A 72,089-nucleotide genomic window follows, 5' to 3' on the forward strand; every position below is an offset into this window, starting at 1 on the left:
TTATTATATAATATAACCAATAATTTAATCTTGGTAGAAGGTTTATTTAAACTCTTAAAGTTATATAATAAGTATTTCGTGATGCTGTTAAGGTCTAACTTTCTAAAAATTGTAAAGTAAAATTTTCAAATTTTTTAAAAATAAAATAAATAAGCTCTTTAATTGTATTAAAAATTAATTATAAATTTGTCTCTAATATAAATTTAATGAATGTCGTATACAAAAAAATTTTAATACAAAAGGTCGTCATTAGCAATTCTGCATATTTGATTTGCAATATTTTAGTGGAAATCTAAATTAATAAGTTGTTCTTTACTGAATAATCCAAGTCTATGTATTTATCATCTTTATTATATATAAAAAAAATGATTGAATTATAATTTGCTCTAATACAAATTGAGTTAAGGTCGTGCAAGAAGATCTTCTAGTGCATGATCTTAGTTGGAATTATATTAGACAAATTATAATTTAATTTTTTTTATTTTTTTTAAAATTAAATAATTTATTTATCCTCAAAATAGTAAAAGGATTTATTTGATATATTTTTAATATTTGAATGATTTATTGATTTTTTAAAAAATTTGAAGGGCATATTTGAATTTTAAAAATGGCTCATATTTTAAGAGTCAATAAACCTTTTTACTTTAATTTTTGAAATGTAAGCAATAAAAATAGGCTCTTTAAATGATTTTATACAATTTAATTATCATATGTCATCCATAATTTAATTTTCAACAATCATTAAAGTATACATTGAGCATTTAAAATTAATTATAAAGTGTTAATTTTTTTTTTATAAAAGTACTTTTACTGTTTATTTAATATTGAACTTGAAAACCAAAACTGCTATTAAAAAGAAATTATTTAAGATGCTACGGAAAAAAATAATTTAATAAAAAATTATTTCATTATTTTAAATTTTTTAATTAAAATTTATTTAATTTAAATTATTTTTTTAATATTCTCTAATTAATAAATTTTAAAAAATATTTTTCTCAAAGTACTAAATATACCGTTAGAAGTACATAATTAAAATAGGACATTATAGTTAATTTTAAATAATAGTATCATGAATATTTTAAGAAGTATAAATATTGTAAATATAATATAATCTGTATAACACCCAATATCCAACTCGTTTATTCAATAGAAGAGTACAGAAGGCTGAACGCAAACAAGTCCATAAGCTTAATATTACCAACACAGAGGAAAAGAAATGCCATAAGCTCCAAGAACTCCAGGAACTTGACATTTTTAGTTGGATTATAAGAAGGCGATAATTTTATTTACAGGGAATAAATTAAAGAAAAAGAATGAGAATTATTTTTAATATCCTTTAAAATATATTTAAGGAGAATTTTTCTCAATAGTCATCAAGAACTAATAATATACCTAATACATCAAGAGAACAAAATATTCTCTGGCACAAGTTCAAGGACATTTTTGAAGTTCTATACAAAATTGTTATTGGAAATAAATGAATGCTCTAGCTGCCTATATAAAGTTCCCAGACTCCTCCGGCAGCCACGGTGGTCCGAAGCTACATGAATGTTCTTGGGATCTAAGAAGACGTGCTAAATTGAAAAGCAATGGCCAGTCAGCTCAGATGAGATCTTCTGTTAAGTAGAGAATAAGAAGAATTTCAGTAGAATGATTACTGTATTCTTGCACGCTTCAAATGTGTTTGCTTCATCCAATCAAGGCATTCCTCTGCAGTTCCTGTGGGATGGGCAAGCTGCCATGCCAGCAATTTTTGTTGCTGCAAAAAGGGAATAAATTAGAATCAACAAGTTCTATAGTGGTTCTCCAAGTGTAGGAAAGAATGCCTTACCCACTCCCTAACAAGTGGTCCCCCAGATTTAAGCTGCAAAACACTCATAATCTCTTTACCATTGACCAATGGCTTTACATCCCAGATTTTTTCAAGACCTGTATTTTGAAAAATAAAAACATATTCACTATCAGAAAAAGGACATGCAAGAGAAGCTCCCAGTCAATCCTAAGGGTTCATACATGACAAGGAGCAACGCCAATAAAAGTGAAAAACATAGGAGGGCTTTTTTTTTGTCTCTAAGACTATGATTTAACGAAGCATAGATCTACACAGTAAACAAATAGTTTATCAAATCTTTTTCAACCTATTGTCAGAAGGATAAAATTACAGTTCATAGGAAATATGTAACTTTACAGAAAGGAATCGGTCCATACCTAGTTTAGTGATGGCATTCTCAACTGTCTTAAATAGTTCTATTCTCTTGTCAAGTTGATATTGCTTATCTAAAAAATCTTCAGTAGAGTCGATGTTGGCAGGATATATCATTGTAGATATCAACAAGGCAACTCGCCAAAAATCTTTGACATCTCGTAGTAGAAATCCTGAGTGGGTAAGGTTAGAATAAGAAGTTAGCCGAACCAAAGACCATAACCCACAATATGTTGAAGTAATCAAAATTTAATGACTAAACAGCCATTCAGATCAATTCATCGATTCATGCCATTTCAGTCCTAGTAACAGTAACATATTTTACTCTTGTTACAATTAACAGAGATTTTTTTTTTTTTTTCTAAATGTTGATGAGGGGAAATTTTGATGTAGTTATCAAATGGAGAAATAGGAAGCATTGAAAATTCTACTAGGAAAAAAAAATCAGCTACTAAAATAACAAATACCATGCTTGAAGGAACACATTATATAAGTAGGGGTATGGCAACTTTAGATGCATCCCCAACCACTAACCATTCAAATACGGGCCACACATTGCATCAGGAAGGCTTAAAATCTCAGCAAAATAACTCACATCTTGTGGTATCCACAGATAAGGTTTTATCATCAACTAATAGTTTTTAGATCTACTATGACAATTTTGACAAAGCTCATCTCATTTAAAGGCTCTCATATGACTATCTCCTTTGTACTGCATTGTTTTCTGTCAACCTTACAGTTTCAAAATCACAATCATCCTTCTATACTCAAATCAGGGCGAGAACCATTTCAGCTCATCTAAGTACCATAGATTTTGTATGCAGTAACAGTTTAGAATTGAAATTACTACATAAATATTGAGAAATCAGAACAGAGGTTGCCAATTTGTTATCGTTTTATTGTACTGAAATTCATCAGGCCTTGCCTAATGGCAATAGTCGTCAATAGACAAGAAAACTCAGAATCTTAGTGAAGTTCAAGACATTCTACACAGAACTTGGTACCTGCCAATACTCGGAGTTTCGATGAGAAAGGCACATCAATAAGTTCTGGTCCCCAGTCAACTTCAGCTGGCTGGGTGTCCTCGTTAGAAGTAAGCAAATCAAATAAGTTTAAGAATTTCTCTAATGACCTGTGTATCTTCATAACCTACAATAGGGAGGGAAAAAAAAAACGAAAGATTTAAGGTTTATTCAACAAGTCCTCAGAATGTTGTAATGATAAAACATTATGTGATGGAGACATGCAAGTTAGAAACAAAAGAGAGCAGATTAAAACTGACTGTTTCAGAATCGCTGGATTTTTGCTTGAGAGAGTCTTTGAAGATAAAGTTGACAACAGGAGCCTGCAACATGAGAACACTGGTTTAGCAAAAGCTGAAGATAAACTAAAACTCTTGGAAAGAGATGTATACGAATCAAGTAAAAAAATCAATGCCAAGATCTCAGTCAAGAAAATAACATATGACAAACACCAGAAAAGAGAATTTTAAGGCTCTAGTAAAATTCCTAGCAATTAAATAAAATTAAATTGTATGTTGAATGTCACCAACTCGGTCAGTATGCTTGGAAAGAATACAACTGTAGAGTGCTACCCTCCCAATTCCATTCCAAAGGGAGGGAGAGAACCACACTGGGTGAACAACAAATGGTGCAAAGAAGGCTAAATGTTTGCCAACCTAGTATGCAATAAATCAATGGGGACAACTTTCTATCATGCCTTCAGTGAAAAATTAAAATGAGTAGATGTACGTGTGTGGATGCAGCTAACGTTGGGGCGTCCTCTACTAACGACGCGCTACATCGGAGCCTGGGTGTAGTGAGAAATATGCAAGAGTGTAGAGCATTCACAGAAAGCGATGCGCCATGCCGGCACCCGGGTGTGGTGTTAGGTGAGCAAGAGTTCCCACATCATGGACGGGTGTGGGTAAAGAAGTTAGTCCATAGGACAAATAGTAGAACAGATAGTGGAACAGAATACAAAATAGACATAGAAAATAATAAAAGATATTATAGAAGGAGACCAATTAGGAAGAAACAGGATAGGAGGAGAATCAGGGTTGGTACTTGGAATATTGAATCCCTTATAGGAAAATTAATAGAGCTTATGGATACCTTGGAAAGGAGAAGGGTGAATATTGCTTGCATTCAGGAGACTAAATGGATAGGAGAGAAAAGCAAGGAAGTGGGTAATTCAAAGTACAAACTGTGGTTTACCGAAAAGGAGAGAAACAAGAATGGAGTGGGCATAATCATAGACAAGACATTGAAAGACGCTGTAATAGCTGTAAAAAGAATAGAAGATAGAAATATACTAGTAAAAATAGTAGTAGAAGGAAAAACAATAAATGTAGTTAGTGCTTATGCCCCACAAATAGAACTAGATAGTGAGAGTAAACAAAAGTTTTGAGAAGATATGGATGATTTAATGCAAAGCATACCAAATGAAGATAATATTTTCATTGGTAGAGATTTGAATGGACATGTAGGAAGTGATAAGCAAGGTTATGAGAATGTTCATAGAGGTTTTGGTTTTGGCAGTTGAAATAAGGAGGGAAAAAGTATCCTAGATATTGCTATGGCATACGACCTAATACTAGCAAATACCTACTTTATAAAAAGAGAGTCATATTTAGTGACTTTCAAAAGTGGGCAACATAGAAGCCAAATTGACTTCCTTTTAACCAGGAAGACAAATAGAGCTCTATGCAAGAATTGCAAGGTCGTTCCAGGAGAGGCTTTAACAAGTCAACATCGGTTAGTGGTCTTGAATGTCCAGTTTAAGAACAATTCAAGTAAGGTCAGAAGAAATAGTGTAGCTCGAACAAAATGTTGGGAGTTCAAAGAAGTAAAGCAAGTGAAGTTCAAAAATAAGTTTCTCGAGTTCGAAGCATGGAAGCTAGATATGGAGGTCAATGATATATGGATACAGATGGCATCAAAGATTAGAGAAGTAGCTAAAAAAGTACTCGGAGAGTCTAAAGGACATGGACCACCCTCAAAAGAAAGATGGTGGTGGAATGAAGAAGTACAAAAGACGGTGAAGAGAAAAAGAGAATGGTATAAGAAATTACCTAAATGTGATAATAATAAGGCATATGAACAGTACAAGATAGCAAAGAAAGAGGCAAAAAATGCAGTTAGTCAAGCAAGAGCACAGGCCTTTGAAAAGTTATATGAGAAACTTGGAACTAAAGAAGGAGAGAAAGATATTTATAGATTAGCAAGGAGGAGAGAAAGGAAATGTCAAGATTTCAATCAAGTTAGGTGCATTAAGGATAAAGAAGGAAAAGTGTTGGTGAAAGATGAGGACGTTAAAGAAAGATGGAGAAATTATTTTAATGATCTCTTTAATAATAGTCAAAATGGTAATAACGTAAATATAGACTATAGAACAATAGAAAATAATGTGAATTATACTAGAAGGATTAGATCTTTAGAAGTAAAGGAAGCACTTAAGAGAATGAAAGTGGGTAAAGCCTGTGGACCCGATGGAATACAAATTGAAGTGTGGAAGTGTTTAGGAGATATGGGAGTGGTATGGTTAACTAAATTATTTAATAAGATTCTGAACTCAAAGAAAATACCTGATGAATAGAGGAGGAGCATTTTAGTACATATTTTTAAAAATAAGGGAGATATACAGAGTTGCTCAAACAATAGGGGAATTAAACTCATGAGTCATACTATGAAGTTGTGGGAGAGAGTTGTGGAGCATTGACTTTGTCATGATACTTCTATCTCTCTCAATCAATTTGGCTTCATGCCCGGTCGTTCAACTATGGAAGCGATCTTTCTCATTAGAAACTTGATGGAGAAATATAGAGATGTGAAAAAAGATCTACACATGGTTTTTATTGATTTGGAGAAGGCTTATGATAGTGTTCCAAGAGATTGACGAAACATATACAAGAAAGTATTCCTTAGTGCATGATGTTTGCGGATGATATTGTTCTGATAGATGAGATGCGAGAATGAGTCAATAGAAAGCTAGAGCTCTGGAGAAGTACTCTAGAGTCAAAGGGCTTTAAGTTAAGTAGAACGAAGACAGAATACATGCATTGCAAGTTCAGTGAAGGCCAAACTGGTGATAGGGAATGAGTTATTTTGGATGGAATGGTACTGTCCCAAAGTAATCACTCTACATATCTCGGTTCAGTCATTCAAGTAGATGGGGGATGTGAGGAGGATGTTAGTCATAGGATTAAAGCCGTATGGTTAAAGTGGAGACGTGCCATGGGAGTTTTATGTGATCATAAGATTCCCAATAAATTGAAAGGAAAATTTTACTGTACAGCCATACGACCGGCTATGTTATATGATAGTGAGTATTGGCACAGAAGGAGTCGTATGCATCTAAGATAAAAGTTGCGGAGATGAGAATGTTAAGGTGGATGAGTGGTCTTACTAAACTAGATAAAGTCCGTAATGAGAGTATTAGAGAAAAGGTAGGAGTGGTGCCAATTGAGGATAAGTTGAGAGAGGGGAGATTAAGGTGATTTGGTCATGTGAAGCGTAGACATACGGAGGCTCCAGTTAGACAAGTAGAGCACATTAGGTTAGAGGATAGAAAGAAAAAAATGGGTAGACCTAAATTGACTTGGAGGAGACTAGTACAATATGATCTAGAAACATTACACATTTCTGAGGATTTAACCCAAAATCGTTTAGAGTGGAGAAAGCGAATCCATATAGCCGACCCCAAATTTTTTGGATAAAAACTTAGTTGAGTTGGTGTCTTGTAACTGGGTTGATATTAAGGGCTCAGGCTCTTTATTTCAATAGACTGAAATCCATGTTCAAAATAATTTTGCTAATAGGAGCTGATGGTTGCAGTCCATATATAGCAAGTCATCTAGGATATTGCCTTGCGATTGATTTTAAAATCCTGTCAATAGGTTGCTAGGGGGCGTGCTCCAGCCATTGTGGCGTAGTGACATATACTAGAATTAATAATATTTTATTTTTGCAACAAAGGCCTAATCACCCACAAAAGGAAAAAAGCCTTTGTGCATTTTTTCAATTTTGACCAAACCCTTTTACATTTTGTCAATTTTAACAAATGGTCAAAACTATAATTTATTGCTAATTGGAAAAAAAAAAATTGCTAACAGGAGCTGAAGAGTACAGTCCAAAAATACCAAGTCTCTTTACAACGTGATAATTGCTAAGGGTCTACCCTTTTATTTATTTAATTTTTCCATCAATCCAAAATTCTTCCAATAAATTTATTTTGGCATCAAACAAAGCTGAATGGTGAGAAAGGATCCATATAACTAGCTCCAAGTAGTTTTCCAATAAATTTATTTTGGCATCAAACGAAGCTGAATGGTGAGAAAGGATCCATATAACTAGCTCCAAGTAGTTTGGGACTAAGGCTTGCTTGTGAAATTTACTTTGACAGCACCATAAATTATTGCAATAGACCACACAATAAATAAACCATTAAATGATGGGTCCTGTAAAAATAATCATGTTGCCAATTTCAATGAATCAGGCACAATGCTCGTGTAAGACAAAAAATATCCAAAACTAAAAAAACAAGAACAAAACAAACACACAAGATGCAGAAAAGAAACAAGGACTGTACCGTTTTACCCTTCTCATCCTTGCACGTAATATTTCTGAATGGGAGAAATAAAGCCGCATACAAAGACAGTCTCCTTTGTTCAACCTAAAATTCAAATGTCACAGGATCCATAACTCAGTATCATAGACAAGACATAAAAACATAATGAAAAGAATGAAATGGCAATTACTATTAGATAATGCTAACATGAGAAGGTAAAAGTAAAGGGGGAAAAAAGAAAGAAAGAGAAATAATTCATGGCTGTCACTCACAGTGAAGACGGAACACCCAATTAATTGAATAAGGTTCCATGATGCATCCAAGTACGCAATACATAGCCTATAAAGGGTAAAGGGATCCCATGAGTATGAGAAATAAAAACATTCCTATAATATAAGGTTGCTCTATATGCAAGGAAATTCTCCAAGCCCAACAATAATGATGCTAAAAGACTTGCAGAATTGTGTAAGCAGTTTATCATGATCTCGTGAAAAGATGTGCCTTCTACCTGTTATCATACTAACATTATATCAAATAAAATTAAAAATAAATAAATAAAAAAAGGGGAAAACATCATGCTGATGAATGTCTTTGTTAAAAAATCTAATTTGAATTCTGATACTACTTTGATCTTAAACTTCAGTTTTCCAAACTTTGCAGCAAAATTATTTTCCATAGAAACATATATAAGACTTGATGATCAATGATATTATAGATCGAATTATACTTGTGGCATCCTTCTGACACTGCTGGCTCAACCTTAGGAGGAAGACCAAAGACAACCCAGAATAATGTCAAATCAGCAATGCATGTCATAGCTTTAACAGGTTGATTGCCAGAGATCATGAGATCAATCTGCAGAGCGAAGCAGCAAGAAGGTAAATAATAAACAACTATTCTCATAGTGCACATAGGACATGGGAAAATCCTTCACAAGCAAGTTAATTTGTCTTGCCAGAAATAAAATAACATTTTGAAAAACTTGCTTAACATACTTCAGTTCCAATGCGCTCTTTGCTAACTTTTGCTGCAAGGGCACTTGTCACATCATCACAAGCAGCGGCCACTTTGAGTTCTTCGTCTAGTATGAATCCAAACCTTGCACCTAAAAAACCACAAATGAGCCTTATATGATACAAAAGATTGGGGGTTGGAAGGGAAGCAAGATAAAAGCTATAAGTGAAGATGCATAAAATGTTCCATTGGCAAAATCATGCCATGACAGCTGACCATGCATACCAAAAATTTGTTTGAGCTGTATCTAAGCCCATTCAGGCGATCAGCATTATATACATGCGTTCAATGTTTTCAGATATCAATTTATTGCTCAAATGTGTATGGTAATTGCAGAGCAATGACCATTCACATATTGAATTGGATGTTAATTCAGAACTTCTGTTGTAACAAGTTGGTAATTATTTGAAGTGGATGCTTGGAAAGTCTACAAATTACAACATGTTCACCTATGTAAGAACCAACATAAGTATTCTTTTCCTATTAATTATATTTTGAGTTTCATTGGCTTAACTAGACAAGGTTCCCATGATTTATTTTTTACTTTAACAGAATATGGAATCCGAAAAATGACTTAAATCTAAAGAAAAATTCTTTTTTTTTTTTTTGGGGGACAAATAAGAATATGAGACACAGCAAATGATATTAAAAATACAAAATAGAAATGCAAATAAAAACAAGGTATTTTTGATACCGAGTTATTTTCAATAATGCTGAGCTAGAAAATTATATGTATTTTCCAAAACCATGGACATTCAACTTTCATCAAAAGGCAAAAGCAAACCCCCAAAAAAAAAGGGTGCCTGGCATAATAAAGGAAAATCTAAATTTGTACCAAATCGAATAGCTCGAAGAACTCGAAGTGGATCATCCAAAAAAGTAGCCTTTGGAGGTAAAGGAGTCACTATTTTTCCAGTTTTCAGATCTTCAATACCTGCAGCAAAATAAATAGAAGACAATATAAGTGACAAACCTTTATGCGAAATGACAAATTTGCATGTGCACTAAAAAGAATATAGCAAATAAAAACTAAGCCAACCTCTTCCAGTAAGGTCTTCTACCGAACTGGTATTGATATTATAGAACAAGCTGACGAAAAGAAGAAATAATTTTAATATGATAGGTTAGTTCAATAAAAGACATATAGTTATCATGAAAAGCATGTGAAGAGCTTAAATCAATTAAATTGTTTCCAGCGGAAGATACCTGTTAATAGTTAAATCCCTTCTAAAAGCATCCTCTTTTGCTGTGCCAAATTTCTGCAGTAGAAAAGGAGTTGACCAAACTATTGATAAACTCAAAGTAGATTAAATAAGTAAATATACATCCTAGATACAGTGAATGGTAATAGACGAAAATCAAAGTAAACGTTCAACTAAATGGTCATAGAAGAAAATTAACATCAACTATTGATTAATTGGAATTTCACAATGATAAAAGAAATTTGACACATACTCGTGTAGTTAAATGGGTAAATCAGAAAAGGTACAATGCACGGCTCTAAACGACCTTCCCAATTTTCTTTTATTCTCTTTTCTTTTTCCCTTTCACACTAGCAACCCCACAGTTTAGAAACATTACCCTCTGGTTTAAAAAAATTAGGGTCAGCTACTTGAGGTGTGAAATAAGTTCATAGAGGACTACCTCTGGTGTCCACCATGCAAGTTGTTTCAAACATATGGCATTACTATAGGGTAGTGATCAGAAAGTTTTGAACTGAAGAGGACTGTATAACTTCCCTAAATTGCAGAAGCTGTTGAAATCTACGTCTTCTAGTTACTAGGGTCTAAATAGGGACACTTTTATGGTGCTAATGTAGTCCTTTCCCCAATTTTATCAGGTACATTTCAAAATGTACATGATCACGCAACTAAAAAAAAATGTTGTAAGAGGATTATATAACAATATAAGGAAAACAATGAATGATAAGAACCTTTTTTATTAATTACTAATTCTTATCAGATCCCTAAAGCAACCCAAATAAAAAATATGCAACCACTAAAGTATAGAATTTTTAAGAACTTCTTAACACATAGAACATGCTCCAGGGACACAGGATTAGCAAACTAGTAGACAAGTATATGCTATTTTATCATATACCATTGTGGGAATGCGACTGCCATCACTATAGTCTTCACTCCTTAAGTTTACAAAATCAATCCATAAATCAAAAAGGCGCATCCTTGCAGTTTCTAAGTGTTTGGACTGGTCAGGATTCCTGAAAGTGTAGAACTACATTAGACAAAGGTCATGTAACAATAACACACAGCAAAGCTTAGAAAGCTAAAGGTAGAATGCGTTCTGTTAGTCTCCAAAGAAGTCTAAGCACCATCGCATGAAAATGAAAGAAAGCATATGGATTTGCAATTGCTGTAGTTAAGAAATCTTCAAAACTCAAAATGGCTTTGTATGCTTAAATGTGAGAAAATGAAGTGACAAGCCATTCACGCTCAACTGACAACAACTAGTATATTAGCCCAAAAGCCAGCACTGCCACCACTATGCTAGCATATCCTTGACTACAAGTTTACCAGCTCAACAGCTCTCAAGTCCACTGTCCAGCATATGCTTAACTAACTAGTATTAACTTCAAGAAATTGCCATGCATAGGTAGGAGGCTGCTAAGCTCATCTCAAGTGCCAATAGGCTGCTATAAGGACAGGCTTCTAAATATTTTGATCAATGTCTGCCCTCTTTCAATTTTTTTTAATATGAATAGGAGTCCGTTAAAGAATGTCATCTCATGCTATAAGAGAAAAGATCCATATCATTATAAGTCTTCAAAGCAATGTTTCACAATTTCACAAGTTTTATTTCAGTTCATGCTATTCCACACATTTTCAATCTATTTCATTCCAAATATAAGCAAACAGAAGTGTGAATAGGCTAATTATAATTAACTTAATCAGTTGATTATGACATGAAAGGCAGATGGAAGGTAAAAGAAATACACAAATTTTCAGGTAAATAGACCCCATCAATGTTTTCTTAAATTTCCAAATAGAATCAGCTGTTAAATAAAATCAACAAAGAAATATTTTTTATTACCAGAATTGAGGAGAGATGGATTCCATACCGTGGAATAATACAAAGCCCCTGTGCCTCTTCCCCAGTAGATAACAAGTATTCTCTGACCTTATCAACAAATTCACTGCCCAACATATTGTCAATAGCAATATCGATGTCATAACAGTCCTTGCCGAGAAGCTGCAATGAGAAAATAACCATATTAACAAAGAGTGTATACACAGATAAAATATCATACACAACTCCTTCTAGAGAGACAGAAAAAGTTTCCAGGTTACAATAGACAAGACAACGCTCACTCTCCGACAAAAAACAAGAAGAAAAAAAATGCCATTCCAGTATTTAACACCAGAAACTTCTTCATCAATTGCCCCCAACATGCTTAACTCACATAACCAGAAGAGCCCAACATCCTCTCGTCCCTTAAAATTCTCTCTGCTTTTGTAACTATGGACTTTAATCAAACAAATGATGGGCCTCTTTCCTGCAAAATTCTAATAACCACAAACTCCTACTTCAATAGTAGACCGAATTTAGAGCAGAAAAATTTCAACCAGAGCACATGAAACCAATCGACCGACATTTATCATATAATTACATGACTGACCTTGTCGCGAACCCAACCGCCTGCGACACGGAGCTCGGTTTGGAGATTGAAGTGGAGGAGAGTGTTGAGAAGTCGATCGAATATCTTTTTCTCAATCTCCGTCAGTTCAATCTTGTCCTTTACTTGAAAACGAACCACTGCTTCTAGTGACGATGTCCCCATCGCTCTGCAGCGACAGCGACGAAGAATAAGGTGGCCTGGAGCTCTGGTTCCGGTTGGGAACTGAAAGTTTCGAAACGTGAAGGTTCTAATGCTGCTGCTGCTGCTGCTGCTACGGCGGAGAATTGGAGAGAGAAGAAGGCGAAAAGGTTCGATCTTTATAGCCGAATTCAAGTATGGCCTCATGGTCTTCTTGTCTACATAGCGGACGCTTTTGAGGAGTTAAGCTGCATCCCGAACTTGTGGCTTCAAGCCCGGTTCGGACCGGAGTGAACCGGCTAAATTATGAGGTAAATTACATTTACAGATTGACTAATTTTAAATTTAAAAGAAATAATTAAGTTGATTAATTGTAAATTAAATTACATTTATAGATAGATTGACTAAATTATGAGGCAATGCCATGAGATTAGGAAAAGCCAAAAAGGCAATTCTATGAAATCAAAAACTTTACATGAATTGCTCATTTTATTTGATTCTTCAAATATGTATTTCAATTTATATTTCTATCAATACTGATGAAGATTTTGTACTTTCGGCTTTATGTTTATAAAACTATTTTTATGTCTCATTTACATAATCGAATAATAGAGTATTTACCCTAAATAAACTACTCTGCATTAAAATTATATAATTGATTCTAATCATAGGGTTTTTATCCTGGTATTCCAGGTGACAAAAATCAAAACTCCAAATTGAAGAAGCAAAACTTACATGAGGCAAAACTTAAAAGAGTTACCAAAGATTGAGTTAAATAAACAATGGCAAGAAGAAGGAAGAAAGATGATGAAGACGAGCAAAGAGTGAAGGATCTAATCTACCATGTGTTCATTTAACCTAGGAACTAGCTTAATTATAAGTCATAGGTATTTTTATGTTATTTTAATTGAAGTTTGGATATTTTTTCTTATAAAATATGATTGAGGTATTTTTCATGTCATATGCCTTACGTTCAAGTATCATGGGTGTAATTTATTTAAATTATGGTCTTTTTGTTGACGTGTGTCAATTGTAGGGGTGAGTATTCGGTTCGAACCGAACCGAACTGAATTAAACTATAAAAATTGAATTTTAAATTTTAGAAATCGAATCGAACCGAACCAAAATGGGTAAAAAATCGAATGGAATCGAACCACTTTATTTCAGTTCGATTCGGTTTAAATCGATCAGTTTTGATTTTGCTTGATTTTTTAATTTAGACTTAATTTTTAAGTTATTTGGTTTAATTTTGACTTTGATTTGAACCTAATAATCATTAATCAATAAAATTAAACAATTAATATATATATATATATAATTAAATATAATTCATAAATTTTTCATAAAAATAAATCAATTCAGTTCGATTTGATTCGATTTGAATATATAAATTACTATTTGATTCGATTCGGTTTAACCGATTTTTTTATCTTCAAAACCGAACCGAACCAAAATAACCAAAATTTTTATAATGCAAAACCGAACCGAACAGATTGAATTTTAAAACCGAATTGATTGAACCTAATTAACTTGGTTCGGTTTGATTTTTCAGTTTGAACCGAATTCTGCTCAGCCCTAGTCAATTGGGGGTGTGTGAGTTTAATTTTAGTTCTAGTTTTGGTTTGAATATGTTTAAGAACTGAAATTAAACCAAATAATGGCATGATTATGATTTGATTTTTTGATATTTTGATTTGCTTTTTATTCTTTAGATAAAATTGATTCAAGTTTCGATTCTTGAAATAATTCTATATAATCATTATTATGGAGTCACAACAAATTTATCATTTATGATTTAGTTAGTTGTTAACACACAATACATTATATTAATATAGTTTTTTAGTTATTTTTTAACTATACACCTAAAAGAATTTAATTGTTTATTTTTTTTTTCAAATTGCATACATAGATGGATTGAATTTTAATTTGTTCACGTTTCATTTGTCTAAATTGTGAAAATTAAAATTTTACAAAAATTTAATTTAATTGATTTATTTTTGAATAATTTTCATATTTAGAATGAAATAATTATTTGTTTTTTAATTTAAAAAAATTATTTTAAAAAATAAAAATCAAACATAATTGTTGATTTGCATTCTTAGTGTATTGCTTTTCAAAACTTCAAAGTGGCATTAGATTGTATGTATGTATGTATGTTGTATTATATATGTGGATGACTACTTGATATTATGTATGATATGAGGATTCAGGTAGACTTTCCAAATTAGAATGGTTATATTATTATGTATGCATATATAGCTGAGTTAGGTTCTCATATTTATGATGACATTGGATGTTTATGGATATTGGGATGAGTTAAGCTCCCCCTATTATGGATCATGTATGTGCTTATATATGTGTTGAATTCCTTATTGCCTTGTGCATTTAGTTGAGGATGAGTTAAGCTCCTCCTGTATGAAGGGGTGAGCATTCGGTCGGTTCGGTTCCGAACAGAAATAACCGATAACCGAAAATCTCATAAATTGTAAACCGAACCGAACCGTTTATTGGAGAAAAACTGAATCAAACCGAACCAATTATTATCGGTTCGGTTCGGTTCGGTTAATGAAAAACCGAAATTTCAATTTTTTTTCAAATGCCAAACGGACCTGCTTGACCTGTAAATTGCACATTTGCATTTGTTCACACTTCATGGTATACAATTCATATAAAATTAACTGTGTAGCATCAAATAAACAATCAATTTAATAAAATGTCACTATGCCAAATAAACCATAAAATAAATAAAAGTATAAAACCACTAAACCAAATAATAATCCAAGCATCAAATGCCAAACCATAAAACAAAACATAATTGAAATAAAAGCTAAAATAACCATAACCATACTCTAAATACAATCCAGTTCAGTTATTATTAAAATCCATAAAACAACATAATAATAAAATACCAAATCTCCAACAAGATAAAAGCTAAATACAGTCCATATTAAAATCCATCAAATAACAACAGAATTAAACATAATATTAAAATCCATCAAATCTCCAATAATTTGATTTTGAGCAGTCCAACCAAATCCAAAAACATCCTCAAATGAAGAGGCAACAGGCAATAGCTTTGGGAACCTACACAAACAAAATAATAAAAAAAAAGACAATTGATATATAATAATTAATGAAAGCATAAAATAATGTAAAACTTTAAACAATCAAACTTACATCTAAGAGTTAAGGGTAGGGGTTGAACAACTTGATCCCCCTAATTGAGTTAGGCCAACACTTGGCAGTACTGAAAATTGAATTATATAAGGGGAAAAAAAATCAATCCATATTGAAATAAAAATATTAAAAGATAAAAATTATCTAAATACATGTATTTATTACATACCCTCTTCAAACTTTTCAAGTTCCTCTAAATCTTCCTCAACATTTATTGGACAATTTGAGGAACGTGTCCAATCTTGTGCACATATCAAAGCTTCCACAATTCTGGGAGTTAAAGAACTCCTAAAGGGATCTAGTACTCTCCCACCAGTACTAAAAGCATTCTCTGATGCAACAGTTGAAACTGGGACTGCCAATATATCTCTTGCCATTTTTCCAAGGATGGGAAATCTCTCAGAATTGATTTTCCACCATTTTAAGAGATCAAAATCTTCCTTGTCCTCTTGAATTGCCTCATTGAGATACACTTCCAACTCTGTTTTTGAATCTAAACCTCCATTTTTTTCTAACTTTTGCTTCTTGTAGTGATGCTTCAAGTACAATTTGGGCTTTAGATTTATTATACTACCACTACCACTTGAGAGCTGTGAGCTAGTGTTATCACTTATTTGCTCACAATCAGTTTGATACATTTTCTTATACTCATTAAATAAGTCAATCAAAGATGACTTCACCTTCTGGAACAACTGCTCACCCTTTTCTTCACCATGCATTTGGCAAAATTGAAACTCCATATATTCAAACTTATCACGAGGGTCAAGAACAGTAGCAAAATAAATCAATTTATTCATTTTATCTATATCCCCCCAGTACTTATCAAATTTTTTCTTCATTCTGTCCCCCATATTTTTCACCTCAACATTAGTACTATTCACCCATTGATTTAAAATAAAAGCCAAGTCACTTATCTCACCAAAAAACATGTTAGATGTGATATATCGAGAACCAGAAATACGCAAAGTAAGCTCATAAAAATGAGATAACATTTCAGCCATTTTCCTACATTCAGACCAATCATGAAAATCAGGCTCTCCATTCTCTCCCAATTCAAGCCTAAACATAGGTTCTTGTGACTCATACCTCTCGAACACCCTTTCATATTTTTGAGCTATATTCAACATCAAGTAAGTTGAATTCCACCTAGTTGGCACATCTAAACACAAAGAAGACTTGCCATCAATTTTTTCATATTCAACACACTCCTTAAACTTTTTCAACCTAGCTGAAGAACTCCTAATGTATCTCACTGCATTCCTTACTTTCAGCACTGACTCACCAACATCTTTTAAGCCATCCATGACAACCAAATTAACTATGTGTGCCATACACCTCATATGAAGGTAATCAGAATTAGAAACAGTGACACCCCAATTTGTAAGCTTTTTTTTCAAATAAGAAATGGCTATATCATTTGAACTAGCATTGTCAACTGTAATGGTGAATATCTTATCTAGCCCCCACTCTAGCAAACAAGTTTCAATAGCTCTACCAATTGCATCACCTTTATGACTTGTAATAGGACAAAAATTAATGATTTTCTTATGTAACTTCCAATCATTATCAATGAAATGAGCAGTGATACACATATAATTAATCCGTTGTAATGATGTCCATGTATCCGTAGTAAGACTCACCCTTTGACAATTTCTCTTCAAAAAAGACTTCAATTTTGACCTCTCCTCAACATACACTAAATAACAATCTCGTGAAATAGTTCAACGAGAGGAAATCTTAAACTTGGGACATATAGCTCTCATAAATTTTCGAAATCCCTCACCTTCTACAAATTTAAATGTCAACTCATCAATGATAATCATGGAAACAAGAGCCTCCCTAATTGCATTTTCATCATATTTCCAAGTAGTAAGTGTGCCTACTTCACCCTCTACATTGTTTGAATTTGGTTGCAAATCCAATAGTGCTTGCCTAGTCTCAATGGCATATGGATGCTTTTTGCAAGTATTCATATGATTCCTAAGTGCAGTGGTTCCATTTCTCTTAGGATCACAACAAAATTCTTTATTACAATAATTACACTTGCCTTTGGTGTCACCATTATCAGTTTTAAACTTGGTGAAGTGATCCCAAACTGTAGACCTTGGCATGACTGGCTTTCTTTTCACTTTTGATTTTGAACTTGTTGCAGTTTTTTGTTCACTTTGAGTGGAATCAGTTGTATTTGTTGGATCATTTTGCCCGCTAGAACTAGAATCCATGTTCAGCTGCTACAAGAGTACACAAATAATTAACATTAGAACTCTAATCAATATTATTGTGGAGCACAAGCTACCATAGAAAGAGCAATTTCAATTCACATTAATAATATAAATTATTAGTATATTGAAACCTCAGTGCGATTTTTAAGTTTTCTAAACCTCGGAAGTAGAAGATAACTGTTGTATTCAAGCTAAGAAATTAAATGCTAGATAATGAATACAGCATACTAAAATGATCTCTTTGATGAATATAATAAAAATATGTTCTCTCTATGAGAACCAACAAGAGAGGACACTGGTAATCTCTACGTAACAAACAAAATTATACAATTTTTATGTCCAGTTCTCTCTCTTTCATCATTATATATCAAAAGAATAAGAAACATTTAAAACAAAAAATAACTTAAAAGCCCAAGCGATATGAGGGAGAAAGGCTATAATTGCTCCACTAGTACGCCAGGCACATTCATGTGGGGGAACCCAAATCCCCACATGAAATTACTTCATAGGTCACTTCTAGGCTCTAGCTTCCAATTACAATATGAATCAACCACAGCAAAGCCATTTCCACTGCACCGAGAATTATTAAAGCTCTAAGAGATCATAGAGGGGCAAGATTTAAAAAAAAAAGTGCATTCATAATTTTAAACAATCATTTTATTTTTACCAAATTTAATGATTTGGCTCCTGGTTGAAAAGCTGGAGAAGGTAAGAAAATAAGAAATATTGTAATAATTTTAGCAAGTAAACTAAAATTGGGGAAAAAAAGGGAGAGAAATTGTTGAATCAAATAAACAATAAAAATCAATATTGTCATGTTTTCAAAAACAAAAAGGTTATTGGTAACTATATCTTACTGATTCAATTTATCAATTTCAGTCAACTAGCTAAAATTGTAAAAATTTTCCCAAATCCATCTTTGCTAAAACTGAAAGAATTGGCCAAAATTAAGCATGCCCCATAAAGGTTAGGGATTTTTTAATCATTTGACCAAAAAGATGAAAAATAAAGGAATATAATAACAGGAAGATTTCAGGAGTGCTAATTCAAAACATGTACCTTCGGAGGATTCTGATAAGAATCATTGTTGTTTTGCACAGCATCATTTCTTTTTGGGGACGTGATTTTTGCAGTAGCATTTTTGCTGTATACATTTTTCTCAACTATAATGTTCGTACTGGAACCAGCAATTATTTTTAAGGTTGGTCAAAACAACATTTAATACATATTTATGTATATTTGCAATTGTATTTTATAAAACTATATGAATGAAGACATTTTCACCAGGCCAGAGGAGTCGTATCACCCCTCAATCCTCTTGCTCCATCAATGGTCGTACTGATCTAGTCCTAATTGGATATGAGTTTTAGGTCTTCGCACATTCTCAACATGATTATGGGTTTTTATTTGTAGATTAAATTTAATCTAATTATATAACAAAATCAATTAGATGAAGATAATTTACATAGAGGTTACTCAAGTTGACCGAGAGACTAAATATAGATTGAATGAAGATTGAATGAAGATTAAACGAAAAACCACCAAATTAAATAGATAACGAATGCTCACCTCGAATGAAGATTGAAGAAGATGCACACCTGACACCACACACAAGGAAGAAGAGAGACAAAGAGGAAGCTTGGGATTTTAGTTTTAGGAGGTTGAGCGGCGGCAAACTGTAGTAGGCAAATGGAAAGAAAGGTTAGGGTTAGGGATTTTAGTTTTAGTTTTAGGTTCTGACGTATATTATGGGTCAATGGTGTGAAAGGGTTGGGCTTAAATCAATAAAGGCCTGTGTTGATTTCGGTTTTATTGGGTTCTTCGGTTATAACCGATAATCGAACTGAAATAACCGATAACCGAAAAATTTTAAAAGTATTAACCGAACCGAACCGGTTAAACCGATTAACCGAACCAAACCACTAATTTCGGTTCGGTTAATCGGTTTAACCCGTAAACTGCTCACCCCTAACTGTATGTGTGTATTGCCATGCATAGATCGGATGGTTGCCAAAAATAGTTAATTTCAACATTTTTAAAGTTTATGTACCTTAAATAAACCAATGTTAATGCTGCAAAACAAAAATTTTCAGAATTTCCTTATTTTGACGATTTATAAATATATATTATTTATTTTGTTTTGTTATGTACGTTTGTTTTTAAATTTATTCTGCTCTCCTTAGATCTTTTTTAAATATAAGATTTTAATTATTTATATTTGTATTTTTCTTTTCTTACGAGAAGATTATACTATACTCATCTTAGAGTAATTTTTATAATTTATCCCTTAATTTTATCCTGTGTTTTACTTATGTCCTTTAACTTTAATTTGTTATTAAATAAATTTTTAAACTTAAATTTTGTTTCACAAAAAATTCCTCTAACATGCAATAGCATGTTTCATATTAAAAAAATCCCTCTAAGCTACGACGTCTATAAGTTTCAGCATTTTATAGTAAATGATAAATCTCTCCCTTTTTAGAAATCAGATTATTGTGATGGCATTAGTATTTTTGTGATAGGTCTAGATAATGGTTGAAATGTTTTTTTTTTTTAATGTGAGATGAAATGAGATAAAATGGTAATTTCATTATTTTTTAGTAATTTCATTATTTTTTAACTTGAAAAACCTACTATAGTAGGTCAGAAGAATTTTTGTAAAATAAAATTAAAGTTCAGAGATTTTTTAGTAATAAATTAAAATTAAGGAATAAAAGAAAAAATATGAGATAAAATTTAAGGACATATTATAAAAATTACCCACTCATCTTATGATTCTTATTGATAAATTGCCAAATTTTATATATATATATAAAAAAAAATCTGTAAATGGCTTAGCCTGACCTGATCTAATAACTAAAGGCCTGTATCACTTATCTGATAGATTCAAGTTAGAGTCTCCACTCTCTCAAATTCTGACTAAAAAAAATCATCTTTAAATTTTTTTAATTCACATAACTATTTTTTTTAATTCTTTAATATCTTTAAATTAGGGCAACAACTCTTTTAAAAATTGAATTTAATTTAATTTTTCAAAAAATTCCTTTTGATGTAATCTTTTTAAAATATGAGAGTCAGTTATTTTTTTTGCTAATACAATTAGTTGCGATCTAAACTTTAGAATTTAAAATTTCATAACTTTACATTATGTTTGGAATGAATGAATTTTACAAAAATTTGTGAAATTTTTTTCCAAATCTAAATTTTTGTGTTTGGAATGAAAAAAAGAAAAAGATTTCAATTCTATAATTTAAATTTTACAAAATTGAATATAACTATCACAAATTCTATTAAGAAAGGTGAAATTTCTAAATAAATTACGTGAAATTTACAAAAAAAAAAAAATGATTAAACTACCCATATCACAAAACCCCTTTTTTTCCTCAATCTTCAAATCACCGTAAACTCTCTCCCTCTCTCTATTTCCCTGTCTCTCTCCCCTTCTTGAGATGCATGATGCAATTTGAGTAATGGCTATCGTATATGACAATTATATAGAAAGGGCATCTTGATTTTTTCACAGGGATGCCATTCGCCACCTCCATTTATCTATGTAGATTCTGATTTTTTTTATACGACATATTGATGCTTTTTTTTAATCTTAGGAAATAAGTCATGAGAAAAAAAAATGAGTTATTGATAAATGCTATTTTGTCGTTTTAAACTATTTAATTTACATAATGATAGATATTATTTTAAGGGTAATAATATATAAAATAAAAGTATATTATGTATTTTAATTAAAAAAAAAAAGATAAATACAAGATTATTATATTAAGTAAAATAAATGTAATTATGAATTTATTATTTATTTCACAATAATAGTATGGCTATGTCAATGATATTTTAGAAAATAAATATAAATAAATCTTCAATTCTGCGTTTTTATTCCAAACATGATTTTGTGAAATTTAATTCAAACACATATTTTAAGTAGTAACATAAAAAAATGAAAATTTATTTACGAATGAATTTTGCATTTTGAATTCCAATATGCCAAACAGAGTGTTAAAGTGTCAATATTTTCACTCAAGTCTCATTGAGATCATTCATGAAAAATATTAGTTAGTGTGACTTGAACTCTTAATGTAATAAGAGCGCTAATTGAGTCTTATGGACTGAATCAACTCTTGATGGCTCAATTGACTAAATAAATTTTTTTTGGAAAAAAAATGGTCCTAATTTGGGGAGCACTCATCGTTTTCCTTGTGAAATTTCCAAACAGATGCCATTATTCCGGTGGAAGTAGAGGATTTACTCTTCCTAGCCTGTTGGACCTGTCATTAAAAAATAAATAATAAACCTACAATATCTCTTATAAGATTCTAAATTTAAATCAGTAAAAAAAAAAAATCTCTAGCTATATAATAAATTGATGATCGGCAAAATTCATTAATACCAAGTTCTTTATATTAGATTTTAAATAAATAAATAATAAAGGTATTCAAATTAAATTCTTTTAATATATATTTTGATGATTCATTTACCAAAATCAAACATAATAATAATAATAATAATAATAATAATAATCCCAATGGAGAAATATCCAAAATTTATCTTACCCTTTGCCTTGGCTTGCTCCTTTGTATCTTCACAGTCTTCAATTCTTCAGGTCTGTTTTTCAAGTAGTCCCTTAATTGCTTATCATTCATAGCATCTATCATGTCAGTCTGTTAAACAAAAATAATAATGAGCTAATGATATTGTAAATTCCCTATAACAATAACAACTAAATTTAACTAAATTTAGTTTTAAACTATTTGAGGTCGATTATATAAATTCTTTTTTGTCACTTTGGCTTTTTTTTTTTTTTTTTCCTTTTCATTCCTTCCCTACTGACGACAACCACAACATATGAAAGTTTCTTGAAAATATCAACTTAACACAAACAAAAACTAATTAATGAAAATGGCTCATACCCATTTTCTAAGATCTTCAATTTCTTTTTCTAAGGCAACTTCTTCCTTATCTGCAAGATCCTTTTTCTCTTGCCATGAGATAGCTGCTGTAGTAGGCTGTATTGTTATCTGCTTTTGCTTCTTTCCTTCTCTGAAAGTAGACATTATTTGATAATAATGGATTAAGCTACTGAAGTTGGTTAAGAAAAATGGTATGGATTTAAAAGAGAAAGCAAATGTAACGGTTGCCTAAATTATATCAGCAACTCATAAACTAATTTTACGTTATGGAAGTAAAGTACTAATAGAGCCATTTCATATTGTTATTGAATGTCAACCCATAACATGTGAAAAAAGCTACCATGAATAGTTTTTCTCACACTTACTTTAGTTTTTTCGAGTTTTTCATTCAGATTTACTTTAAATTTCATATTTTATAACTATTGGATATTCTACGGACTATATATATGTATATAGGAAGTTGAAGATGAGATATTATACTGATCAAGGATGTGAACTCTGTTGAAAAAGAAAATTGGGAGCATAAAGAAATAAGGAATTCAAAGATAAAAAGAACTTGAGTGAAGAAAACTTTTTATTAGAGAAGGACTAAACTGAAATTTACAATTTACTCTCACTTTTCACTTGCTCACTTGCGTACACACATACACACTCAAGACACACTACAAGAAATTTAAAACATAGTTATAAAAATAACTGATCAAATATGCTTTTTTTTTCATTGATAATCAGGATTGCCGACAAAATTTTTTCATTCACAAATTTTAGTGTTGATAATTTTTACCGATGAAAAAAAATATTATTTCTAAATTTATCGACCAACTTTTTCATAGGTAAATTATAATTTTTTTTGTAGGTAATTTTATGAGAAATTATAAACGTATATATTACCGATTATATATCAACAACACTTTTCGTTGGTAATTATCAAAAGTAATAAATTATCATAAGTAATTATCGGTGACAATAAATTATCATAGGTAATTATCAATGATAACTTTTTTGAGGTAATTTTTATTCTATATTTTTTATTTTATTTTTTAATTTTTAATTTTTAATTTAATTTAACTTTTAACTTTAATTTAATTTTTAAATTTAATTTAGTTTAATTTTTAATTTATTTTTTACTTTTTAATATTTTTTTATTATTAAATATTAATTATTTTAATTTTAATGTAAAATTATTTTTTAATTTTTTAAGATTTAAATGAATCTAAAAAAATAACTAAAGGGCCTAAAATAGATCCCATATAGTGGCTATGCCACAATTGTTATAAATTTGAGAGTGTCTTTCTTTTTATAAAGAAACTAACTCTTCTCTAATCTATTCACAAAAAATGTAGGAATTTCATATTTGTTATGATTTATCGATGGATTACTGACGAAATCAATATTTACTAGTAATTATCAATGAAAACTTTTAGTAAATAATATTTTTTAAGCTTTTTAATTTTTTTTATTTTCTTCTTAATATTACAGACTAAAAATAAGTTCGTTAGTAAGTACTGATGAAAAGCTTTTGTAAGTAATTTATTTTTATTTTTTATATTTTATTTTTAATATTACCGATTAAATATAAATTTGTTGATAATTATCGATAACAAATTTTTGTAGGTAAAAATTTTTAAGCTTTTTAATTTTTTTTTATTCCTCTTCTTAATATTACTGACGAAAAACTAGTTCATTGATAATTACCGATACAAAATTTTTATAGGTAATTTGTTTTAAAATTTTAATTTTTTATTTTCTTTTTAATATTATAAACAAAAAATAAGTCCATTGATAATTACCGATGAAAAAATTTTGTAAGTAAAATTTTTTTAAATTTTAATTTTTTTAATTTTCTTTTTAATATTACCAACCGAATACGAATTGATTGATAATTACCAATGAATGTTTTTGCCGGCATTCTTTTTATTTGGTAGCTAATTTTGCTGCCTATAGTAGACATTAATTTTACCTACGAAATTACATCATCGGTAAAAAGATCTATCGGTAATTTTATCTGTACAAATTAGTTTAAATTTTATTTTTTTTTTGTCTGTAAATCATTGGTAAATTATCAACGAAATTTACCACTCACTCACACGCATTAGTCACTTACACTCTTTCACACACTAGCGTTTCTCACACTTACACCTCACTTTGCACTCTTCACTTGCACGTATACTGCACAAGCTTCACTAAGTGGATAACTAAAGAAATTTGGGCCACACATGGAAGTCGGTGATGAAGCTTCTGGTATGGCTGTGATGATGCATCTCCTACACTCTTGATCATTTTGTAACTTTGAAGAATTTTTTGAAGGGAGAGAGGCAGTGATGAACTCCTTCAATACTCTACTCAACGCCGACTTTCCTTTTCCATGCTAAGTTGTTTTCGAAACCTGACAAATTTAATAGGACTTAAACTCTTCGTGCATATACCAGCAACTTGATTTCGTCTTAAATCGAATATAGCTCAGTATCTCATTGTAGCACTTTTTCTCAAACAAAGTGATAATGTATCTCTATATGTTTTGTTCGAGCATGGAATATCTAATTCTCTGCCTTACACGTACATTAGATTGATTTTCACAATGTAGTACCACAGGACAATCAATGACCTGATGTAGACCTTCCATCAATTATAATAGCCATGTACTTTCTTAAGATGCTATTACTGTTGCTCTATACTTAGCTTTAGTAGTTGATAATGATGCCATTGGTTGCCTTATACTACACCGTGATACTGCACCCAATCCAAGAGTGAGAACGTAGCCGGTAGTAGACGGTCTCGTATAGTGATCACCTCCATAGTTAACATCACAATATCCAATAATCTTGCAAGCTCCCCCTTTCTTGTACGTAGGTCTAAAATTAATAGTACCTTTAACACTCAATATTTTTCACACGGCTTCTAAGTGAGGCTTCATTATTCTATTCCTTTTATGGTATACAAGTGAGGTTACCCGTGCGCGTTACTACGGATTTATAATTTTTTTTTTTATCTTTCTCTATATTTTACAATAATTAGCAATGTATAATAAATCATCAAGTTTTATTATGAATTGACATCAAATGCCACATAATTAATTATTTTTTACAAATTATTTTATTCCTCTGAATTTAATAATTTTATTTTATTCCTCTTGAATTCAATAATTGTTATTCATAATGCATAAGCTAAACTAATTCTAGCAGTTTTTTTTTTTACCTAATTTTTAATATTTTAACCAATAAACTTTTGGTTGAATTTTTAAAATAATTTACAGTATATTTTACGACTTAAGTCATTTATAAAATTTAAAACAAAAAATTTTTATTTCAAATTCATTTTGTAGTGTATTCAAAATTTCTACGTGCAGAGAAAATAAACTCAACATATAGTTGTCTAATCTATTCAAACTTTAAAAATAAGTGATTTTTTATGGCACATTTAACAAAATGAGATATTGTATAATGCTTGGAAGGAAAAATCAGATAAAAAATGCTCTAAAAGTTAGAAAATCGAAAGAAAAAGAAGGAAATATGAAAAAAAAAAAAAAAAGCACTTGATTTTAGGAAAATTTAGCTTAGTAAGAAAATGAGTTTTCAGATGAATTAATGGGTAAGAAACAGAAGGAAAGCAGAGTAAAAATGAATGGAAGAAGAAAGACCACTGGTGGCTTTTTGTTGCATTTTGTGGAATGTTAGGAGCTTCGGGCAATAGGTGAGCTTAGAGTGCAACATGCCTCACTTTTCTTATACTAAATTATTAATATGAAAATGAAATTTTTATGTATGCATCACATAAAAATTAAAAAAAAAAAAATCCAAATCACTATTCTCGTGAACAGTTATATGGGATATATTTTATTTACATGAAAGGATATTCCATTGAATGAAATAAGGTTTACAAAGGCCTCAGTCCATTAAAGGATTATAGCTCCAAGCCCTAAAAACTATGGAGCCTAGACTAAAATGGGTAGGACCCGAAAACCCAATTCAGTTGCCGCCAATATCAACTTCATTTTCACTAGCAACACTTGCTGGCCTTGCAATTGAAACCGCAGGGCAGCTTGAAAAAACATGTAGAGGAGATCATCAACATCAGAAGGATAGCATAAACACCTCATTGAACATAAGAACCTCCTTGCTCAACACTTGCAAACCCAGAGGAAATCGGGGGATATGCGGCAAAACACCATAGGAGCGCATGGGACTTGAGCCATAGCCGGACAAATCCGGGACGGGGCTTGGCAAAAGAGACCAGATCTAAATCAATCTCCGAAATTGCTAGCCAACACCTGCTCTGAGAAGCTTCACAATAGGCTACAGGAGAAGCCACCTTCAACATGCAGAGCTTCCCCATTGCAACCCATCAAAAAAGAGGGATACTTGGACTCCAAAAATTGGAGACTGAGAAAACAACTAGGAAGAAAATGAAATACAACAGTTAAGAAAAGAAAAAAAAAAACTAAAATGCTACCTAAAGAAAAGAAGGGGTGAGGGGAGGTTCAATGACCAAATGGCCAAACCTCTCCTCTGGACTGCTATGAGACGAAGGCTTTTAGTGAGAAGAGAGAGAGTTTAGTTTAGAGAGAGAGAGAGAGATGCGGAGCATTAATTTGGTTTATTTATATAAATCAATTATATGCGATTCAACTTGACTATATATGTAATATAATATAATGTATGTATTCCAATAATTATGACATATGGATATTACTTTTTGAGGAAAAGTTATTATTTAATTCTTATATTTTAATAAAATTAATTATGTGATTTTTATATTTTAAAAAATATATTATTTAATTTTTATATTTTGTTTATGTAAAATTTTTTATTTTTTTATTAATTTTTTTATTATTCAATGGATTTTAATGTCAGTCAAATTATTATTTAATTTTTATTTTAGTAAAATTAATTAGTTGATCTCTATATTTTAAAAATACTTATTCCTTCTATTTTAGTAAAACAAATTAGTTAATCATTGTATTTTGAACAACACAACATTTTGAAAAGCATATTCCTGGATAAAAATAAAAATTTTGCTCTATGGATATTAAATCTAAATTTGTATTTTTTTTAATTATTCAAGTATTTTCATTCAATTCCTTGGTCATTGTTTTTGTGTTTGCGAAACAAATTTTCTAGATTATTGCTTTGATTACATGGAGATTTAGGGAAACTGATTAATCTTTTTGCGCAGATAACTTGTACCATTTTCTATCAAAAAATGAAAAACAGAGAGGAAATGAGGAGAGAAGGGTATAGGTGTAGAGACAAAGAAATATTAAAGGAGAGAAACAAGAGAGGGTAAGAGAGAAATAAGTTGAGGAAGATTAGGACAGTTTGGTAAAAAAAAAATAAATGAAGGAATTAAAGAGTTGAAAACTAAATTACACAGACTAACTAATGTGTTTTTAAAAATATATGGATCAACTAATTAGTTTCATTAAAATAAAAAAATTAAATAGTAGTTTGTGTTAGTATTTATGCACTATAGTCAAATTAAAGTCCTAATCTAATTAGGAATTATAAGTTGACTAATTAATTAAATCCTAATTTGATTAGGATTTAAATTAATAGCACACAATAAATAGAGGTATCAAATAGCCCATAATTGATAATGGTTCAGTTGAAAGAGCTAGCTCTCTCTCTCCTATTCTCTCCCTTCTTTCTCAAATGGTTTTGGTAGATTTTCTGTGCTGCAATTTGTGTGGATCACTATTAAAGACTAGATTTATGGACGACTAATGGTTTGAGACAACTCAATCAAGTTTCGTTCATCACAGTATATACGTATCTCACAAATTTGATCTAAAGGTACAAAAAATTTGATTCATTATTCTTGCTTCATATTAGTTTAAATGAGACGCTAGGAATTAATAAACTTTATTTTATATTTCCATTACGTTTATATATTATTGGGATTGATTCCCAATAGTTTAACTGTCATTAAAATCTATTACTAACAGAAAAATGGGTGAAAAAACTAAAAAAATTTAACAAATTAATAAGATAACTAAATAGTATATTTTTAAAATAAAGGGATCACGTAATTAGTTTTATTAAAATATAATAATTAAATGGTAATTTTTCATATTTTTAATTGAATGATACTTGTTTACAACTTGTCCCAAGCTGAGAAATTGTAATTTGCTGGATCGTATGCCATACAAATTCTTTGTTTAAACAACTTATTGGTTTGTAAAACACGAAAATTTCCCAATTTTAATTCTGTAAAATATTTTCTGAAAGCTTCATCAACTTTCATTTGATTGTTGTCATTGCTTTTTTGTGCAATATCTCCACAATGACATAAATATGTGAGTAATGCAATTAAGTGAGTAATCAATTTTAGATGTAGGCGTACTAATATTTACATATGATTTAAGTTTTTTAGTGGCATGAAAGTCAGCAAACACAACTTATATGAGACTGCTTTAGTTGATGATATATTTTATTGAGATAAATCATCTGTACAGATGACGATAATTAGCCAATTATTATTCTTAAATCGGGCCTATATAATTATGGTTTAACAAAAGTAAAAATGGGATTTAGCAGAGGGAAGAGTCGGCAAAAATACTTCTTCATTCACACAATAACAGCAGCTTTTTTTAATTTTTAATAGGCAAGCTTATTTTATTAATACATTACAAAGGAAAAATTTAACATACGTTACCAGAGCAAGATAAGATCCAGGCAGCAGACTTTCTCAATGCACCCATCCTAGCAACATATGTTAAATGAAAAAACATGGAGGAAACACGATACAATGCTCCAACAGATCCAGACAACCTAGGTACAAAGTAGCAGTAGCTTTGACAGGACTAGTTTATTAATTGTGCAGCATGAACAGTGACAACATCTATTTCCTGCAAATGAGGCAGCCATACTATATATTAATTGTGCTGGCAGATTTAAATAGGTTGAAGGTAAATTGGGAAGCCATTCACTGGAATTGGAGTTGGATCAAATATGATCTTTTCATCTGCAATAACTTTCTCCCACTTGAATTTAGTTACCAAATTGTGCAGAAAAATAAGAATCACCAACCGAGCATACTCTTTTCCTGGGCACATGCGAGGTCCTCCTCCAAAAGGTACAAAAGTATATGGTGCAGGTCCATTCCCTTCAAATCTTGAAGGATCGAATTTCTCTGGATCTGGAAAGTATTTGGGATTTTTGTGGGTTGAGTACACTGTCCAGAAAGCCTGCAAGAAATAGATTGGGACTAATAATTACCCTCGAGAACTGGCAAGAAATAGATTGGGACTAATAATTTACCCTCAAGAACTATCACATAATTTAGCTTATGCTCTTTGGCTATTAAGTACCTTCCAGCCCTTTGGAATGGTAAAACCAGCATAGGTGAAGTCAGTTATAGCCTCTCTAAATGTGCCTTGAGATGGAGGCAATAGCCTCATTGTCTCACAAGCCACGCACCATGAATATTTCATCTTTTGAATGTCATCCCAGTTCAATAGCTCGTTAGGACCTTTGGACTTTGCAATCTCCATTTGTTCTATTAAGCAAGAAAACTGACCCTTTATATAAAATTTAACTACATATCAAATAAATTTATCATGTGTTTCATTGTGATCTATATGAAACTTGCCTTTGAAGACTTTACAATACACATGGGGGTGCTCTGCCAGAAACTTGAGGACAAATGTTATTGCAGTGCTTATGGTATCATGGCTGGCAACAAGCAATGATAAAATAGTATTTGCTATGTTTCTCTCGCTCTTCGACCTGCCATTTTCATCTTTAAAAAGAAGCATACGCGTTAACAAGTCCGGAGATGGCTCTTCCTTCTCCAATAGCTCCATTTTCCTTTGCTTGGTGATCTCTAAAAACTCCAGAAGAATTACTTTGCTTGCTTTAATGGCTCGGTTATACCGAGTACCTGGAAAATTGATGGGAAATGATAGCATTCCAGCAGTTACAAGAGCATAATGGCTAGAAAGCTTGGTTAACAGATTGGGATCTCTAACTCTTATAAACAATCTACAAGCCAATGCAAAGGAGTACTTCTTCGAAAGTGGGAAAACCTTTACTTCTTTATGGGGAGACCAATCTGTCTCCAGATGTTCCCTTGCCATGGAATCCATGATAGGGATGTGGTGTTGCAGACCTTCAGGCTTGAGAATTTCAGACATTATTCTACGGCTTTTATCATGCTCTTCTTTGACAAATTCATCAGGGTCAGAGAACTGCAAAGCTTTTGAAATTGAGCGTGGCCACCATACTGTGACATACTTATTCTCACTTGTGAAGAGTAACTTATTCCCTGAAGCCCCGCAGAAGACAGCCATGTTTTCTCCAAGCAACGATGTCTGGAAAACGTCCGCTGAGTATTTTTGTGTCCTATCATTAATGAATTTCTCAGGGTGGCCTTGTCGAGCAGCCTTCACATATTCCATACTCTCACCCAAGAATGGCCATCCCTTTGTACCAGGCGGAAGTTTCACCTGGGGAAACTTCCGTTTATAAACAAGAAAGACAAGAGATAGAGGGACAAAGAGCAATGCAAGGTGAAGGAGATTTGTACACAAGATTTCTTCCATTAAGCAAGATGGAGATGAATGAGCAGAGCTCTGGCAGATTCTGGTAGGATGTATGATTATATATAGATTTTACTTATATAGACCCGTTCACTTTTGGCCAAATTACTGTGTGACAAGCTCATAGGGTTGACTTTTCAGTTCTTTACCTGCAGAAAGCCATGTTAACGTCACCCAAACCAAGGTTTGTCAATAGTTATTACCCGAATTATAACTCTTTATTCTTGTGAAGAAATATTCCTCCTTGTGCTGACTCAATGTTGCTTCCATAGCGAAAAAGAAATAACTATTTTAGATATATTTTTTTACGAAACAAAGGCTAAGAAAGCTAAGAAAATGTTCAGTAAAATATCAATGATTACTGAAAATTCAAGTGTTGTCTGGTTGACCTTTTCAATCTGATGTAATTCAACAACTCTTGTAATTTTTTTTATTGAGTTGCCTTGTATGCGTACGCGACAAGGCGGGTCTGGCAGCATTGTCTATATCGTTCTCTCCATATATTTTTTGTCAACCATCTCCAGTCTTTTTCTACATAACTTACAAATCAACTCAATCGTTCAGAACATACTTTTAGAGATCTTAAAAGCACATATTTTTAGAAAAAGAATGAAAAATAGAAATAAATTTTGTAGGAATTTGTGATTGTATATTCCTAATTAAATTGAGATTTTTAATTATAATTAGTTTGGGGTTCCTAATCCTAAATTCTTTGTTTAAAATCCCCATTTTAATTATGTAAATTATTTTCTGAAAGCTTGATCTGCTTTCATTGATTGGATCCCTTGTTGTCATTACTCTTTTTTTTTTTTTTTTTTACAATATCTTTACAATGACATAAATAGTTGAGTAATGCAAGTTACTAATTTATATAAGATTTCAATGACAAATTCAAAGCTATATGACAAGCCAAATTACTATAATTAATTTATAGATTGTCTACATGACAAGAGCCCTCCTATTAATAAATTCCTTATCTTATTATGTTCAAACCTTTCTGCTTTATGAGATTATAATTTGTAATGGACAAAAATCAAATAATTTATTCAAAATACTTCCTCAATCCTAATCTAATGGAGAATCCAACTCAATTTAAGAATAAGACTATTAAGGTATAATGGCTCAAGCAAAATATTTAGAAAAAATAATTGTCCTAAGTTCGGGAGCGCTCATCACTTTCCTTGTGAAATTTCCAAACAGAAGCCATTATTCCGGTGGAAGTAGAAGATTTACTCTTCCTAGCCTGTTTGACCTGTCATTAAAAATAATAATAAAATCTCTTCGACCACAATATCTCTTATAAGATTCTAAATATAAATTTAAATTAATAAAAAAAATCTCTAGCTGTATTAATATTAAACTAGCAAAATACTTGTGCTATGCACAGTAGTGTGTATATATATATATATATAATTTTTATTATTAAATTACTATTTTTTCAAAATTTTTGCTTAATTAATTTTATTTAAATAATTTTTTTATTTTAATAGTAACTTTTAAATTAATTTATGGTAAAATTATTTAAAAAATATATTTTTTTAATTCTTTGTACACATAAATTAATGATAATTTATGTAATTATTTTATTTAAAATATAGTAATATTATTTTTCTTAAAAAAACAATTTAAAATTTATTGATGCTATTAGTCAAATAAATTAGGTGATACTAAATTACTATCTGATAAGATTACAAACTTGACTATTTTAACATTTAATTCATTGACTAAATTATTATATACATTCTATTTTTTTATTTTTCCTATTATTCTTACTTGTAGTCAAATTTTTTATGTAATTCTATTTTTATATATAAGAATATAGTTATTTAACTAAAATAAAAAATTAATTCAATGCAAAAAAGCAAATAAAAAAGAATTGAGAAAAAATGGCTGTTGACCTCTTATAGCGAAGACTTAAAAGGTAGCTTTCAGGTTTTAAGAAAAAAGATTGTATTAACTATATAAAATAGTGTAGATTATTTATTTAAGTAACTTTATATAAAGAATGTAAGTTGGTTTTATATATATTGACTACAATATAATATTAATTTTTATTTGATTATTTTCATTTAATTCATAATTTGTGTTAGTTCAACTATTTTTTTACAAAAAAAAAAATTTAATTTTATTGTGCTTAATAGAGTGTGAAAAGTAAAATAAGAACTAAAAATAATAAGATTTGTGAATGAGACTAATAACTCCTGAAAGAAGCAATATAAATAATAGAGCGAATTAAAAGAGGATTTAAGAGTAATTAGATTAATAGAGAATACCTGGTGAGGAGAAAAAGGTTTGATGTATATCAAATGATAAAAAATATTAACTATTTATAGGTAGAGAGATAGAAAAAATTCATATCAGATTTAATTAGACCATTAAATTATTGTTAATAAAAAAAACGTTATTCTTTAATTGAAAGAATTTTAACGTTGTTATTTAAAATTTTAAAACTCTAAAATGTTAGTCATAAATTTTGGTCGAATAAGTTAGTAACTGCTCTCAAATCAATAGCCTTAATGGCCATAAGTTTTTTTTTAATGGCCATAAATTATTCTTTGTTTATAATAATAATAATAATAGTAATAATAATAATAATTCTGAAGTTTTTATGATTTAATGAAATATTAAATATTTTGGATAAATATTAAATATCATTGTAGTCAATGTGTTTAAAAATATTCTACTAAATAATGTTGATTTTCCTTCAAAATAAATATGAATATTGATTTTACTGTCATTGAAATTTTCAAATTAAAAGTTAAGGAACATAATGATGAATGATAATTATATTTAGTAATTATATATTATAATTGTTTAGAAAATACAGAAAAAAATTTAATGTTGACATTTCTCTTTTTTTAAAAAAAAAATAAAAATTATTGGATATATTACTTTTAATAATTAGAAATGTTTTAAAAAATTTTAATTATTAATTTCTCATAAAAATTCAAGTATCCCATAGTACTTAGTTCTAATTTGGAGTAAATATTTTAAAAGAAATTAAACTTTCAGTCATGATAATAACTAGAGAATCATAATAATATTCGTTAAATTTTAAAATTAAACGTGTTAGGTTGGTAAATTATTAACAATTAAATACTAAATTTAATTGTAAGAATTGTGTTTAAAAATGTTTCACTAAATAATATTGATTTTTCTTTAAAATAAATATGAGTTTTGATTTTCTTTTAAAGGAAAAATTACCATTTATAAATGTAATTTAAAATTATCGTTTGGCATAAATGTAATAGATTTCAAAACATATATATATTTTAAGAATGTGATATCGCACATTAATGGTTAATTTTCTTTAAATTAATGGCCATAAGTAACATTTTATTATTATTATTATTATTATTATTATTATGGATGTGATATGTGGAAAATAATATTTTTACATAAATAAATTTATAAAAAAAATATATAAATAATTTTTAAATATTATATTTAATCACAAAAGGTATTCATTTTTTAAAAATTAAATTTTTTAAAAAATAATAATTTAAATTATAAATGTTAATTTAGTAATATAAATAATAATAATGAAAAGAGATATAAAAAAATTAAATAATAATTAATACAAAAGGAAATTATTTATGAAAAGTGACACGTTATAAATTTTTTCAAAAAAGTAGTATATAACATTCTATTTGGAATTCATTAATACCAAGTTCTTACCCTCCTAATTGATTGTTAGATTCTTAATTGTATTATAAATAAATAAATGATGAAGGTATTCAAATTAAATTCATTTAATATATATTTTGATGACTCATTTATCAAAATCAAACATTTTAATAATAATAACAATCCCAATGGAGAAATATCCAAAATTTGTTTTACCCTTTGCCTTGGCTTGCTCTTATGCATCTTCAGAGTCTTCAATTCTTCAGGTCTGTTTTTTAGGTAGTCCCTTAATTGCTCATCATTCATAGAATCTATCTTGTCAGCCTATTACATAAAAAGAATAATTAGCCAATGATATTGTAAATTCCTTATAACAATAATAACTAAATTTAGTTCTAAACTATTTGAAGTTGATTATATGAATTTCTTTTCGTCATTAACTCTGTTAAATATCATATGCATTTTAATATCCAAAACTTGATGATCATGTGATATTACTTTTTTCTGGTCATCTTAGGCCTTTTCTTTTCCCTTTTAATTTCTTCCTCACTGCCGACAACCACAACATATGAAAGTTTCTTGAAAATATCAAACCTACCACAAACAAAAACTAATTAATAAAAATGGCTCACACCCATTTTCTAAGATCTTCAATTTCTTTTTCCAAGGCATCTTCTTCCTTATCTGCAAGATCCTTTTTCTCTTGCCATGATATAGCTGATGTAGTAGGCTGTATTGTTATCTGCTTTTTCTTCTTCCCTTCTCTGAAAGTAGACATAATTATTCGACAATAACGGAGTAAGCTAGTGAAGTTCGTGAAGAAAAACGGTGTGGATTTAAAAGACAAGCAAATGTAACGGTTGCCTAAATTATATCAGCAACTCATAAACTGATTTTACGTTATGGAGGTAAAGTATTAATAGAGACATTTCATATTGTTATTGAAGGTCAACCCATAACATGTGAAAAAAAGCAACCATGTCTAGTTTTTCTCACAATTATATATATATAACATAAAAAATACCATGTTGTTTCGTGCTTTAACATATGAGAAATCGTCGTTTAATTTTTGCTAATTTAATATACTGTATTTTCCTTCATAAGTAAACTAGCAAAATATCCTTACCATGTACGGTTATATATATATATATTAGAGTCTTGGTTGTCCCATTGTCAAGTTTAAGCACATGGATCCGTATATATAACAATCTGCTAGCTTTGCTGAAAGGATGGAAATTTTATTAAATTTTTTGTAGGCAGAGCTAGTTTAAGCTGTGATTAAGATCTCTTGGGGCAGGTTCACTGTGTTTAGCCAAATCAAATTGATAAAATTAGTTTTGATAGTATTCAAATAAGAACTAATAAATTAAATTATAAAATCACATATATTCGGTTTTCACATTAAGTTGGTTAGACTCGGTTTGGGCAGTTTTTACTTCTTTTTAATACCTTTTAGGCTTTTATAATTTAACTCTTTTTTTTTACTTTTTTTATCATACACTAATTGAAAAATAAATATTAATTCAAAATATATTATTCAGTAAAAATAAATAGGAATAAAAAAATAAAATAAGGTTTTCACATGTTTCTTTAATATATATACACACATTGAGTTTGGGTTAACTTTTCTTATGTTAACTTGAAATTCAAAAATTTGATTTATAATTATTTTCAAATCATAATCAATATTTAAATGTGTAAAACTACTAATTTCAGTTTTGATTAATTTAAGTTGTTCGGGTTGATGAATTTAGCGGTTTCTTTATACACACATAGCTGTGGTGTATATTTATGCACACAATTGTGTGATTATTAATAAAAATAAAAATCGCGTTTTGCTGAGGGAAGAATCAATGAAAATGCCTCTTCATTCATGCGATAACAGTAGCTTTGAGACAAGACTACCATGTTAATTGTGCAATATGAACAGTGACAACATCTATTTCCTGCAAATGAGGCAGCCACACGATATATTACTTGTGCCGGCAGATTTAAATAGGTCGAAGGTAAATTGGGAAGCCATTCACTGGAATTGGAGTTGGATCAATTATGATCTTTTCATCTGCAATAACTTTCTCCCACTTCAATTTAGTTACCAAATTGTGCAGAAAAATAAGAATCTCCAACCAAGCATACTCTTTTCCTGGGCACATGTGAGGTCCTCCTCCAAAAGGTACAAAAGTATATGGTGCAGGTCAACCCTTGAAGGATCGAATTTCTCTGGATCTGGAAAGTATTTGGGATTTTTGTGGGTTGAGTACACTGTCCAGAAAGCCTGCAAGAAATAGATTGGGACTAATAATTCCCTCAACATATACATATAGTAATGAACTCTAATATAATTTAGCTTATGCTCTTTATCTATTAAGTACCTTCCAGCCCTTTGGAATGGTAAAACCAGCATAAGTGAAGTCAGTTATAGCCTCTCTAAATGTGCCTTGAGAGGGAGGCAATAGCCTCATTGTTTCCCAAGCCACGCACCATGAATATTTCATCCCTTGAATGTCATCCCAGTTCAGTAGCTCATTAGGACCTTTGGACTTCGCAATCTCCTCTTGTTCTATTAAGCAAGAGAACTAACCCTTTATATAAAATTTAGCTAAAGAAGTTCTGTAGGAAAATTTTATATGTGATCCCTGATTTTATCACCAAAAAACTACGAGTTTTGTTATTTTTAAGGTGTTCTGCAAAAAATCAAATAAGTTTATCTTGTGTTTCATTGTGTTCCATTTGAAAGTTGCCTTTGAAGACTTTACTATGCACTTGGGGGTGCTCTGCTAGAAACTTGAGGACAAATGTTAGTGCCGTGCTTGTGGTATCATGGCTGGCAATAAGCAATGCTAAAATATTAATAGCTATGTTTCTCTCGCTCTTCAACGTGCCATTTTCATCTTTAAAAAGAAGCATACGCGTTAACAAGTCCAGATATGGCTCTTCCTTCTCCAATAATTCCATTTTTCTTTACTTGGTGATCGCCAAAAGCTCATGAAGAATGACTTTGCTTGCTTTAATAGCTCTGTTATAAGGCGTAACTGAAAAATTGATGGGAACAGATAGCATTCCAGGAGTTAAAAGACCATAATGGCCAGAAAGTTTGGTTACCAGATTGGGATCTCTAACACTCATAAACAGTCTACAAGCCAATGTAAAGGTGTACTTCTTCGAAAGTGCAAAAACCTTTACTTCTTTATTGGGATACCAATCTGTCTCCAGTTGTTCCCTTGCCATGGAATCCATGACTGGGATGAGATGTTGCAGACCTTCAGGCTTGAGAAATTCAGACATTATTCCACGGCTTCTTTCAGACTCTTCTTTGGCAGAGATTTCATCAGGGTCAGGGATTAACATAGCTTTTAAAATTGAGAGTGGCCACCATACAGTGACATACTTATTCTCACTTGTGAAGAGTACCTTATTCCCTGAAGCCCCGCAGAAGACAGCCATGTTTTCTCCAAGCAACGATGTCCGGAAAACGTTCGGCGAGTATTTTTGTGCCCTATCATTAATGAATTTCTCAGGGTGGCCTCGTCGAGCATCCTTCACAAATTCCAGACTCTCACCCAAGAATGGCCATTCCTTTGTACCAGGCGGAAGTTTCACCTGGGCAGACTTCCGTTTATAAACAAGAAAGACAAGGGATAAAGGGACAAAGAGCAATGCAAGGTGAAGGAGATTTGAACTCGAGATTTCTTCCATTAAGCAAGATGGAAATGGATGAGCAGAGCTCTGGCAGACAAGCACTAAAAATGGCCTTAAAATTCACTCTCTTATTTATTCAAGAATGATGTTCTTGTCATTAACTCTAATGTTTGATAACTGATGGCTGCAAATGACTTGTTCAAAGCTGAGAAATTCTGATTTGCTGGGTCATTAACCAGGAACAATTTGTTGGTTTGTAAGAAACATCCACAATTATGTAAAATATTTTCTGAAAGCTTCATCTTCTTTCATTTGATTGGCTGCCTTGTTGTCATTACTTTTTTGTACAATATCTCTACAATGACATAAATAGTTGAGTAATGTGACTAATAAAAGAAAAAAAAATTCGCAATCTTTTGTTGGTGAGCACATGTCCGCTTGTGCATTTATGTTAGAAGGGAAGATTCTTCTGCACAGTCCTGATTTTTACATTGATTCTTAATTTCAGATGATTAGCAAATCGTCCTGCCGTAAAATTTTATATTCTTTTATGATTCAGAAGATTCTGTCAAGCTATATTTCAATGTGCCTGGTTAGTCCATTTTGAAATTGCAGAACAGACGAACAGTTTGCTGCTAATGTTGGGAGATAGCTTGCAGTGTCCCCATATGTATCTCTTCCATTAATTGTTGCTGATTTGCACCAAATCTTTTTACAGATGATAATGGAGAAACTCAGTTTCACTTGCTTGCTGTTTTTTTTAGGTACATTACTTATTGATAGGGTACTCTTCTTTCCCAGTGACTGACTTTCCATCTAGTAAAATAGACTCGTGGGAAACATGAAAGATTGCTACCCTGTTTCTCTGGCATCATCATCTTGTTTAATTCATCAGGCATGTCAAAAAATTTGATTATATTTATTATAAATTAATTAATATTGTCATTATAGTTAATTATTTAATTATTATGATTTATTGATTCTATCATTAAATAAAATTTAAATAATAATTAATGGGAAGTATAATTTCTTTTAATAATTTGCCTAATTAATTTTTTGATTAGGGATAGCAATTGATCGAGTTTTTGCAGGTACTTGATCCGACCTAACCTTAAGTTTGGGTAGTATATAATCGGATTTGAAATGGGTTTAAGTAGTATATAATCGGGCTTGAAACGGAATCGGGTTTGAGTAATAATACCGATGATTGGTTTGAGTTTTGTATGTTGGATATCTACTACTCAAATAATTAATTAAATATAAAATATATGTTTTTTTATAATAATATTTATATATTTTATTTTAAATAAAATAATATTTAAATATTTTATAGAATTATTAAATTTTTAAAATTAATTTTTATATATTATTAATTATAATATATAAAATTAAATGGATTCAGATATTTTTTGAGTAATAATAATCAGATTTGAAATGAATTTAAATTGAGAAAAATTTTAATTAGATTCAATTCATGAGTACCCGACCTGTTATCTCTAATTTTTGATGAATTGAGCTTGAAATTGAAAGATTAATAAATAAGTTTACGATTATAATAAATGAGTAAAATTTGAGTTGAGTTCACCAGTTTAATAAATAAATGGTTATAGGTAAGCCGAGTTTAAACTTAACAAAATTTAAAAGAACTAAATCCAAATTTTGAATTCAAACTCAAAACTCAGCAAAAAATTTTAATTAATTAAGCCTAAACTTTTATACCCTATTAACTAGAGAATAAATAAATAATAATTCTCCCTTTTATCATCCTAACCCATTATTGTTTTAAATTGTGATTTCAAATTTCTTTTGAACAGTACCATTTACAACCGACATTATCAGATAAACCTTCTAAAAGTCTTGCGTGCCCATGCCTTATGTACAAAGTCATAATCGATGCTACATGGTATAGAATTCATGATGTCATAAAGACCCTTTTTACACGAAAATGGGGATTTGCATGCTGCCGTCATACATAATTAATAATTTCATATATTATCTCAAAGATAATTTACCATAAAAATTTTATTATGATGAATCATTGTACATTATAAAAGTGTGTAAATTATAAAAAAAATAGAATAAATAAATAAAATATTAATATTATATGATTTACTCTCTTAATATAGGTTAGTTTACGGACATGCTATTTTTCAATATTAATAAATAATAATCAATCATTATAAGCTCAAAACTATATTATTTATTAATACAGTTCATTCAAGATAATCCTTATTATATAATTATTCATAATAAATATACTAATTAGTCTCTTTCAGTCTATTCTAAATATAATCTAATATATTTACTTTTTTAACTATATTATACACTACAATGGACAATAGTCTTTTCTTCTTGCACTATACTCTTTCTCCTCCTTAGGCCAAAACTATCTCTTTATGGGACTGCAATGGGCAGGAGCTATTTATCAACGGACAAAACAACTCATTAACAATTAGCAAAGCCACTTATTCCAAGGATTGAAAGTCAAGTAATCTTTTTATCATTTTTCTATTTATAGTATTAATTTTCTCAATTCTAATCTAATTAGGAAGTCACTCAATTTAAGAATAATACTAAAATAGAAGTTTCACATATTATAGGAAACAAGCTGCCACCTATTGAGAAATACTTCTCTTACTCAAATTAAAAAAATTTATATCTCTTTAAATCTAAGAAAGATTTTGAGTCATAATTTTAATAAAATTTTATAATAATAAAAATAAATAAATTATAATATAATTGCTTTTTGATGTCTTAAAATAAAAAAAAAAATTATATAATAAAATGATGATTTCATGTAGAATATATATCTTATATGTAATGGTGACCCAATAGTGAATAGACAAGTAAATATATGTGGGTCTTAATAAGTGAACATATATATATAAGTGAGTTCTAAAAATTTATAACCACTATACAATATTTTAAAAAAATAATAATTATTATATTTATATATACATTTAATTATTATTTATTTGTCATTTCATATATAGAATCCCTAAAGACACTCATTACAAATTCATACCTTAAATCACGTTTCAACAGCCGGTAAAAATAGTATATTCATTACTTGTTAATATTTTCACTTTAAATGAACAAAATTCAAATTAAAAAAAAATCATGTTTTTGTCATTCTTTGATCTATAATTAATAGAGCCAAACTGAATATTAAATTTTGGTTTCGATTTGAGGATGTAAAAATTAAATAAAATTGAACTGAATGAAGATTAAATTATCTAAATACTTTAGTTTAATATTTTCTCTTCATGGTTTGATGCATACTAAATGCATTAAAGTGAAGTTGTAGACATTTGATGTCTCCTTCTATATGCACATGCTAGAAGGTGGCAAATGGATATCATTTAGGTTTGAGTTATTTTGAACTTTATTTATTTTAGACAAATTTAAATTGGATTATTTTAAATCATAAATTGTTAAATTCTAATTATTAATTATAATTAGGTCGAACTTTATGCATCATTAAATTGACTCTTAATTTAATAGATTATTTGAATTTAAATCATTTCAAATATATAAAAAAATGAATTATAAATCACATATCAAATTGATTGGATTTTTTTTTAATTTGATCGTGAAGGGTAAATTTATATTTAAATAATTGCATAACTTATAATTTACTCATTTGTTCATTTTTATCTATCATTTAAAGTTTTTGCATGGTAATTAAATTATTTAAATTATAATAAAATTTTACTTAATTTAATTAAATTATCTTTTATCTCAATTAGAGAAAGAGATGGTAATAACTCCGCCTACGTAGTTTGGGCTTAGCCGGTCCCAAACCCGGATAAAGGAGGAGAGTTACGGTAGGTGACAACTAGCGTAAAAATTTCGTCACACCTCATGATATGGATTCTTACGATATAAACGTTAGGGCGTTCTCTACTTACGACGCACTACATCGGAGTCCAGGTATAGTGAGAAATATGCAAGGGTGTAGGGCGTTCATCGAAAGCGACGTGCCATGTTGGTGCTCGGGTGTGGTGTTAAATGAGCAAGGGTTCCCACATCATGGATAGGTGTGGGTAAAGAAGTTAGTCCATAGAACAGATAGTAAAACAAATAGTGAAACAGAACACAAGACAGACATAGAGAAAATAGAAGAGATCATAGAAGGAGATCAATTATGAAGGAACGAGACAGGAGGAGAATCAAGGTTGATACTTGGAATGTTGGATTACTTACAGAAAAATTAATGGAGCTTGTGGATACCATGGAAAGGAGAAGGGTGAAATATTGCTTGCATTCAGGAGACTAAATGGGTAGGAGAGAAAAGTAAGGAAGTGGATAATTCATGATACAAATTGTGATTTACCGAAAAAGAGAGGAATAAGAACGGAGTAGGCATGATCATAGACAGAACATTAAAAGATACCGTAATAGCTGTGAAAATAGTGGGAGATAGAATTACACTAGTAAAGCTAGTACTAGAAAGAGAAACAATAAATATAGTAAAAATTTCCTAAGTGAGAATATTGTATATCTTAATTGTAGAAGTGTGTGATTTCACTTTCAATTGAGAGTCTATATAAAAATTATAATTAAATAAAAATTTTAATATAATTTTAATTTGGTTCTCATATATTTTAGTTTTAGTTCCATTCAGTTTTTGATATTTTAGTTTCAGTTCGATTTCATAGAATTTCACTTTGAATTTTGGTTTTTAAAATAATTTTATATAATTGTTTTCATGAAAACTCTCACCAGAATTATTATTTAAATTTTAAAATTAATTATTAATACATAATATATTATATAATATATCTTTTAATTATTTCTAATTTATATAATTTTTAATTATAAATTACATATATTATTTAGAATTAAGCATATTATATGATATGATGGTATATCATATAATACATATTTTAGTTATTTTTAATTACATAATATTTAACTATAAGGTACATATATAATTAAGGATTAAGCATATCATATAATATAATAATATATTTACAATTAGGTGATTTAATGTGTTTATAACTAAAATTATTAGAAAAAGATAGAGGAATCAAAATAATATTATCACATATAAATATATAATCATATTAAAAATATATAATGTATATAAATTTTAAAAAAACATATATATAATATTATTTTTGTTATTTTTAATAAAGAATCAAAATTAAATCAAAATAATAAAATAACTTTAATTTATATGAATTTGATACGAGTCTTTGTTTCGATATAGAACTACACACTCCTACTTGATTGTGCTTCGATCTCCATTTTCCTAGTGAACATAGGATTGACATCTCTAAGCTCTTATTTCATTGGGAATTAGCTATTCATTCAAGTGAACCGTTGACATCTCTAAGCTCTTATTTCATTGGTTTAGTGACCAAAAGTCCAAACTTTCATCCCATTTGCAATTATCTGTAATTCTTTTTTTTTTTTAAATTGTCAATTATACACACAAGCAAAGATGGAAGATTACGTGTGAAAATTCCCAAATCGTTAATATGGCATACATTTTATACAAAAGAAAATCATATTACCATATCATATATATGATAACAAGATTACTGATTATATATATTTTAAAAATTATTAATTATTAATTAAGCATATCATATAAAAGAAGTCGCAGTTTCTGATTTGTGGCTACCTCTTTATGATCATGCATGACTCTTTTCTTATTTCTTTCTTCTCCCTCTCCCTCTTCTTTAATATTCTTAGTATATGAGAGTATTTAGTAATTTCAATACGGAAACAACCTTTCTACAAAATAAGAATAAGATTAAATAACTTACAAATATAAATGTTTCGTGTACTAAGTCACCTTTTATCAGTTTTTCAGTATCATGTTTCTCTAGTAACAATATGTGCCTCTTTCAATGTTCTGATAGGCCTTAAGTTTTGCTTTGTTGACAGTGATTTTCTTTGTCCAGTAGAAATGAGGTCTGACTTGTGGTTGAGAGTTGTAGAATCTGCAAGGACAAAATCTTTCCTTACATGCATCTCCATACTTCTTTCTCACACAGCCACTTCATCAGAAAAAAGAGTTCACTTTTGATAATTTGCCATTCACCATTTGTTGGTTCAGCTTGTCTGCACAAGAATGACAATGTCTATTGATCCACATTACCTAATCTATTAATCCTTTGTTTGGATTAGGGAAATGAAGAGAAGGGAAAAGAAAAGAAAAAAAATTTTAATTTCCTTAAATTCTCTTGTTTGCACATCAAATATGGGGGAAAGTAAGAGAAATTACATTTCTCAACTCCTTGAATTTAACCCAAAACATTTCTCTCCAAATTTGTGGGAAATAAAGAGAAATTAGTATTATTTGTATTAAAATAGTTAAATGTCCTCAATTTTCTGAAAACTTCTCTTTCTCAACTTGCAAGGGTATAATACTCATTTCTTATTTTTTCTTTTAATGGAAAAATTATATTTCTCCCCTATTCTATTAATTTATCCAAACAATATGAAGTAAATTAAATTTCTATTCTTCTCTTTTTTCTTCATTTTTCTTCTTTTTCTTCATTTTCCTACACAATTATCCAAACAAAGGGTTAGTGTCTGTTTTTCCTTTCTCAGTAGCTCTTACTCATGGGAGAGACTTGAAACAATTTCCATTCCCATCCATATTAATTAGAATACTTCTCTCCATGATATGACAATATCATGCATTGGTTTTGAAAAAGGTACATAAACATCCATGATTTCTACTTTAGGGAGAAAGTAATTCTTGTTTTGATAAATTGAGTTATATAGTGGCTGAAGATAGCTTATATGATTATATCAAACTAATTGAATCTTAGAATTGAATACTTAATAAATTCTATAACACTAGAATTGGGTATTTTCATGAATTTCAGAATGCTTATTTGGTCATGAGGATGTTCCTCTCACTTCAATGAATTTGTTAATCCAAACATTGCCATGGCATCTTGGAAAATTTATGTTTGTTTAGTGGTTTTTGCTGCAATTTTTGTTGATATTTTGATAATTAATTACAGGCCAAAATTAATTGGGAAGGCCATAAAGTGTGTTTTGTTTGTGTGGAAGGCATTTCAGATCGTAGTTGTTATTAGACCCAGTCTAGCTAGACCTTGACCCAAGGAAGAACTGGATCAATGGCCCATTGATTCAATTGATGAATTATTAAAAAATTAATTAAGTATTATACTTATTTATATACTAAATGAATTTAATTAATTAATTTTTAATAAAAAAAATTTCAACATTTAAATTTTGTAAGTAAATTATTGAATAATATTAAAATTGAATAAAATTTATTTATTTACATAAATTATTTAAACATTTTATTAAGTTTTGAAATTATTAATAATGCATAATACAAGAAATAATCAATTAATTTTATTTATTATAAAATAAAAAGAATTTCACAATATTTTATATATGATAAGTTAATTGAGATAAAATAATTTAATAAGAAAATTATATAATAAAATAAATATTATGTGATTTTATATATATATATATATACACTGATGTTAACTATAACTCTTGGGTTGGCAAACGATTCTTGTGTAACATGGAGCAAGAAGAAATGTGAGGTTAGTGGTTTGAGTAAGGCTGCTCCAACACTCAAGTCAGTTAATGCTTAAAAAAAAGGCACGAGAGTATGAAAGAAATGGATTGCATACCTTGGCTATTGTCATGATTCCTATTTATGAGGTAAGGGATACTGTCTTTCGTCATTTTCCGGATCTTGCCAACTCATATCCAGTTATTTTCTTCCATATATTGTGGGAACGCATCACATTATTAGACGACATTCGCAACATAAATATAACGCATCCTAATAATCTGTATCTGATTTATAAGATAATCCTTTTTTATCCGAACTCATTATGTCTTATATGAATGCCTTATATCTTATTCGAACACCTTTTGCCTTGTTTGAATACTTTGTGCCCTATCCGAACACCTTGTACCTATTTAAACATCCTATATTTTATCTGAATACATATGAACACATTGTGTCTTATGCGAACACCTTGTTTGATTGCCCTGAACGATGAATCCATCCCGATCCCAAATGAGATATAATGCATCACAACAATCTGCGTTCGATTTCTAAGATAATCCTTTATTGTCCGAACACCTTACAGCTTGTTCGAATACTTTGTGCCTTGTTGAACACTTTATGCCTTATTCAAACATCTTATACCTTGTCCGAACACTTTATATCTTGTTCGAATATCTTATGTTTTATCCTAACATTTTATTTGATTACTTTAAATTACAAATCCAACCCGATCCTAAAATATCTGAGCTCTCAAAAAACTTACTTGAACTTTTGGAGCATATTAAATCATATACTTTGAATATTGTCATTTCATATATTTTAAAAATCAATTAATTAATCCATGTGGTTTAGAATCATTAAATTAAAATGTCCTCCCCCCACCTTTATGCTTTCTTATCGGACTTGATCATTGGTTAGGCCTGATCAGGCTCAGGAGATTCTATCCAAGGCCCAACTTACCCCATTCAAAATTAAAAAAAAAAAAAAAAAAAAAATATATATATATATATATATATATATATATATATATATATATATTATCAAATATTTAATATTTATATATAAATATATTAATTATATATGAAAAATATATTTTTAAAATAAAAAATAATATTTCGAGATGAGCTAGGCTTCAGCCACTTAACCAACCAATGACACGGTAATTTTATTTAGGGGTCCATTTGAAAAAATTGTATGAAAATAAATAAAAAAAAATAAAATAATAGATCTTATACCAAATTAAAAGCTTTTTAAGCTATTACAAAGAATTGAAACTACAATTTTTTGAAAGTTGATAAAATTTTCTTTGTTTTTTATTTTGTTAAATTTGTTAATGGTTTAAACTTTGAGTATTAACTATTTTCTCAATTAATTTTAAGAAAGAAAATCAAGCAATTAGATAGAATTTCGCATAATATTATATATCTAAACTGCTAAATTTTTTGTTAACTCATCAAATTATATTATCAAGGAAAATTCATCAAACTCAATACAATGATTAAATAAGAGAGGATAGAAAGAAAAAAAATACACCAAAATTGATCTATTGTCATTAATTTATCAAGAAATCTAAGTTGATTGAAATTTTTGCTCTATTGTTTTAGAACACATTTGGTATAATAATTAAATTTGGTATAATAATTAAACTTTAAAAATCTGCGAAATATTAAAATGAGAAATTCTTATTGATTTTTTAATATAATTTTTTTTAATATTTGTTAGTTAAAATTCTAAACACATCATATATCTGAGGAGAAATGAGTTGGGTTTTCTTTTATTAGAGGAAACTAAACTTATTAATATTTTGTGAAATTCATACATACATATTGGATTTTTAAGAATTGAATTAAATTATTCTTATTTTAAAAAATAAAATGTAATCCTTTATTGTCTCATTTTATTATCTATTTTTTAGATAAAATAACATTTTAGTCTTTATATCTTTGATTTTCTTAGAAATTAAAAATTAATTTTATCTAAAAATTTAAGGATAAAATATTATTTAATCTTGGAGGTTAAGTATATAAATATTTTAATTGTATAAGAAAATTGTTATAAAATTAAAAAGCTGAGAACTACATTTCTAAAAAATAACAGGACTTAAATGCTAATTTATTAAAAGTTGGGGGAGTTTAAGTTAAGTTAGCTCCTATTTTTCTTTTAAGGGCTATTATACCCCTATTTTTTTTTTTTTCTTCAAAATATAAAGGTTAAATGCTCCTCTTGGCCGCTTAATGGGCCCATTTCTGCACTTGAGCCTTGTCTACGCCCAATCCAAGTGTTTGGGTCTGGGTTGAGCCGAGCGGTATCCGAGTTTGGAATTAATTCTACTCCTCATATACCCCAACAGCCTCTCAAGCTCCCACCTTTACCCTCTCCACTAAACCCGACCAGGGGCTAGCATGGCCATTGAATTGGACCGGGTCAAGCTTGGAACTGCTCACAATCCTCAAAACTCTCAGCTTGCTTCGATTTTCATTGAACTTCCAAGAACGACCCAAAACGACCTTCAATTCTCATTGTCAAGGCCAAGCCGCTTTCACCTGAGGAAGACGAGGCCACTATTAGAGCCCATGCTCGCTTGGGAAATAAATGGGCCACCTTCTCTAGCCTCCTCAATGGCCACATAACCCACCCTCAAGAGAAAATGCTTCTCCCCTCTTAAAAGATATGCTAGTGATTTGTTTGGCTTTCCTCTATTCTGTGAAATTATTAATTTTGGCTTTTCTTTACCTGTCTCTTTCTCTTTCCTTTCTATTTTGGACTGAATATTTTGATTTTGTGTTGATATTAATGTGACATTTAAGAACTCTAATTCAAGTTGGATAAGGGAGGAGGAGAGATGGGTTACAAGAACCAGAAGGAGAAGCATCATAAATGCCTTCTATCTGTGACTTCATGGACTACCCAATTCACATCTCTACAAAACAAGAGAGAATTTAGCAAATGAATATGCTATAGTTTTGTTGTGTTTATTTCCTTAACAGAGATCAGAGATGAGTGCTTTACTATGTGTAAATTTTTTATTCAGAATGATATCTAAATTTAAAAATTATATGATAGGACTTGTAAAAAAAATTTAAAGTAAAAAAGCAGAGTGTGCAGCCCCCTTGTTGATCAATCTATATGCTTTATTAACACTATAATATTTCAAATGTTAATTTTTTAAAACTGATTAATTTTATTTATATAAAAATATAATAGGTTAATTTGTAATTGATTTTATATTCTATTTGTAAATAATGAAATATCTTTCCTTCATTCAATTCAATAACATAAAAATCAAGAAAAATGAACTATACAAATTTTATTTTTTTTCAAATGATATTAAGAATTTCACGATATTATTATAATAAAAATGATGGAAACCCTTATTAATGCTAGCGTCATTAGCTGCCGACCAACGAATGAAGAAGAAAAATTGATCACAAAATTGTCATTACAAAGAAAACGAGCTGTTTTGTCAATTTTATGACAAAAATATATATAAAAAATATTGGATAAATTGATGGGTATTTATTTGCATAATTTTTTTTTATAAGTTATTTTTCTTTAATAAATTTAGAAAGTGTATAACAGTGAGTTAATCTTTAATGGTATGGTTATACTTAACTAATTCATCCTACTACCTCCGTTCATATAAATTAATTTTATTCATCCTTCTACATCCAAGTTCTTGACTTACCAGCCTGAGCTATCCTCTCAGGTTTCTTTGTGTGAATATCAGCTTGTAGATTGAATTGTCTTGTGAGCAGTTCTTGTGCCGCTTCAACGCCTTGGAACTGGGTTGTGTTACTTGAAAACATCAGACTTTGTTACTTGAAAAGTAGACTGCGTGCATGTCCTTCTTCTTGTTGTTGTTCTTATTCTTCTTGGAGCAGGAGGATTTGGAGCTGTTTACAAAGGCATTCTTGCTAAGAAGCAGTAGTTGCAGTAAAGCGATTTGAGGGAATTGAGCAGGGTGAGAAACATTTCAGGAATGTCGAGATTGCCTTGCTCATTGTGATATCAAGCAAGAAAACATCCTCTTAGATGAGAATTAAAATTCCAAGGTGCCAGATTTGCAAATTTGCTGAAGGGTTGGTTCCACCGGTGATGGATTCTGATAGCCACTAACAAAAGTCTGATATTTTCAAGCAACACAACCCAGTTCCATCTGACAAAGATGTTGAAGCACCACAAGAACTACTCACGAGACAATTAACCTACAAGCTGTTATTCCCACAAAGAAAATTTGAGAGGTTAGCTCAGGCTGGTAAGCCAAGAACTTGGAGGTTGAAGGATGAATGAAATTGATTTACATAATGGTACAAACTGTTTTTTACTTCTTGAACCTATTCTGATATGAGCTTAAGGGAAAAAAAAAAAAAGTAAAGTAGGTTTAATGGAGGAAACCAAGGCCTCAACGTCAAAAGAACGTTTAAGTTATTTCTCCCTGCCTTGGACTTGATTATTCATTCACTTAAATAGCAGTATAGCTAACAGAATAGCTATTTACATGGAAGTAAACTCTGCTAGTCAACAGCAGCAAAAAGGGCAACTAATTAACAAATAAAACAAAAAATCAATTACTTAGACTTATTCAAAGAGTAGAAAGGGTCACGTGACATTCCCCTCCCCTTAAACAACTCTCTTGTCCACAAGAGAAGCATCTGGAAATTTCTGTTTAATCTTACTTAATTCCTCCCAAGTTGCCTCAGCTGGAGATAAATTGTGCCACTGAATCAAGACTTCTCGCTTCCTCCTTTTGGTTCTGCTGTCTAAAATAGCTTCTGGTTGCGGAATTAATTCACCACCATCATCCAAGAATGGCAACTTTGTATTGTGCTTTTAGTTCCAACATGCTTCTTGAGAAGAGATACATGAAACACTGGTGTACCTTGGTTCGTAGCGGTTCCAATTTATAGGCAACAGCACCAATTCTCTGTAATACCTTGAAGGGCCCATAATACTTGGCCGCTAATTTGTAACTCTTTCTCAAAGCAAGAGTCCTCTGCTTGTAAGGATGCAGTCTGAGGAACACTAAATCACCCACAGCAAATTCTCTCTCTTGGTGCTTTAAGTCATAGACTTGCTTCATTCGATTTTGGGCCCGCTGTATTTTTTCCTTGAGTTCTTGAATCACAGCATCACGGTCAACCAGCTCTTGTTCGACTGCCGCAACCTTAGCTGTTCCTGTAACATATGAAAGCAATACAGGTGGAGGTCTCCCATAAACTACCTCAAATGGAGTTTTTCTGGTGACAGAATGAACACTTGTATTATAACAATATTCCGCCCACGACAGCCACTTAGTCCATAATTTGGGTTTGGAACTTGTAAAACATCTGAGATACATCTCCAATGTTCGGTTTACCACCTCTGTCTGCCCATCGGTTTGTGGGTGATAAGCAGAACTGAAATTGAACCGAGTACCATTGAGCTCAAACAATTCCCTCCAAAATGAACTAGTAAAAGCTGGATCACGATCGCACACAATGGACAGTGGCATTCCATGGAACTTAAATATGTGATCAAAAAATACTTGAGCAATAGTCACAGCAGTATAAGGATGGGAAATGGGAACAAAATGGGCATATTTTGAAAGTCTATCCACGACCACAAATATGGTAGTCTTGCCACTGGAATTCGGTAGGCCATCAATAAAATCCATAGAAATTTCTTCCCAAATTCTGTTAGGAATTGGAAGTGGTTGTAGCAGCCCGGCCGGAAGAGTGTTTTCAACTTTGTGTCGCTGACAGACATCGCATTCCCTTATAAAGGTTCGCACTTTACTCTTAAGATTTGGTGAGTAAAAAGTGGACCTTATCCTCTGGAGGGTCTTGAAAAAACCTTCATGAGTGCTGTTGTGGAATTGCTCAATAATATCAGGAATCAGAGCTGAATTTTTAGACAAATAAATCCTTCCTTTGAAAAATAAGATGCCATCTACATATTCCCAGGGTCCCAGTGCCTCTCCTTTTTGGACTTGCTGCACCTTTGCTTTCAATTCTGGAAGAGAATTAGTTTCTTCCTTAATTGAATCTGTCCAGTGTGGAATTGGACAAGAGATTGCAAAAACTTGCCCGCCATTAGTCTCATATTCCTCCCTTCTAGACAAAGCATCGGCAACAATGTTGTCTTTGCCTCCCTTGTATTGTATAATGAAATCAAACCCCATTAATTTCATCAACCAATTCTGCTGGGCAGCAGTGGTGATTTTTTGATTCCACAAGTGCTTCAAACTCTGATGATCAGTCAGAACAATAAATTTACGACCAGGAGGTATGATCGCCATTTCTGCACAGCTAAAACCAGTGCCAACATTTCCTTCTCATAAGTAGATAGAAGGAGGTGCTTACCATGTAAAGCTTGACTGAAGAAAGCAATTGGGCGTTCCTGCATAAGTACTGCCCCTATGCCCGACCCCGAAGCATCGCATTCAATTATAAATGGCTTACTAAAATTCGGTAGAGCCAAAACTGGAGCACCAGTCATCACCACTTTTAATTTATTGAATGCATCTTCTGCCAGCGGTGACCACCGAAACCCATCTTTCTTCAACATGTTGGTTAAAGGACCAGCAATTTTCCCAAAATGTTGAATAAATTTCCTGTAATAACCACACAGCCCCAGAAATCCCCTCAAAGCTTTCAGTGATGAAGGCTTTGGCCAGTCTGAATAGCTTCTATCTTTCTTTGGATCTCTGAGAACTCCACCATTAGAAATCACATGACCAAGGTACTTAACTTCCCTTTGGCCGAACTGACACTTTTCAATTTTTACAAATAATTGATGAGATTGCAAAATTGAAAATACAATTCTTAAATGTTGAATATGGTCACTCCAAGTTTTACTGTAGATAAGTATGTCATCAAAGAACACAAGGACAAATTTCCTCAAATATTTTTGGAATACCTCATTCATCAAAGACTGAAACGTTGATGGAGCGTTGGTGAGGCCGAAGGGCATTACTAGAAACTCGTAATGTCCTTGATGAGTTCGGAAAGCTGTTTTTCCAATGTCTGGAGGGCTAACTCGAACTTGATAATAACCTGATCTGAGGTCCAATTTGGTGAAGAATTGAGCACCCTCAAGTTCATCCAGCAGCTCTTCAACAATAGGAATGGGAAATTTATCTTTGACTGTATTTTTGTTTAATTCCCGATAATCGACGCACATTCGCCAAGATCCATCTGCCTTCTTCACCAATAAAACAGGGGCAGAATATGGACTTTGGCTTGGCCGAATTATCCCAGCAGTAAGTAACTCCTTCACAATCTTTTCAATCTCGGATTTTTGATAATGGGGGTAACGGTAAGGTCTTACCGAAATCGGTTCTGGGGTCTTCAGTGGAATTTTATGGTCATGGCAGCGTTGTGGTGGCAGTCCCTTTGGTTTGGCCAAAACTCCTCTAAATTCTTCCAACAGACCTTGTATTTCGGGATGCAGTTCGGGAACCTGTGAACAAGATTGTGTACTCCCCGTAATTTGCAATAGGAATCCCCGTTTCAGAAGCTTCACAAGCTGCTCCATGTGTTCAGCCGACACAATCTGGTTTTCTGGAATTTGAGAGCCCTGAAAAATTACATGCTTCCCATTCTGGAAAAATGCCATTAGAAGTTTCGAAAAATCCCAAATTATTGGACCGAGTGTTCGCAACCACTGAGTCCCTAAAACCAGATCATAGCCCTCTACTGGTAAAATGTACAAATCAACAATTACTGTGCTTCCTTGAATGAGTATTTGTGTTTGTGTACATTTACCTGGGCTTATTAATTCCTCCCCGGATGCTACTTGTACCTTCAATTTCTTTGCATTAGTCGGCTCAATCCCGGCTCTTTTTGCGAAACTTTCACTCACAAAATTATGAGTGCTGCCCGAATCAACAAGAATGATTCCCTTCAATTTCTCAACTGTTCCAGTAAGTCTCATTGTTTCTGGTCCTTCAAAACCAGCAATCGCGTGTAAGGAGATGGCTGGTATCTCTTCTGTAGGATCGTGCTCCTCTATTTCCATGTCAGCATCATCATCGCTATCTTCAAGAACAGCTTGAATAGAAAAAAGCTTTTTACACCTATGTCCAGGCCCAAATTTCTCATTGCATTTGAAACACAGACCCAATCTCTTCCGTTCGTTGAGCTCATCCCAAGTCAGTCTCTTGATGTTACCAGTAGCCGGCTGAGGAGAATTAGTTGGGCTTTGACGTGGTGCCTGATGCGTTGTGCGAGTGGCGGAGAATCCCTTCCCTGTAGCTGAATTTCTTGCTTCAAACAGCCGAGCAAGCGCAATGGCTTCTGATAAAGATTTCAGCCGATTGGCTTGAACGTCGTCCGAATCGCAGGGGCCAACCCACTGACGAAACAACTCACCTGCCTAGCCTGTGATAGATCTCCCACCTTGGCTAGCAGTTTTTCAAACTGAACCTGATACGATTGCACAGTGCCCTGCTGCTGTAATTTCGCTAACTCACCAAAAAAATCTGTTAGTTGATTTGCGCCGTACCGTGAGTAAAATCCCTCTTTAAATTCGTCCCAAGTAATAGAAGGATTTTCCCTTCGCAGCACTTGATACCACAATTGGGCGTCTCCAATCATGTGGAAGGAAGCTATTTCCACTCTATCCTCATCGGGGGTTCGATGAAATTGGAAGAACTGTTCTGCTCGACAAACCCAACTCGTGGCATCTTCTTTTTCATCAAAGCGTGGGAAGTCCAATTTAACCATCTTTGGCGTATAAGAGGAGGTAGCCCCGGAACTGTTAGGTCGTATCCTGGATTACGGAGTTGTCAGATCCGAATCGATGCCCTTCCCTTGAGAAGATTGGGAAGTTAACCGATCCATTCGCACATTCGGTTGGGAAAAAGCTCTTCTAGGCGCCGCAATTCCCTCTGTCCACCGTAAAGTGATGGACGGTTGCTCTAATTGTTCCACTCTCTGGTCCATTCCCGAGCTCTGATACCACTTTGGTACAAACTGTTTTTTACTTCTTGAACCTATTCTGATATGAGCTTAAGGGAAAAAAAAAAAAAGTAAAGTAGGTTTAATGGAGGAAACCAAGGCCTCAACGTCAAAAGAACGTTTAAGTTATTTCTCCCTGCCTTGGACTTGATTATTCATTCACTTAAATAGCAGTATAGCTAACAGAATAGCTATTTACATGGAAGTAAACTCTGCTAGTCAACAGCAGCAAAAAGGGCAACTAATTAACAAATAAAACAAAAAATCAATTACTTAGACTTATTCAAAGAGTAGAAAGGGTCACGTGACACATAAATGGTGGTAGAAGGACAGAGAAAAACTTATCTAGACGTGACATACTTATTTTCACTTGTGAAAAGTAACTTATTCCCTGAAGCCCCGCAGAAGACAGCCATGTTTTCCCCAAGCAACGATGTGTGGAAAACGTCCACCGAGTATTTTTGTGCCCTATCATTAATGAAATTCTCAGGGTGGCCTCGTCGAGCATCCTTCACAAATTCCAGACTCTCACCCAAGAATGGCCATCCCTTTGTACCAGGCGGAAGTTTCACCTGGGCAGACTTCCTTTTATAAACAAGAAAGACAAGGGATAGAGGGACAGAGCAATACAAGGTGAAGGAGATTTGAACTCGAGATTTCTTCCATTAAGCAAGATGGAGATGGATGAGCAGAGCTCTGGCAGATAGCACTAAAAATGGCCTTAAAATTCACTCTCTTATTTATTCAAGAATGATGTTCTTGTCATTAACTCTAATGTTTGATAAATGATAGCTGTAAATGACTTGTTCAAAGCTGAGAAATTCTGATTTGCTGGGTCATTAGCCATGAACAATTTGTTGGTTTGTAAGAAATATCCACAATTATGTAAAATATTTTCTGAAAGCTTCATCTTCTTTCATTTGATTGGCTGCCTTGATGTCATTACTTTTTTGTACAATATCTCTACAATGACATAAATAGTTGAGTAATGTGACTAATAAAAGAAAAAAAAAAGTTCACAATCTTTTGTTGGTGAGCACGTGTCCGCTTGTGCATTTATGTTAGAAGGGAAGATTCTTCTGCACAGTCCTGATTTTTACATTGATTCTTAATTTCAGATGATTAGCAAATCGTCCTGCCATAAAAATTTATGTTCTTTTATGATTCAGAAGATCCTGTCAAGCTATATTTCGATGTGCCTGGTTAGTCCATTTTGAAATTGCAGAACAGATGAACATTTAGCTGCTAATGTTGGGAGATAGCTTGCAGTGTCCCCATATGTATCTCTTCCATTATTTGTTGCTGACATGCACCAAATCTTGTTACAGATGATAATGGAGAAACTCAGTTTCACTTGCTTGCTGTTTTTCTTAGGTACATTACCTATTGATAGGGTACTCTTCTTTCCCAGTGACTGATTTTCCATCTACTAAAATAGACTTGTGGGAAACATGAAAGATTGCTACCCTGTTTCTCTGGCATGATCATCCTGTTTAATTCATCAGGCATGTCAAAAAATTTTATTATATTTATTATAAATTAATTAATATTGTCATTATAATTAATTATTTAATTGTTATGGTTTATTGGTTCTATCATTAAATACATTTTAAATAATTATTAATAGAAAGTATAATTTCTTTTAATAATTTGCCTAATTAATTTTGATTAAAGATGGCAGCTGTTCAAATTTTTGTGGGCACTTGATCCGACCAAACTGTAATAAAACGGATTTAGGTAGTATATAATCAGGTTTGGAATGGGTTCAAATTTAAGTAATAATACTAATAACTGGTTCGGGTTAGGTTCGAGTTTTGTATATTAGATATCCGTTACTCAAATATTTAATTAAATATAAAATATATGTTTTTAATAATAATATTTATAAATTTTATATATTTTATTTTAAATAAAATTAAATTTAAATATTTTATAAAATTATTAAAATTTTAAAAATAATTTTTATATAAATTATTAATTATAATATATAAAATCAAACAAATTTTGATATTGTTTAGGTAATAATAATCAGATTATAACGAAAGAAAAATTTTAATTGGGTTTAAGTTTTAAAAGTATTAATTAGATTTAAATTTAAATAAAATAATTTTCAGAAACACCTCACTCATTATCATTCCTAATTTTAATGAAATTGAGCTTGAACTTGAAAGATTAATAAATAAGTTAAGCTTACGATTATGATAAATGAGCAAGTTGCGAGCTGAGTTCACGAGCTTAATAAATGCTTTATACCCGAATTTGAATTCAAATTTAATAAAATTTAAAAGAATTAAATCCAAATTTTGAATTCAAACTCAAAACTCAGCCAAAAATTTTAATTAAGTAAACTTAAATTTTTATACCCTATTAACTAGAGACTAAATAAATAATAATTCTCCCTTTTATCATCCTAACCCACTATTTGTTTTAAATTGTGATTTCAAATTTCTTTTGAACAATACCATTTACAACCGACATTATCAGATAAACCTTCTTGAAGTCTTACAAGCCCATGCCTTACTGTACAAAGTCATAATCGATGCTACATGATATAGAATTCATGATGCCATAAAGATCCTTTTTACAGGAAAATGGGGATTTGCATGCTCCCGTCATGCATAATTAATAATTTCATATGTTATCTCAAAGATAATTTACCATAAAAATTTTATTATGATGAATTATTGTGTATTATAAAAGTGTGTAAATTATAAAAAAAAATAAATAAATAAAATATCAATATTATGTCATTTATTCTCTTAAAATAAGCTAATTTATAGGTACGTCATCTTCAACTATTAATAAATAATAATCAATCATTATAAACTTAAAATTATACTATTTATTAATACAATTCATTCAAGAGAACCCTTATTATATAATTAGTCATAATAAATATATTAGTTAGTCCCTCTCAATTTACTCTAAATATAGTATCTGTTTACCGTTAAGTTTGGAGAGCCCAAACTGTTTTTCTGAATAAAAACGTTATTTTAGATGCTATTGAAAAAAACAGTTTAAAAAAAGTTATTTTATTATTTTAGTGTTTTTATAATTAAAATTTATCAAATTTAATTTTTAATTATTTTTTAATACTCTCTAACTAGTATATTTAAAAAAGTAATTTTTTCAACAGCAGTTTTAACAGTAATACCAAACAAGCTTATAATATAATATATTTACTGTTTTAACTGTATTATACACCACGATGAATGTATTTAACTACAATGGATAATAGTTTCTTCCTCTTAAATTATGTTCTTTTTTCACCTTAAGCCGAAATTCTCTCTTTATAAGACTACAATAGACATGAGCTACTCATCAATGGGCAAAGTTACTCATTAGCAATTAGCAAAGTCACTCATTTCATAGATTAAAAGTCAAATAATCTTTTTACCATTCTCCGATTTATAGTATTAATTCTATCAATCTTAATCTAATTAAAAAGTCACTCAATTTTAAAATAATACTAAACCAGGAGTTTGACATAATATAGGAAATAATCTGCCACCTATTAAGAAATATTTTTCTCACTCAAATAAAGAAAAATTATCTCTTTAAATCTAACTAAAATTTTGAGTTAAATTTTATAATAATAAAAATAAATAAATTATAATATAATTGCCTTTTAATAGATGTCCTAAAACAAAAAAAAAAAATTAGATAATAAAACGGTGATTTCATGTAGGATATATATTCTATATGTAACGGTAACACAATAGTGAATAGATATGTATATATATAGGTCTTAACACGTGAATATATACACATAAGTGAGTCCTAAAAATTTATAACTACTGTACAGTATTTTAAAAAAATAAATTATTATGTTTACATATATATTTAATTACTATTTATTTATCATTTCATTCATTCTTTGATCTATAATTAATAGAGCCAAACTGAGTATTAAATTTTGGTTTTGATTTGAGGATGTAAAAATTAAATAAAATTGAACTGAATGAAGATTAAATTATCTAAATACTTTAATTTAATATTTTATCTATGCATACTAAATGCATTAAAGTGAAGTTGTAGACATTAGATGTCTCCTTCTATATGCATATGGTAAGAGGTGGCAAGTGGATATCATTTAGATTTGAGTTATTTTCAATTTTATTTATTTTAGACAAATTTAAATTGGATTATTTTAAATTATGAATTGTTAAATTCGAATCAAAATCCTAATTAATTATAATTAGATCGAATTATATGCATAGTTGAATTGACTCTTAATTTAATAGATTATTTGAATTTAAATCATTTCAAATATATAAAACAAAATTAATTATAAATCACATCAAACTGGTTGGAAGAAAATTTACCATATCTATCATATTCACTATCAATTTTATTGAAATATTTTCACTAAATCCATTTAAACTCCTTTATTGAGGATTTTTTTTTTTTTAATTTTGAACATGAAGGGTAAATTTAAATTTAAATAGTTACATCACTTACAATTTATTCATCTGTCATTTCTATCCACCGTTTAAAGTTTTTATGCGATAATTAAAAAAGTAATTAAATTATTTAAATTATAACAAAAAATTTTTTAATTTAATTAAATTGCCCTTTATTTTAGGTAAAGAGAGGAAAGTAATAAAATGAGTCATAAGAAACTTATAGAAATAATTATTATACTCGGTAAAAATAATGATAAAATTGAAAAAAAATAATTAATTCATCTTAATATTATCAAAGTAATAAATAATTTTTAATAAAATAATTTTTTAAAAATGACATATAAAAGTGCATGAAGGTAATATATTAAAAAATGGATTTGATAAGTTTAGTTTGAAACATTAAATTTGAACCGACAAACCAAACCATGTGAACACTCTAATGTTGCCTGTGACAGACAGACCCCACGTGCAACCAAAGCTAACAGCAGCGGTTTTGCCAGTTGACTCTCTTTAACTGCATTATTGATGACAATCTCCTTCTCTCTCTGCTAATGAATGTGTTTTCAGGGAGAGGTTTGAATTGAGGCAAGCAATGGAGAAGTCACAGACACACATGTTTAAAATGATAAAATAAAATAAAAATAAAGAAATCCCACACCTCCCTACCTCTATATATGCCCATATCCCATATCAAATCTCGTTCTTGAACTTTCTTTAGTTTTCTTGATCAAGATATGGCAAAAAAAGGGGAGACTGAAGCAAGGAGAAGAGCTCCGAAGGGTCATTTTGTTGTGTATGTGGGCAATGAAATGAAAAGATTTGTTGTTCCCACATATTTTCTCAACAATCCAATCTTCCAGCAATTGCTAGACATAGCTGCAGAGGAATATGGATACAACCACCAATTTGGAATCATTCTTCCTTGCAATGAGTCTACTTTCAATAGCCTCATTGCCTTCCTCAGAAAGCACTACTAGTGCAGTGGTTTTTTATAGCAGAAGATTGAGGAAGTGGAGACTCCAACCTAACTCTCTAGGTGAGTAATATATTTCCAACCATTAAATCAAGTCAGCTGAGGCAGCTAACTTGTACTCATGGGCTTGATTTGATCTGATATGGTAGGTGGATGTATCTAAATTTGGATAAATAATCAAGCTTGCTTCTCCTTATATAAAAGAAAAGTGTTAAACTAGCATTTCTGTCTTTGGATTAGGTGGTAACTATGTTGGATATCCATGAGATTAATTTCACGCTTAATATGATATAAGTACTTAATTGACATTAAAATTGTTAATAATCTTTTTTTTTTCATTTAATGAAAGCATAATTAACCGATTATAATTGATGGACTATATGGCGAAGGTAGTCTTTTCTCTTTCTCATTAAAAGGTGAATAATCTTAGAAGAAATAAATAAAGAAACTCAAATTCGAGAGAGGAAACTAATTAGGCTATCCCTGATTAACTAATAATCTCCTCCATTATGTGTGATTTAATTTATAAACAGAATTCAAGAGGAATGTTTTCAAATGTTGAAACTCTTGAGCACTGGGACACTGAAGATTTGTGTTCCATCCAGTTGGGGTGGATAATACATATGAATGAAATAGCAACTGAATGACATGTGCTTCATCAACCTCCAAACATCATCCCTATAGGATAAGCTACTTGTCTTGCATCACATTCATATGCCCACATTCAATGCCTATTTCAATGGACTCATTTATTAATGGTGCAGTATTTCCTATTAAAGATATGACCGAGTAATTCAACCCAACCCTAAGTTTTTGTTATCCCTTCTCATAATAATCATAATTTTACTTATAAGATCATATATTTGAATCTTAGCATCGTCCTCACGGTAGACTACAGTGAGGTAGCAAATTTAGAAGCCGACAAACTAGAAATTAATCAAAATGGGACATGGCGCCGCATATTGAAATCAGCGGTGGAGGCCTGAAGGAGATAACCGAAACGTCAAAATTTTCCATTGACTAATATTGTCCACCGGCAGTGGAGGTTATAGTCCTGGTGACGGTGACCGTGTTCTTTAATTTTCTTTTTATTGACAAGTTTATTAAATTTAAATTTGTAATTGATAACTTTATTTATTTTTATTTTTTTAATTAAATTAATGTTATTAAATTTGGAAGGTTCGTCTCTTTATACAATTTGCCTGCACTTGTGTGAATTCAAGAACAAGAAATGGAGTCATTGGAGAAGTCCTCTCGCATATTAATCATATTCCTCAATCGTTTCCTATGAAGTGATGCTGTCGGTGAATTTCTCACGTGGGTTTGAATCTGCGAGACGAAAAAGATAGCACTGAATAGGTTGCTTTAGGTAACTTTAAGTTAATATGAATACTGAGCAGTGGAAAGAGTCTTTTTATTGAATTTCATTTTTTTTTCCTCTTAATTTCTTGATGCAGATGCTAAAGAAAGAAGAGGTTGAAGGAAGAAGAAGAGCTCCAAAGGGTTTAGTTTGTGGCTTGTGCGAGCAATGAAATGAAAAGATTTGTCGTTCCCGCATCTTACCTCCACAATCCTATCTTCCAGCAGTTGCTAGACAAAGTTGCAGAGGAATGTAGATATGAAATTATGCAAAGGGTGTATTAGCAGCAAAAGAAAGAAGAATGCAATTGTAAGGCAACAGGAGGGAATAGGAGAATAGGTACAAATGAAGCCCAAAAGTCACCCCTCATGAATTGGGAAGCCCCCCATGAAGCCACTTGCCTCCCCCAACACTAGCCATAGCCTACCCAAGACCACCACCCACAGCCGCTTCCAATTCCCTTATCTCCCACCTTCTCTGTTCTTTCATCATCATCCGCAGTAAATGTTAATCTTATTTTTATCCCATTATGAGCTTAGTTGAACATAATAGAAAGCTTACATGGAGGAAACTTGGTGGGAGCTTTGACAAAGCTCATGTCGAAATCATTTTTTCCTTAGAGAACTCAGATCTTAATAAATGGCATGCTTTTATATAGAAGTAGATAGTCCTCTGCTCAATGCTCACACCAACTTTATTCAGAATAAATCATTTATATAATTGAATTTTCATAAAATTATGTTTAATTTCTATTTTTTTTAAATTAAAAAATTAAATTCTTTCATTTTAAACAAAAAAAATCATTTTAAAAAAATAATTTAATTGAATTCTCATAAAATTATATTTAATTTTTATTTTTTAAATAATTTTTTTTAAATTAAAAAAAATTATTCTAAATATAAAAATTAATAATAAAAAAATTAATTAAATTCAATTTTTGTAAAATTCAACACAAAAATTAGTTTACCAAATAAAAACTCTCTAGATTATTTGGGATATATAAAAAATTATATATACTAAAATGGAATCCTAAAGTAATATTCATACTATAAGTAACAACAGTTTTTTTTTTCCTAAACCCTCTAAGTAAGCTCTTTTTAGGCCCAAGCTCAATTTTTTTTTTTTTCAAAGAAATTCATTGAAGGCCCAATTAAGGCAATAGAGAAGATACAATTTGATCCTGAAACAAAGGATTTAGTAAGAAGGAAGGATCATGGAGAGACCAATTTGCTAATTTATGAGCAGCTACATTTCCTTTCCTTCTTGCATGACAAAAAGAAATAAAAACAAAAAGATGAGAAAAGATTCTGACATCATGAATAATTCCTTGAAGGCTAGCAGCAATTGAGGCACCTTGGATAGCTTGAATTGTACTCAAGGAATCGCCTTCCACTATGATATTTCGAAAGCCTTTGGATTTTCCAAGAAGAATGCTTCACGACAAACCGAAGTCTCCAAGGAAAGAGGATCCATACATGCCGGAATTTTCCTACACACCCAGCCCAAGAAGCGGCCCATATGGTTATGGGCAATTGCAGAAATAGCTCCTTTGACCTTTTGTTAACACCTGCGTCAAAGTTAATCTTAACCCAATTTGGTGGAGGTGGAATCCAACTATCCGCTGATCTCAGATGCTGTTGGGAGGATGATTGAACATTTGATTGAGCGGCTTGGAATTCCTCAAAATGATCGATTGAGTGAGCTATGACTTATTGGATGGGAGTTGCTGGAGTTGGAACACATGGAAGTTCCGGCATTTCCATAGATGCCATAAAAGAAAAGGCAGAAGAGTTGTTAAGTCATTTGCATTATCATACTACTGGATTTGGCTAAGAATTAATGACCAGTAAACCTTCATGGAGACAGCCTGCAAAGGAGAAGATCTCAAACGCAATGGTGAATTTAACCAAAAGCTAATGGCTCTCGGGCAGCTGAAAAATAAGTGCTGATGAGATTCAGGTTCCCCACAGTAATCACAAACATTCGACTTAATGTGGTTGGTAATTTCTCCTTGAGGAAGCTCCATAGAGAAAAAGCAATTTTAGTGGAATGTGAAGCTTCCAAACTCTGGTCCAAAAGGACGTTAGAAAGGATGCCGATGAGGGGCCTGGACCAGCTTGATCTTTCCGATGTGGTTGATGGAGGATTTGTCTAGCTAAAAAACTATCCAGATTTGACTGAATAAAATCCATTGTTAGTGAAATGCCAGATAATCCGATCTTCACCCTTAAAAAGGTTTAAAGGGATGGAAAGAATATGAGGAATATCTTCTTCAACAAAATTATCACGAAGAGCTCTATAATTCCATGATGATCCACCATCATCCATATGCTGGCCAGCCCAAACAACCACAAGATTATGATTAACTTTTGCCTTAGGCGGGTGAGAAAATAAAGAAGGCGCCCAATTATCCAATTTGCACATAATAGAGCAAAAATTGTTCACCTGCCACCAAATGCCCTTTTCAAATACTCGCCAGCCCCAATGAATGCTATGCCAACCCCAAAAAGGGTAGCTACCAAGAGCAGCCTGCATAGAAGAACTGTGGGGATAATATTTGCCTTTTAAGACTTTAGCTAAAAGGGATTGAGGATTTGTCAATAGTCTCCAATCTTGTTTAGCAAGAAGGGCCAAAATGAAAACTTCTAAGTCTCGAAAATTCAAACCTCCTCTTCTTTTAGGTTCACATAAACATTTTTTCATTAAAATGATAAAATTACCTTCTCATTCCTGTCATCTCCCCATTTCTTTTCTTTTATTTTTAATTTTTATTTTAAATTGCTTATATTATTTAATTTTATTTTAAATATATATTCACATTATTTTTCCCATTTCAATTTTTTATTTTAATTTCAACTTCTTTTAAATTATTTAATTAGTATTATTTTAAATGAAATAGTTTTGAAATAATTTTATGTGTAATAAAATTTTAACTTATTGTTCTAGCAATAATGTTGTATTCATTTTATCTTATTGTAGTTTCTTATTTTTTGTATTCCTATCTTTTTAAAATTTTTTATTTTATTATTAAAATAAAAACATTCGTTTTAATTTTTACATTAAATATCTTTGAATCATTTGACATGCTACTCTATTCTTTTTATTATTATTACTTGAATCTTTTAAATTAGAATGAACGTTTAAATTCCCTTTAAAATTTTGTTTCGTTAATCGATATTTTAAATCAATTTATTTATTTTAAATTTTTAAATCACTTGAGTGTTCATATATGAATTCAAAATTTTTTACTGTTTTATTTTTCTGTTATTGTCATTTTAATTGTTTTTTATTAATTCTTCATTTAATTTTTAATTTATCTTTAATTATTTTTTATGAATATTTATCGTTAATTATTATTATTATTATTATTATTATAATAATTATTACTATTATTATTAAACCAATTTTAAGATGATTTTATTTTATGGTAAAATGAATTTTGCTCTATACACTATATTATATTAAAGAAATATTAGATTTTCTTATCATTATAAGGAAAATATAGTAATAACAAATTGTTGATTTATTTCAGCAATATTTCTCCTTTTTTATTCTTGTTATTGTTATTATTTTTTTTTCTACAAATTCTACATTAAATAGTAAGATTTTGATTGATACTATTATTTTTTGTTATAATAATATTATTATTATAATTATTATTTAAAAATATTAAAAATTAATACCTACAAACTTTTTCATAATATCTATGTAGAATCATTAGTCTATTAAATGTTTAAATTTAGTTTCTAGGTAACAAATAATCAAATAATAATTAAATTTGATTTATTCTTAAATTTTGATGCAATTTACAATATATTTAGTTTATTTTTTAATAATTAGAAAATATTGTAAAAACAATGTACATATAAATTTTTATGTACACTAAACCTATTACCATAAGTAAGGGTGAGCATTCGGTTCAAACCGAAATGAATTACATATTTTAGAAACCAAATCGAACTAAAATGGATGAAAAATCGAATCAAACCGAATTACTATATTTTAGTTCGATTCGGTTCAAACCGATTGGTTTTGATTTTTGATTGATTTTTTAATTTATACTTAATTTTTAAGTTATTTGATCTAATTTTAACTTTGATTTGAACCTAATAACTATTAATCAGTGAAATTTAATATATATATATATATATATATATATATATATATATATATATATATATAATTCCTAAATTTCCCATAAAAATAAATCAATTCAAAAATTGATCCGGTTCGATTTGATTCGATTTGAATATATAAAATTAATATTCTATTCGGTTCGATTTTGAAAAGAAAAATTTGATTAAATCGATTTGAATATTTAGTTCGGTTCGGTTTAATCGATTTTTATCTCTTCAAAACCGAACCGAAATAACTGAAATTTTTATAATATAAAATCGAACCGAACCGATTAAATTTTAAAACCCAATTGATTGAACCAATTTGACTCGGTTCGATTCGATTTTTCTGTTTAAACTGAACCTGCTCACCCCTAACCATAAGAACAGTGCTAGGCTATTTTTCTGAAATGTATAAATTAATTTCCTTTTTTTAAAGCAATATTACTATTATAATTAGACTCTACAACTAATTTTTTTATTATTAAATTATATTATATTATTAATATTAATTAATCTTTTATTTTCATTAAAATAATTATTGATAAATAATAATTTATTTATAAGATATAGCATAACATTTTATATTATTATGTGATATTTTTGTTTATTAGTTATATTAACATGATAAATGTTGGAAAAAAATAATAATAATAACTCGCAACTACGGTAACATGTAAGGGTAAGCATTCGGTTAATCGAACCGAACTGAATTTTTAACTTACTGAATTATTAATTGACTCTAAAAAAATTAACTGAACCGAACTGAAATTGAGAGAAAACCGAAATTAACCGAAACTGAAAATAATCAGTCGATTATCAATTATAACCAAATTAACTAAAAATAATAAAATATAATATTTATATTATTAATTATTTAATAAAATATTAATAAAAATATATTAATATTCTTTTTTATTTATAAAAAATAATAAATATGATTTAATATTAATAAGATAATAATTATAAATTAAATATTATTATAAAATTATAAAAATAATAATTATAAATAATATAATATTAATAAAATTATAATTAATATATTAATTAATTAAAATTTGATTTTCTCGATCTGTTAGTTCCATTACCAAATCAAAAGTAACTGAACCAATAACCGATAACTGAAAATTTTATTATTACTAATCGAAAATCGAAATGAACCCAATTTACTCTTATCGAAATAACCGAATTTCATTGATTCGGTTCAATTATTCGATTATAATTGAATAATTTGGATTATTATTCTTGACTATCCGTACGTATTACATATTGACTATTATATTAATACTCAAACAATAAAACATGATCAAATGGATTTGCTTATAATTAGAAAACAAGAGATTTAATTAATCATATGATCATCATATTAAAAATATTTAATTAGCGTATCTAATGCACTATTAATTTCTAAGAATGCATTTGGAAAGTCTAAAAGATTAAATTCTATTTGATTAATTCTCATCATTAAAAAATTATTTTAAAAAATAAATTCATATCAAAGTGATAATTTTATAAGAATTATTTAATATTCTCTTTTATTAAAAAAATCAGAACACTCTTATTTAAATTATATTTATTTATTTGTTAATAAGGGAGAAAATAAAAATATAATAACACTCATTTTACATTTTTATTATTATAAATAATAGCATTGGAATAAATTATTTTATTTTAAAATTCATATATATATATATAAATTATTTTTCTTTCCTTCACTTCTATTCCTACTTGTATGAATTATGCTTATGTTATTTGAAAATCTTTCAAAAAAGCTAAATAATTTCTTCGCCAATTTAATTTTTATGATTTTTTTAAATATATTATTTGCAATAAAAGAATTCAATTAAATTTTTCATACATTTTAGGGTATAACTTTTATGATACGAAATTATGAATTTAAGTTTGAATTTAATTAAAAGTTAAATTGATAAATTTTATTTTAAAATAATTTTAAAAAATTATATTTTAAGTAATTTGAATTTGATATTGATTTTTTTTATAAGGATTGATTAACAATTTGAATTAAACTATAATTTTAAATAATTTAATTCATATAATATCATTTGAAAAAAAAAAAAAAAAGCAAGACTCAAAATTCCTTAAATCCAAATCTATTTTCAATTTCTAGAATTAGGCCTGGTCACCAATTTGGTTCGGATAGGTTCTAAATTGAAACCAGCTATTCAAGATTTAGCGAGTCAATTGATTTAGTTAGTTTCAATTCTTAGCCAGTTTTGATTTGATTCCAATCTGAATCACTTTCAATTCCAATATTAATTTTGACAATTTCAATTCTAATTTGAAAATAATTTATTGCTCACTCTAAATCTATTGCCTCAATTTTTTAAAAAATAATTCAATTTTAATCAAACTGAAATTGACGGTTCAAATTGTTAATTCTAATCCGAAGATAAAGGGAGGATCAAAATCAACTCTCTGTGGTCAATTAGATTGTCATTTAAGCTTTTAAATTATCGACTCAAATTAATTTTAGATTTGACTCAAATCGATCCAAATTTAATTGAAAATCTAAACTGGTCCCTTATCATAGAGTGATCTGAATTTTGTAAAAATAAAAAGAGATAAAATCACAATAATAAAAATAAATGCATATGATATGATAGAGGCAGGGGAACTTATATGGTCCATGGGTTGTCTGCTGATTTAAGTGAGCATTAAATATACTTAGTTTTCTTTCCCTGAGGTGCAAGGCAAAAGCACCGAGTCATTTAAGATGTCTTCATAAGATCACTCAGGGAAGCTTGGTGGCTCTTGCAGATATTTCCAAAAATCCTGAACGCTTTGGTTGCTATGGTGTGTATGCTGATAGCTCATCATTCCCTAACGTAACGTATAGAGGGTACAAGAACAACTACCGATTCTTTTTCAACCTATCTATGGACATTTCTTGGTTAATTATCACCATCGATGATTTTTTTGTTTTTGTCCGGTAGAAATCAACACACGCATTCAAGGTCAATGATATGAATGGACTGCATCTTAAAATCATGATAATTTTAAAAATATTCTTATTCTCATATAACCGAACGCACGTATCCATCCACAATCGATATAGAATCCTGAAGAACCACTCCAAATGAGCACGCCCTACGCAGAGAAGAATCTCAACCATTTGGATTACATCGGAGCTTACTATCCTAGACTTGAGACCATCTTTTTTTATTTCTTTTTATCAAGTAGAAATGAACACACGCACCCAAAGTCAGTGACGGAAATAGACAAAACCTCAAAACCATGATAATTTTAAAGAAATTTTTGCTCCCATATAACTCAACACACACACACTCATCTATAACCGACGTGGAATCTCGAAGAACCTCGATGATTTAATCTTATAAGTTATTTTATAAAAATTAATAATTTTAATGTTTTTAAAAAAATTATTTAATTTTAATTTAAATATTATTAAAATTACCATGATTGAAATCATAAATTATTTTAATATTTTACATATAAAATTAAATAACTGTATATGAAAATTAAGATCATAATACCTTTAATAATACTAACTTAAGGTTGAATGAATTTAAAAAAATAAAATAAAATTAAGTAACTTTTATGATTGAATAATAATTACGCACATTTCTTCTCACCAGTTTTGCCCTCTATTTTCTGCTGAGCCTGGTCCCTCCTAAAGCAAACCCACATAACGACACATAAGTTCAGGATTCCCATTATATGGTGAGGGTCTCTTTTTCTTAATTTCTCAAGTCGCTTGCAGAGCCTAGGGGTTAGAGTTGAGCATAATTGGGTTGAAATTAAAAAATCGAATTGAATTGAGTTAATTTATTTAATTGATTTATTATAAAATTTAATTGGATCGAATTGATTTTAAATTATAAAAATTTTAGTTATTTTAGTTCGATTCGATTTTAAAGAGAAAAAAATTAATTAAATCGAATCAAATCAAATAGTAATTTATATATTCAAATTGAATTAAATCGAATCGAATCAATTTTTGAATTGATTTATTTTTATGAGAAATTTATGAATTATATTTAATTTTATATATATTAATTGTTTAATTTCATTGATTAATGGTTATTAGGTTCAAATCAAAGTCAAAATTAGATTAAATAACTTAAAAATTAAGTCTAAATTAAAAAATTAATCAAAAATCAAAACTGATCTGTTTAAATCGAACCAAAATAGAGCGATTTGATTCGATTTAATTTTTTACTCATTTCGATTCGATTTAATTTTTAAAATTTAAAATTTAATTTTTATAATTTAATTTGATTCAATTCGATTCGATTTGATTCAAACTAAATGCTCACCCCTACTAGGGTCTATATTATAAGTCTTCCCCTACGTGCCTCATTGGTATAATAAAATTTAATTTTTTTATTAATTAATTTCCTAAATTTTTTATAAGCCTCTCTAAATATTTATAAAAAAAATTTTAATTGGTGTTGTATACTTTTTTTTATTAATTGACCCTTTTTTATTTTTTATTAATTTTTAATAATTTATAATTTATATATTATGATTTAAATTGATACAATAAAAGTATTTAATTATCATAAAAAAAATACAAAAACTTTAATTAAAATTAATTATTCAAACTTTTATATTTACAAATTAATTTCATTGATAGTAATTGTTATTTGAAAATTAAATGCAAGTTAACCTAATAATTTTTTTATCACACAATCTAAAATCCCATGAAATTTTTCTATTTTTCTTTTTTGCTTTTCCTGTTATTTTAGGGGTAAATATAATTTTTTTTAATCTTCCCTCTCATTTTGCTTTCTCTCATCTATTTCATTAAAATTTAAAAATTATTTATTTACATATGCATAAATAAATAAAATTATTTATTTAAAATTTTTAATATATAATAATTTTAATTCGAATCAGGTTCATTTAAATTTTTTGTTAATATAATTGACACTAAACTAAATATTTAAATTAGCTCTACTTACAAGTCAAATTCAACTTTCAATAGTTAAATACAATTATTTTTTTATTAAATTTTTATTTAATAAAATTGATGTGTATATAATAATTTTATTATAATTATTAACTATATTAAAATTTATATAAAATTCACTCTAATTAATAATTATAATAAAATTATTATATATACATCAATTTTATAATATAATTAAAGCCTCATCACTGAATTATAACTAATTGCTTAAATTTTGATAAAATTATTATTATTATTATTATTAAATTGAAACATAAATGAAAGCAATTAAAAAGTGTAAATATGAAAATTTTCAAATTAATTGATTAATTTTTTATTTTTAATTTTTTTTTGTACGTTATTCATGACTTAGCGGTGATGGTTTGGCCGTGGAACCTGCCATCGCACGCCTCTTCGTGAGCTAGTCTATCCTATTAAGGAAACATTTTTTTTTAATAAAAAATTTTCAAAAATTAGCAAGAAGGTAGGTAGCTGTAGCCCCTGAAAAACATGCCCCCTAGAAGGCTACGGACCATATTATTTATACATAATAATAAAGGCAGTTTTTTTAGCAATTAATTTTTTTTATAAAAACTCAAATTTAATACATATCAAATAAATAAAATACTTTTATCATTAAATTAATTCAGATTAAATTAAATAAAATAATAATTGATGTGCCATAGTTTAAAAAAAATAACTGCTAAAAAATACATATTTTTTATATTTTTATAATTTTATTCTATATTATAAAAATTACTAATTAAATTTTAAATATTTTAACTTTATTAATTCTATTTTACCATTAACGAAATCGTTATCTCACTAACATAAGTGTCAGCCATCACATCATGCCTGTAATAGGATTTAATTAGTAAAAATTGAGAAGTATAGGATTTAATTGACATAATTGCAAAAATATTGAAAGTAAAGGATTTCTTTTGAAAAATTCTTTTAAAATTATTAAATTTTAAAGTATATATTATTAATTATAAATATATTTTATGTAGATAGTTTTCATAGGTACTTCATATATTACCATTCTTAGCATAATTCAAAGACTAAAAATTAAATTTTCTTGAATATTTACTATAAAAATTATGTATAATTAATTAAAACATATGTAACAACAATAATAATTAAGTCTTCAAAACTAGTTAA

The 72,089-nt window shown here is 29.9% G+C and overlaps 2 protein-coding genes and 1 pseudogene across 2 annotated transcripts; all 3 read right to left on the reverse strand.

Moving 5' to 3' along the window:
- Window positions 1-1,300: 1,300 nt before the first annotated feature.
- LOC110647541 (tRNA nucleotidyltransferase cca2) lies at window positions 1,301-12,782 on the reverse strand. The gene is made up of 16 exons (XM_021801434.2): window positions 12,420-12,782; window positions 11,862-11,992; window positions 10,886-11,003; window positions 9,992-10,044; window positions 9,825-9,874; window positions 9,621-9,719; window positions 8,767-8,876; window positions 8,499-8,626; window positions 8,044-8,110; window positions 7,793-7,876; window positions 3,486-3,548; window positions 3,208-3,352; window positions 2,209-2,376; window positions 1,832-1,929; window positions 1,659-1,759; window positions 1,301-1,574 (listed from the first exon to the last, which is right to left on the reverse strand). The coding sequence occupies exons 1-16, from the start codon at window positions 12,762-12,764 to the stop codon at window positions 1,562-1,564; spliced, it is 1,773 nt and encodes a 590-aa protein (XP_021657126.2). The 5' UTR covers window positions 12,765-12,782; the 3' UTR covers window positions 1,301-1,561.
- A 16,982-nt stretch (window positions 12,783-29,764) lies between these two features.
- Window positions 29,765-31,414, reverse strand: LOC110652576 (beta-amyrin 6-beta-monooxygenase). The gene is made up of 3 exons (XM_021808190.2): window positions 30,463-31,414; window positions 30,182-30,369; window positions 29,765-30,058 (listed from the first exon to the last, which is right to left on the reverse strand). Exons 1-3 carry the CDS (start codon window positions 31,412-31,414, stop codon window positions 29,765-29,767), a joined length of 1,434 nt encoding a protein of 477 aa, XP_021663882.2.
- Window positions 31,415-37,029: 5,615 nt separating this feature from the next.
- Window positions 37,030-38,763, reverse strand: LOC110642272 (beta-amyrin 6-beta-monooxygenase-like; annotated as a pseudogene).
- Window positions 38,764-72,089: the final 33,326 nt, after the last annotated feature.

This window comes from Hevea brasiliensis, chromosome 12, assembly GCF_030052815.1.
Source record: "Hevea brasiliensis isolate MT/VB/25A 57/8 chromosome 12, ASM3005281v1, whole genome shotgun sequence".
NCBI classification, from domain to species: Eukaryota; Viridiplantae; Streptophyta; class Magnoliopsida; order Malpighiales; family Euphorbiaceae; genus Hevea; species Hevea brasiliensis.

Excerpts from the sequence above, each read along its gene's own strand:
- LOC110647541 (XM_021801434.2), bottom strand. The coding sequence starts at position 12,764 with ATGAGGCCATACTTGAATTCGGCTATAAAGATCGAACCTTTTCGCCTT. Across the intron at positions 7,877-8,043 it reads TTGGGTGTTCCGTCTTCACT|GTTGAACAAAGGAGACTGTC; the intron begins GTGAGTGACAGC and ends TTTGAATTTTAG. Across the intron at positions 1,760-1,831 it reads GACCACTTGTTAGGGAGTGG|CAACAAAAATTGCTGGCATG; the intron begins GTAAGGCATTCT and ends CCCTTTTTGCAG.
- LOC110652576 (XM_021808190.2), bottom strand. The coding sequence starts at position 31,414 with ATGGAAGAAATCTTGTGTACAAATCTCCTTCACCTTGCATTGCTCTTT. Across the intron at positions 30,370-30,462 it reads GTATTGTAAAGTCTTCAAAG|AACAAATGGAGATTGCAAAG; the intron begins GCAAGTTTCATA and ends CTTGCTTAATAG. Across the intron at positions 30,059-30,181 it reads CCATTCCAAAGGGCTGGAAG|GCTTTCTGGACAGTGTACTC; the intron begins GTACTTAATAGC and ends TATTTCTTGCAG.